General features: G+C 42.9%; 1 protein-coding gene across 1 annotated transcript; it reads right to left on the bottom strand.

The window, feature by feature from the left end:
- Nucleotides 1-30811: 30811 nt before the first annotated feature.
- On the bottom strand, nucleotides 30812-68048 carry GSNAP (gamma-soluble NSF attachment protein). The gene is made up of 9 exons (XM_086795576.1): nucleotides 67897-68048; nucleotides 56062-56129; nucleotides 55899-55983; nucleotides 54630-54788; nucleotides 54393-54530; nucleotides 31914-31992; nucleotides 31725-31804; nucleotides 31460-31592; nucleotides 30812-31286 (listed from the first exon to the last, which is right to left on the bottom strand). Exons 1-9 carry the CDS (start codon nucleotides 67956-67958, stop codon nucleotides 31191-31193), a joined length of 900 nt encoding a protein of 299 aa, XP_086651702.1. The 5' UTR covers nucleotides 67959-68048; the 3' UTR covers nucleotides 30812-31190.
- Nucleotides 68049-72089: the final 4041 nt, after the last annotated feature.

Raw genomic sequence — 72089 nt, 5'->3', positions numbered from 1 at the left:
GCTCATCAGTGGTTCAAAACCCTTAAGCCTAAGGACAAGGTTAACTTCACCAAGTTAAAGAATGTTTTTGTGCCCAGCTTTGCACACAATGGTGACAGATGGAGCCCTGTGGCACAACTACATAACATCAAACAAAAGGAAGATGAGTCAATGAGAGATTTTGTCTCTCACCTGAAACACTTGAATTCAAGATGCAAACTTCGAGAAAGATTGATAGATGATCAATTGTTACCTTGTTTTTTCAGGAGAGGGGTAGCCCGGCCAACTACTCTTGATGCATGCTGCAAATTGGCAATTGAATATAAAGATAACATGTTAGAATTGCCGCAACAACCTGAGGATGTTAGAATGTCTACAGCAACCATGACTTCGTGTGTCTCGAGTCACCAAGAAATTGGAACTTGAAGCAAGCAAGTCGGACATATGACTGTGGATGATGAGCTCAGCAATGCCATATTAGAGAAATTAAAGGTCAGGGAAGGAAGAGAGACGTCGGGTCATGGGCATAGTCACCTTTACCCTCGCATAGGGAATTGGTGTGGTGCTCCATGTGCAAACTAAATCATACCACTACCGAATGTCCACAGTTAAGGGCAAGACCATTAATGTATTGTGTGCATTGTGTTAAATTAGCTAATCATGAAACGTCAATGTGTAGATTTCCAATGTTTCAGAATGTGGCACAAGTACCAATAAATAGAGCCCCATTGGCCTTGCCGGCACCACCTGTGAAAACCACCGCCACTACTGGACAACCCAACTCTTCTTACTTACCTAGGGGGATGTTCCGGGTACAAGACACTTCGCCCTTACCACCACCAGTTCTACTGCCAAACAACCACCATAGGGACTAAGATCAATCAAGTAATGATTGAAGAGCCAATAGAAGATGTTGAGCTGGTAGTACAGGAATTAGAATTCACCGGGGAATACTACGAGGACATGGGTGAGGTCACACCAAATTACTATGTCCTATAGAGAACAACATGCCAGTACCTATGTTTCAAACCATGGTACAATGGAAGGGCAAGGAAATAAGCTCAAATATGAGAAGAGGACCTTTACAATGCTATGGCTATGGTGGGCTGCACATCGAGTAGCTGAATTCCCAAGCAGGAATATGAGTCATACACACCAACCATAATAAGTGGTGACCACGCCCAATGACATGCCAGTGCTCATATGCACTAAATGTGGAATTGATCATTTGATCAAAGATTGTCCCTACCGAGCAAGTGGTTCCACTTCTACTACTACTAATTAGGCCACCATTTGTACCATTAGTGTGCAATCTGGGAAGATCACACCTCTCAATGTCCTAACACGAGCTCAAGCTCAATCAGGAGACAAGGGAAAGAACTAGGCATGCAACTATTTCTAGATCTAGTTGTTGCAGGAGAAGAGTGAAGAAATTAGGAAAGGGGGGCACACGGATTACAATCCAAGACGGATCCAAAGAAGATACAATTGATACCGGATCCACACAATCAAAGGAAGAAGGGGGTCAAGGGATCAACCTTGGAGGCTTAGACCAAGGAAATCAAGGAGACCAAGGAAATCAAGGAGAACAACGAGCAACCCTAAAGGGGGTTGGTGAGTATTGTTGAAATATACAAGTGAATAGGGTGTGTGCGGGAACAAGCCCTTGGTTAGAGGCTATTAAAGAGGATGTGTAAATGTGAAAGAACCTGTGAAAAGGTGAGAAGAATCTACTGGGAGAGAATAAGGGTAGCATGAGAAGATTTAGGAAGTGTGGAGAGGAGATATTCTGGGAAAAGTGAAGAGGTGGAGAGAATCAAGCAAAAGAGGTGGAGATATTTTGGGAGAGGTGGAGTGAATCAAGGAGAAATCAGGATTAAATGCTTTGATGTAAACTCTATAAACTGAGGCATTGGCCTAATGAGAATTTACTGGTTTTTGATTATCCATGCCTACATTAAGCTATTTGTTAATTACTCACTAATTACATCTTAATTATTTACTAATCACTTTGTTAATAATGTTGATTCTAGTATTTGATCCACCATAGCTCATCACATTGCTCTAATTTCAACATGGTATCAGAGCCATGCCTAGAATCCATTAGGTTTATGAGCCTATTATCTAATTAATTAAGATTAGTAGATGATTAAAAATTAATCAAATTTTTAGTTATTTTTCAACTCACCTCTGTACCCCTAGCTGGTGGAGGAGTTCTAGCTCCTTGCACACACAAAATTAGGCCTATTGCTTCTAACCCTAGCTAGCCAACTCATGGCTACTCCAGCGAGTCGAAACAACGCAGCAAACCACCGTCAGACGAAGGAGAATTTACGAATTTCGTAGCAGAGGCACCTGTTTCTGGGAGAAATTTGCATATCTTGTCTTCATCCAATCAAATTCTCTAATTCCTCTTAGCCCCAGGGGTTTTCAAGCATGCTCTACAAGCTGGTGAAGTCAGAATTCAATTTGATCAAGTCTACAATGAGATCCAAGCTCTTCATTAAATCTGTAGATGACTTTGGTAAAACAGAGATTAAGCATTCAATACTTGGTCAAATCTTGTGTTTATTGGCTTTATCCTCTACTAAACTCATTGCTATTGATGTCTTTGAAAGCATTTGAGCTCATTTGAAGTCTAAGGCACCAGATCTGGACTCCTCGCATACTCTATTTTTTACACACAAAACAAAGAATTAATTTGCTAATTAGTGATTAATCAATGTTAATCACTATATTTTGGTGCAATTGAGGGTTGAAATTAACCATTAGGTATCTGATACAGATCCTTATAACTTCAGATTGCAATTCGGAGTTGGTTTGATACTCCAACCATTCCGTACAAATTGGTTACCCTTGATTTAATGTAATTTCTGGTGATTTTATGCTGATAAATTTGTTGTAATCATCCCTTAAACACCAGATTGAGTTGTAAAAGGGTAGACACTGCCCTTGAATATTGAAATTAGATCAAGAGGTAAGACCCCCTTCACATCATCCTGCGTACAGCACAAGAAATAGCCAAATTTAATGGGGAGCAGTTTTACACATGGTAGACAAAAACCATATATTTGCTCATGAGGAAAAATCTGTGGGGGGCTAGTTGAGGGAAGAGATGAATGACCAGAGGCGAGAGGGGAAAATGAGTGGAAGAGCAAGAATGAAAAAGCATTGGGGATTATTGCACTCAATTTAAATGATGAAATCATTCATCACATCATAGGGATACAATGGGCAAAAGATGCATGGGATGAACTCAATAAATTATTTGGCACACAAGCTAAAAATTCAAAGATAAATTTGTTAATGCAATTCTACAAATTGGATATGAAGGAAAGTGAACCTTTAATCACACACTTGAACAGATATAAAAGCATTAAGCAACAGCTGGTAGCTATTGGCAAAAAGGTAGAAGATGGTGAGGCACTAGCAGTGCTTCTGAAGAGTGTGGATAAAGGTGAATATGAAAACATTATAGAAACACTAAAGAATGTACCTGAATTGACGCTACACGAGATAGAAGGAGCTCTACTAGAGTAAGAGAGCATAAGCAAAGAGAAGAAATGGCTCGACTCAACCAGCAGGAGGAGAAAAAGCATTCTTCACCTGAGGAGGATTCTCTCGAGGACGAGGACGAGGAAGAGGCAGAGTAGAAGGAAGGACCTTCACTTGCCACACTTGTAGTAAGCCTTGGACACATAGAGAGGGAGTGTGTCAAGGACTATGAGTTTAGGAACTTGAGGCACTGGTCGCAGGCTATCAAGTAAGAGGGAAACTTGGTATAGGGTCCAAGTGTGCTAGAGAGTATTCACTTGAGGGGAGGTGTTGAAATATACAAGTGAATAGGGTGTGTGCGGGAACAAGCCCTTGGTTAGAGGTTCTAAAATAACCAAGTGTGCTAGAGAGTATTCACTTGAGGGGAGGTGTTGAAATATACAAGTGAATAGGGTGTGTGCGGGAACAAGCCCTTGGTTAGATGTGTAAATGTGAAAGAACCTATGAAAAGGTGAGAAGAATCAACTGGGAGAGAATAAAGGTTAGCATGAGAAGATTTAGGAAGTGTGGAGATATTCTAGGAAAAGTGAAGAGGTGGAGAGAATCAAGCAAAAGAGGTGGAGATATTATGGGAGAGGTGGAGTGAATCAAGGAGAAATCAGTGGGATTAGATGCTTTGATGTAAACTCTATAAATTGAGGCATTGACCTAATGAGAATTTGCTGGTTTTTGATTATCCATGCCTACATTAAGCTATTTGTTAATTATTTACTAATTATATCTTAATTATTTGCTAATCACTTTGTTAATGATGTTGATTCTAGACCATAGCTCATCACATTGCTCTAATTTCAACAAGTATCCCAATGCCGACGAAGAAATAAGGAAGCTAGAAGATGCCAAAGTCTTAGTCGAAGAGTACCAACAACTTCATGAAACTAAGCCAAGGGCCAGCCAAGTAAGGGATACCATCTATCCATGAGATAAACTACCCCAGAATAGGATCTTGAACATGCCAATCCCGATTCCAGAAGGAACTGAAGAGGTTTCCCAAACAACCACAATACTAGAATGTTTGAGGAAAATGAGTTGGGGGGATCTATTCATTCCTTTCCCTTGGAAGAATATGAGACCCCTCGATATGGGAAGAACACTCTATATCCAAGGAACCCAGGGATATAGGAAGCCCCACGACTCTATTATTCACACCTGTCCAGATGCCCTTGGGGTAACTATTATGCAACTCACCCACCTTATGGACAGATGTAGAAGAATGGGTCAAGGGAGGACTAAGGCCAGCTGATAATATTGATGAGGCTCTGCCACCTTTGGTAGAAAGACCCTTGAAGCATACAAAGGAAATGCGAGTCGTTAAAATACCAGTTAACCAACTGGGATGCTACTATGAGAGTGACAACACGAATGCTACCCTCCCGATTCATCACATAATGGATACCAAGCATTGGCTATCTTGGATGGTGGGGCAAGTGTCAGCATCATTACCAAATGTTGCTAGAAAAAATGGGGGAAACCTTATTTAAAAAGAGCAGATCTAATCGTTAAGATGGATGATGGAACATCTTCGAGACCCATTGGGCTCTTGGAAAATGTTAAGTTCAGACTTTTTACGTTTCGCTATCATCGTACATTTGTGGTCATGGACTTCCTACGCCAACCTGATACATATGACATAATATTGGGATGACCCTTCATGAGGGAATCCAAATTGGTGCATGATTGGGCCTTGGACCATGTATATGTACGCATGGACTCACAAATCTTGAAGATTGATCTAAGAGCATGGAAAGCACACCCCATAGAAGGGCAATTGTTTGGTAATGACTCGGTCCCACAACGGAGCGAACCACATCCTTACAAATATGCCAACCTACAGATGATGAGACCAAGGATGAGGAGGAAACAAGAATGTATGCATCATTACCTCCCCCTGATTTCAGTGAAAATTGGATGCACATGTTAGCTACCATTGATGTAATGCAACCCAAGGAACCCAGTATTTGGAATCTAGAACCGTCCCCATGACTTCTATCTGCATGGTTAATTGGCAAACCATGGATGAGGAATAGGGAGGGGAGACATCAGGTACAGAAGATACTGTGGCATGAAGCCATACGAGTGCTCAACGCCTCAGATGATGGCGGAGACAGAAACGGTACCTAGCCCGACGAAATGCCTTGCTGTGCGAAGCAAACCTACGGATGCCCGTTGAGATACCTTGAGGCTACAAAGGTACATGGTGAATTCTCAAAGGATTGGGGCGAAGAGTTGAGCATAATATCATTGGAAGGGAGGCACCAAGAGAAAATCACCCTTCAAGAAATTGATACACCCAAACTTACAAAAGCGGGATGCCAAAAATGCAACAAAGCCTTGGCAAAGGCAAAGCGTGAGGCCAAGAAAATCATGGCAAAGGCCAAAAAGGACAATGAGGATAAAACAGATGGGCTTTAAGTGCCCGACCATTTCAAGAACTATGATCAGAGAGTGGCCTGGCTAACAGCCACTAGGGTAAAAGAGGAAGGGCTGTCGACATCATACGATGGCCCGCGCGACAGAAGTCAAGGAGGTTAATATTGCGAGACCAGGGGAAGAAGCAAGGCCCGTATACATTGCTAAAGATTTGACTTCTGCAAAGGAAGAAGAGCTCATTGCTCTCCTCGGAATACAAGGATTGTTTTGCCTAGAATTATAAGGAAATGAAAGGGGTATTGCCAGAGGTGGTACAACATGCGATTCCAATTATAGAAGGCTCAATGCCTACCAGGCAAAAACCGTACCGGATGAATCCAAAGTATTGAAAAGATGCAAGAGGGGAGAAGAGAGATTGAGCTCTTGCAAGCACACGTACACTCCCAAAACCCTAAAAGAGAACACACAAGGTGAGAGGATCAAAATCTTCTTCTTCTTCACACAACACTCAACACACCATATACAAAGATAAGAGTACACACAATACAAAAAGGTACTCAACCAAATACATACTATGGTTCTCTATAGTGTGAACCCAACTAAATGAGCTGGCACTATAACTATGCCAAGATGGCTGTCACACAGCCTGTCATCCCACTGGCCACATATCACCTATGATCTCACCAACCATGCCAGTGGTGTAAGTGTAGGGCCTATCCCCCAGGCAGATCATTAGAGTTCACCGCCTCACTAGATGAGCTCGATATCTCAACACTCCCCCTCGAGCTCAACTCCATCTCATGTACACCAAGCGAAGCCCTGAATCTACAGAGCTTTTCTGTACCCAATGCTTTGGTGACGATGTCAGTTATACCTGATCCTGTGTGTGCTGACATAAACAAGGTCAACGTCTCCTGCTAAAACCTTCTCTCTGACAAAATGGTAGTGGACCTCTATATGTTTCGTGCAAGCATGAAAAATTGGATTCTTGGCCAACTGTATACTGCTAATGTTGTCACAGAAAATGATAACTTGTCTATCCCCCACTGATAGACCCAAATCTGCAAGTAGCTTTCTCAACCAAGCTACCTCACATGCTGTTATAGCAGCACCTTTGTACTCGGCCTCTGTACTGGATAGAGCAACCATAGGCTGCTTCTTGCTGCTCCAAGTCACAGCAGCACTACCCAAAGAAAACATGAAGCTACTAGTAGATCTTCTATCTGAGATACTGCCAGCCTAATCAGCATGTGTACCCATGTACACATATCTCTATCCCAGTGTCATAAAATAGTCCACAATGCAAAGTAGACCTCACATACCTCAGTATGCGTCTCAATGCATCCAAATGCGACTGCCAAGGAACCTGCATAAATTGACTCACCAACCCAATAGCATAGCTCAAATTTGGCCTGGTGATCATCATGTAGATCAAGCTTCCTACTATGCACCTATACATAGTAGGATCCTCCAAAATCTCTCCTGAATCTGCACTCAACTTGCCATTCTGATCCAATGGCACTGAGATAGGCTTACAGCCTGTCATACCATACTTGGACAACATGTCCAAGCCATACTGTCTCTGTAGTAATCCAATACCATGTGGTGACCTAATCACCTCAATGCCCAAGAAATATATGAGCTCCCCCAGATCCTTCATCTCAAACTTCTATCTAAGCAAGATCTTTACATCAAAGATCTCTGCATCATGGTCCCCCTTAATGATCTGGTCATCTACATAGATGACAACAAGCACAACCCCTCTATCACTGTGTCTCACATACAACGAGAAACCTACATCGGCTACATGAAAGTATATAGTGACCAGATATTCAAAAATCTTGTCAGACCATGCTCTTGGAGCTTGTTTTAAGCCATACAAGGCTTTCTTCAACCTGTAAACATGCTCGGGGTGACTCACATCCTCATAACTAGGTGGCTGTAACATATACACCTCTTTCTGTAAATCCCCATGCAAGAATGCATTCTTTACATCCATCTAATGTAAAGAATGCAAGAATGCATTCTTTACATCCATTTGATGTAAAGACCATTGCTTTGACGCAGCCACTGCTATCACAACTCTCACTGTTGCCATCTTGGCACAACTGGGCTGAAAGTTTCCTCATAAATGCCATATGTCCGCGCATATCCTTTGGTTTCCAATCTAGCCTTGTACCTGCTTATGCTTCCATCACTGTTATGTTTTACTTTATACACCCACTTGCATCCACTGGCACTAAATCCCAAGTCTCATTTCCATATAGTGCATCCATCTTCTCATCCATAGCTTTCTCCCAACACACATTTCCAACAGCCTCATCAATGCATGTGGGCTCTACAACCTGTACAACTTTTGCCATGTATGCATAGTGATATGCCGCATAACCATCATAGGTAAACCTCTACACAGGATTCTTCACTCTCCCAGATCTTTGCAGTTTTGCATTCATGGCTTTAATAGCCTTCTTTACACCAGGTGTTCTCATAGCTGGTATCCCAAGATCCTCATCAAGGCTCATCTCTGAGCCACTAGACTCTCCATCAACATGAGAATGCCTTGCAGAAATGTCAGGCATACTAAGGGACTCAATCACTTTCTCTTTGCCTTTATGTGATGCACTAATCACATTTGCAGGACTGGTATTATGATGCAGCCTGCCACTCCATGGTCTATCACTTGAACTACTAGGATGAGGACTCTCTTGGTCCACTCAAAGACTGTGATTACTGACTTGCATTCTATGCAACCACATTTCACTCACATCAGTCCCAACAACTTCTTTTTCAGTAGCATACCAGCTGCTCATCTCATCAGTCCCAACAGCTTCTTTTTCAGCAGCTTACCACCAGCTGCTCATCTCATCAAAAACAACACCCCTGCTTACCCTCAACTCACGTGTAGTAGGGTTATAACACCTGTATACCTTTTGCTCAAGGGAATACCCAATAAACACACATCTGGCACATGCACATATGCAATGCATCCAAAGACTTTCAGATGAGACAAATCAGGTTTTCTGCCAGTAAACCTTTCCTCTGGATCCAGCTTAGTTCTCAACTCATCTGGCACATGCACATATGCAATGCATCCAAAGACTTTCAGATGAGACAAATCAGGTTTTCTGCCAATAAACCTCTCCTCTGGAGTTACATCATGTATGGCTGTAGTAGTTGGAGTCCTGTTCTTCATGATGTAAACTGCTATAGAAACAGCCTCAGTCCAATAGCTATGCAGCATATTCTTCTCTCCCATCGATGCTCGTGCAATCTCAACAATGTGCCTGTTTTTTTGCTCAGTAACTCCATTTTGCTGCGCAGTGTATCTGCATGTAAACTCTCTCCAAATACCATTCTTCTTCAAAAATTCAGAGAATTCATTGGAGAAGTACTCTCCCCCTCCATCTGACCTTAGGCACTTTACATATTTCCCTGTTTGCTTTTCAACCATAACTCTGAAATTCTGAAAATGAGTGAACACCTCACTCTTCTCCTTCATGAAGTATACCCACACTTTCCTTGTGTGGTCATCAATAAATGTCACATAATACCTACAACCTCCCATAGACATGGTCTTTGTAGAACCCCATACATCTGAATGCACAACATCTAGTGCATTTCTGCTCACATTTCTGTCACATGGAAATACATGCTTTGTTTGCTATCAAAATTGGCATGCTTCACATATTTTTTGCATACCTTCAACTTTAAACTTTGGCAACCCTGTCACAATTCTTTTAGTCTGCATAGACTTCATTCTCTGCACATTCACATATCCAATTCTTTTATGCCAAATGTCTGTGTCTGCAACAATTCCTGAACCATTTGCAAACATCGCAGCACTCACTTCAGGCATGTTTACATTAAATGTAAACATTCTGCCCACTCTGTTGCCTTTTGCAACCAACCTACACTTGTCTTTAAAGTCTTCAACATAACAACAATCAAGGTTAAACCGAACCTGCAAACCCTGCTCAATCATCTGGCCAACTGAAACTAGATTCTTTGTTATGTTCAAAATATGAAGTACATCTGCAAGGTACTTCACTTTGCCATCCTGCATAGACAATGGCACATCTCCAACATGGGCAATTGGATGAGCAGTGTCATCCCTTGCTCCATAAAACCTAGTCTTTCAAGGTTTTTCATCTCCTTGTAGTTCGAAGCACTTGAATCAATGTACCATACATCATCTTTATGTGTTGCTTCAACATTTTAAGACATGGCATTAATAACATGCTGCATAACAAACAACCTTTCATTATCCTCATTGTTTTTTATTGAGGATGCATAGTTGTTTTGCTGCAATTTTCCATTTTGCATGTCAGCCTGCTTCTTATAACAATCTGCCTGCACATGTCTAGGCTTACCACAATAAAGGCATCCATGTGTATCATTATACCGCCTTTGCCAATTTCCACGACCTCTTTGACTCCCCCTGCCTCTGAATTGGCCTCTTCCACCTATGTGTTGTTGTTGTTGGTGTGAATTCTAGGACTGTTGTTGCTGCTCTGCTGGCCATAATTCTGATTACCTATTCGGCCACCTCCTTGACCGCGTCTACGGCCTCCTCTACCTCGTCCTCTTCCTGAACTTGTGTAGAAGGCCTGTTGCTCTGAACTATTTTTGTTTTGTGAAGACTGTTGGTCTTCACCCAAGCTCTTCTCTTCTATAAATCAACATAGACACCAAATCTATGAAATTGGGAATGTTTTCCCGAGTCTGAATAGACGTCTTGAACACCTTGTATTGTGGCCTAAGACCACGTAGATAGACTTCCATCTTATCATCATCATCTTTTGAAACACCAATAGATGCAAGGGATTCCACAATACCCTTGATCTTCAATGCATAGTCATTCACAGACATACTCTTTTTCTCCACAGTATGAAGTTCATTCTTCAACTGTATCTTTCGTGCCTTGGTATTCGTTTCATTGAGTTTTACCAAGGTGTCCCATGCCTCCTTGGGAGACTTGGCATCCTGTATGTGGCCAATCATGGTGTCCTGTATACTGATGGAGAGCCAATACAGAACTTTTTTGGCTCCTTGGTTCCAATCCTTGAAGTCTTTCACATGTGCAGTAGTCAGATTGATCTCCGGTATCTCCGGTGCCTCTTCATGCTCACCTTCTATGTAGTCCCAATACCCCTTTCCCATCAGGAAATTCATCAACCTGAACCTCCAGGCATGGAAGTTGTTCTTATCAAGCTTCTTAGCAACAATCTGGTTTATGCCATCATTTGACATCTTGCTAGACACACTAATTTACCAGAAACAACACTCTGGTTTGTCCTGCACAAACTGTTGTATTTTCTGCAGCAGTATTGTAATACACTCAAATGTCACAACCAGTGACCTCAATGTGCATACATACACCCAATGGCAAATGTTGACCTCCTTGCACCACACACAATGTCTACACAACCAATCTGTCTTCCTGCAGTTCTTAAAACAGAGTTCTACGCATAGAAATGATGACTTACCTGCAGTGCTCAAAATCGCCTGCTTTCTAAAAAACGGAGGTCCTAACGCGCCTGAAACACATTTTCGGAACAAAAAAATATTGTCCGATAGGACAGTATAGTTGTCCTATAGCTTTACTCCCGCGAAGAAACCTCCTCAATCAGAGATCATTTGCCGGTGCCTCCCGTAAGGGTGTAGTCGCCACCAACACAAATAGGGAAGAGTAGATGAAGCTCTTACCCTCGTACCGCTTCCTATGCTTCTCTTGCTTGTAGCTCAGCCCTTAGCATGAACCAGGCTACTCTGATACCATGAAAAGATGCAGGGGAGAAGAGAGCTTGAGCTCTTACAAGTACACACAAACACTTCCAAAACCCTTAAAGAGAACACACAAGGTGAGAGGCTGAAAATCTTCTTCTTCTTCACACAACACTCAACACACCATATACAAAGATAAGAGTACACACAATACAAAAAGGTACTCAACCAAATACATACTAGGGTTCTCTATAGTGTGAACCCAACTAAATGAGCTGACGCTATAACTATGCCAGTCTCTAGAATGGCTATCACACAGCCTATCATCCCACTGGCTGCATATCACCCATGATCTCACCAACCATGCCAGTGGTGTAAGTGTGGGGCCTATCCCCCAGGCGGATCATCACCGCCTCACTAAATGAACTAGCGCTATAACTATGCCAGTCTCTAGAATGGCTGTCACATAGCCTGTCATCCCACTGGCCGCATATCACCCATGATCTCACCAACCATGCCAGTGGTGTAAGTGTGGGGCCTATCCCTAAAGCAGATCATCAGTGTCCACCGCCTCACTAGATGAGCTCGATATCTCAACAAGTATGCCATTGTAAAGGAGGAAATTGATAAGCTCATTACTGCTGACTTTATCTATGAGATCAAACATTATGGATTGGTTGTCACCTATTGTGATAGTACCTAAAAAGAATGAAAAATTGAGAGTATGTGTCGATCTTAAAAAAGTAAATGTGGCCACTACTCGGAAGGACCATTACCCATTACCGTATACCGAACATGTCTTGGAAAGAGTGGCTGCTCTGGAAGGGAAGCGTGTAGCTTCTTAGATGGGTTTTTCGGGTACAATCAGGTGTCCATAGCACCAGAAGACCAACATAAAGGTACTTCAAGGCAGACTCTATTATAGAGTTCGCTAAAAGATGCGAGGAATGCCAACCTTTTGCTATTCCTCAACAAAAAGACAAAATGCCACTAACCCCCATCATCATAAGGCAACCATTTGAAAAGTGGGGGATAGATTTTGTGGGGCTGATTAGTCGAGTGGTGCATCCATCCCAAGCCCACTACATAATCATAGCCACACGAACTATTTCACGAAGTGGGCGAAAGCCAAAGCTTCAAGGAAAGCAGATGCGTGAACAACTATAAAATTTGTATATGAGCAAATCATATCAAGATTTGGCTGCCCCTTAGAATTGGTGGGTGATCGTGGCTCACATTTCATCAATGAAATGATTATACATTTTCTTGCAGGATTCTTAGTAATCCATCGAAAATCATCACCTTACTACCCACAGGCCAATGGTCAAGCAGAAAGTACTAATAAGATTTTGTGTACCATCTTGACAAAAACATTGGAAGCAAATCAAACAGATTGGGAGTATAAGCTGACAGCAACTCTTTGGGCCTACCGCACATCATATAAGGTAGCGACAAGATATACTCCTTTTCGTTTAGCTTATGGTGTTGAAGCGGTTATTCCCATGGAATACCTAGTCCCAAGCTTAAGAATTATTGTACAAGAGCATCTGATTGAGAATGCATTAACAGAAAGGCTAATAGAATTGGAAAAACTGGATGAGACCCGGTTGATAGCATCACATGGACTCATGGTCGAAAAGTTACGTAGGAAACACTAGTTTGATATAAACCTCAAACAAAAAGAATTAAAAATAGGGGACCTTGTCCTAATGTATGTTGTGGGAAACTCCAGAAAAAAGAAACTTAAATACCAAGGTCTGGGACCATTCCGAATATCGAAAATCACACCTCAAGGGTCTGTCTGAGCAGAGACAATTGACGGCATCCAAATGGAAGGCTATGTCAATGGAAGTAAATTGAAAAAATATTTTGGACCATTAACCCAAGAGATACTCTTGCAACAGCACCTCTTAAAACAACAGAAACAATTAGCAAAAGAAAAGATCCAGCAAGCACAAGATGAGGCTAAGGCTCGGCAAGCAAAAGCTAAAATGCAGAAAGGCCTGATTCATGTCAACATGGTGTTCATAACCCATGAGGATGAAGGGGACCTAAACATTGAGCCAGCATGACTCAAGTTGGGACTCACAATAGCTAAAGGCATTGCAACAAGTGTTGCATTAATAGATACCAGGATCCAGCCACAACCTAATCTCATATGATACTTGGATAGCTTTAGGAAGACCACACCTTGTACTCAAATTGCGCAAGTTTGTAGTGTGCACCTAACAACCACAAAGGCCGAAGGGTATTTAAATGTTAATATTTCCATCAATAATAATCCCTTGGTCAAAAAGGTGTTTGTGATGCCTGCATGTACAATGGAAGAGGAGATGATCTTAGGACAATCCCAGATCTGTGCCAATAGGTGCAATATTCAATGGGAAGAAAGAACAGCATCACTGAGCATCGATGAGGTCATGTCCATACCATTATGGACCTCGGCAAATCAAGGAAAACAAATCATCACTGCAGATGCAAAACCTCATAAAATAGAATTTGCACCCACTATGTTGAATGTGCCTACACAATACCCAACATACAAGGGCACACATAAATTGGTGCCCAAGAATCAACTCAAGGATCAACCTGAAAGGAAGAAGACAATGAGTAATAAACGTATTCAGGGAAAGGCCCAGTTTAAAAGTCGGCCATTGCCAGCACCTACTAAGTGGCAGAACTTCAAGCACTTACAGAGGCCTCATGATTGTCATCAACAATGGGTCTAAAAAGACATACTACGAGCACAAGGCTACTATCAAGGCAATACAGCAATATGGGTATGCAAACCAAAGTCCATGGTAAAACCACAATAGGTTTGAATCAATATACAAAGAAATGTGAGGGCTTGCAACATGAACTTCCCGAAAGAGCTAACACCACATCTGCACTTGTGTGGAGGATAAAGAAAATTTAGCCAGCTGAGTTGGGAATGACCCAGAAAACAACAAAGCGCACTCTGAATATACAGAAAGGAACAAGACATGTGAAGGTAGAGGTAAAGGTGTTCCAAATGAAAGCAATACACAACCAGACATAGCGACCAAAATATTTAGTTGGGTGGAAGGAACAATAAGAAGCTCCCAAACAGAACTAAAAAGACTACATCAACAAATGCCAAAAAGTGCCAAGGTGAACCCTTGGTTTTCATGGTAAAATTAAAGGGACAAGGTAAGTCATGCATCATCATGTGTATGTGTGTGTTTGAGCACGAAAGATAAAAATTCGATCTTATAAACTCCACGTGAAACTGTAGGAAAATGGTTCATGCCATGAACCACCCTACAGTCTTTCACGATGTGAACCATTTTTTTAGTGTTTCACGCCGTGAAAGAGTGCGAAGAAGTTCACGGCGTGAAACGGTAAAAACTCAACAGCCAATTACAACATGACACGTGGCTTTTTCATTTAACGTAGCTGCCTTGTCCGATGGCTACGCTATAAAATCGAATCTCCGTCTTGTCTTGTCACTTTGCTTTTAGTGATTTCGTGTTTTTTCTTCTTCGATTGCTTGCGCACCATCACTTCCTTGCTCCCGACATCGTGATGTCCCTCCCCCTATTCGATTGCACTATGGCTATATATACAAGATAGACACTATTACCATCTTGAACGTAGTGGCTTAGGATTTGGGGGACTTTGAGCCTTTGGTTGTTCGAGGTAGTTAGAATCTCATCCTACTCCTTCTTCCTCCCTCTCAGGGGTTTTTGTCAAGGTCAATTGGTTCATGGGGGTTACTTTGGGAATGGGTGGTTGTTATGACAATACCAAAGGTGGTAGGGGTAGTTTTGGAACTTTTAGAACTCCTCTTTGGGGTACATATTGCACCGAGTGAGGTGCGTTGGCAAGTATGGGTCACCTAGCTAGCAAGGTCACATGTGTGGGTGGAGTTGCTATAACTAGCGAGCTATTGCCTCTGAGGTTGACTCTTGTAACAATGGATAGTGTCATGGTTTCCCATCCTCATGTAGTATGCACACTAGATTCCTCCTTGTCTCAGTCTTAGGTGGGGAAATTTTGTGCTTCTGTGGTTGAAATGGGACAATGAACACTAGATGTGGTTGACCTATGTTATCCTTTTTTACCCTAACCTTCCACTACTTAGTCATTTGCTATATGAGCACAACCATGCTAAGTCTTCTATGGTTTCTTGTGGCTCTTTTCCTTTGATTCCAACCTTTGAAGTTACTATGCTGCCAAAGGATGCTTCAGAAGGGGTTCCTTCATGGAGATTCCTTCAAAAAGTTTCCATGAAGTTATCATCAAAGTCTATGGCAATTCTATAGTATGGCTCAAAGTTTTTGTGCTTTTCTAAGTACAAGGCATTATGCAAGGTTGAATTGAGGATTCCTTCTAGGAATCTCCCAGTTAACTATTCCATCAGAGAATAGTTAACTGGGATAATGAACACTAGATGTGGTTGACCTATGTTATCCTTTTTTACCCTAACCTTCCACTACTTAGTCATTTGCTATATGAGCACAACCACGCTAAGTCTTCTATGGTTTCTTGTGGCTCTTTTCCTTTGATTCCAACCTTTGAAGTTACTATGCTGCCAAAGGATGCTTTAGAAGGGGTTCCTCATGGAGATTCCTTCAAAAAGTTTCCATGAAGTTATCATCAAAGTCTATGGCAATTCTATAGTATGGCTCAAAGTTTTTGTGCTTTTCTAAGTACAAGGCATTATGCAAGGTTGAATTGAGGATTCCTTCTAGGAATCTCCCAGTTAACTATTCCATCAGAGAATTTTTCATCATCCGAACAACATCGAGAGTGAAGGTATCCTCACTCTATTAATGTAGTCTTTGATTGATTCTTTCTCTTGCCATTTTACATGGCCATTTTACATGGTAAAGTTGATCGATTTGGTTCCATTGGGTTCATTGGCAAGAGTATCAATCTTTAGGGATTTGAAGTCAACCTTGTCTTTTGATTTTAGTGATTGGTGGAACCATTAACCTGCCTTTCCTTCCATGGTAAGGCTGAAGGCACTTACCTGAATAAGCTCATCAAGCCAACCACATGTGGTGCACATCTAATCAAACACTTCCAAGTGCGTAATGGGGTCTCCAATCCCATTGAACTTAGACATCAATTTTATGATTTGCATGGGTTTGAAAGTGGTTTGGTTTCTAGGGTTCAATCTTGCAATCAATGCTACTACTAGCCTCGTTGTTGCTACCCCCTCCATATTTAGGCTACTACTATTCTCAAGATATCCTTAGTGGTTAGAGTAGAGGATAGTGGTGTAGGTGGAGGTTGAGGTAATGGGTGTGGTAGTATGGGTGTGGGTAGGTTGGTGGAGTCATAGTATAAGTTGGGTGTTGCCCTTATCCCTAGGGTAGTGTTGTAGGCAGATGTTGAGGTAGTGGTGGTTGTGGGTGGTAGTATGGGTAGGGGTAGGTTAGTTGAGTCATGATATAAGTTAGGTGTTGCCCTTATCCCTAAGGTAAGTTTGGGTACTATGGAGGATATCCATGCAAGTTTAGTTCATGTTATGGCATGTATGCTCCTCCTAGAGTTGGGTCTAGCTCGGAGCTCCTTGCTCTGTGCTAAAAGGTTCCCATAGTTGTGTATTCGGCAACTTGGATTAACTCTTCATCCCTAGTGTCTTGGGTGGTTGATGTGGCCTTTGTAGATTGTCGAGGCCTTTCAGTCACTCAATGAGACTCCTCTCATGCCTTGGGGAGCCTAAACTCCAATCCAAACCTAATATGCCATGGGAAACATGCAATGCATTAGCGAGGAAACTCTCACTTACCTTTACTCATTTGCTTGAATTGGGGACTCCTTGTGGTTAGCTACGTCAATAGAAGCACACCAAAGTAGCTCAACAAAACCACCACCACCATGCCTCAAGTGTAGCCACCACTCTCTCACACTCCCTCCCTCACACTCACACACACAAGCATTGAAGGCAAGAGATAGGCAAGGTTTGAGAGAAGAATAGAGCACTATCTTTACTTGAGAGAGCATACAAGAGCGCATGCAAGAATGCGTACAAGAATGAGGATTTAGAGTTACATTTTGACCTTTGTACTTGGCCCATAGTGTCCACACTTGGCAAATCAATGTTAAAATGAGGTCCTTGTGCATCCAAGACTACTTATACTAGTGCAAACACCTTGTCCTAGCTAGTAACTCTAACCTTATTATCCCATGGTGCACCTTTCATATATAAGCAACAACGATCACACATAAAATAATCCATCACAAGAGAAATATGAATTCTCTCGTGCCTAGGCTAGTAAAAATATGTGGTGGGGCCCTGACCGCGGTGTCATAGAAGTCTTCGAGCGATGGCACTCAACATGGGCCCCCCCTGAAGCATATTCCATCCTTAGAAGATGTGGTTGAAGAAGATTTGAGGTCACAGGAGGAAAGTAATGCAAGGCCAGCTTGGATCTGCATGATAATAGTAATAACAAGTAAGATGTTCTTTGAGAAACAAGCAAAAGTTAACAAGAAAATAACTGAACAAGCATTTATGAAATCAGGGATAAGACTGGTAAGCTTTCCAAAGATGCTACAAAGATGAAGATTAATGTAGATCTAACTTAGAAATAGATGCAAGTCTATGATTCATGAACTGAGTTCAAAAAAGATGCCTATGGTTATGACCATAGTCTTAAACAATGTCACACATACAAACCATAGAAAGCTATATGTTAGCTTTGGAATTAAAACTGCATGTGATTAGATGATTACTTACAAAACAAAAGTGTTTTTTTAATTCTTCTTTTTATTTTTTTCTTCTTTTGTGAAATGAAGAGTGATAAGCTACCACCCTATGGAGACCAAAGCAATGGCCCAGTGCTTTCCACCAAGGATATCAAGAACCGCTAAGAGCCCTCGATGATGACGATGGTTTTTTAGTGAAGCAAAGACACAAGGTTCCACCCTATGAGAAATCAAGGCATTAGTCTTATGGTACCATTGCTAGTTTTCCAAAGACCTACCAGGATTCCACATGGCGATGGCTATCTTCTTGGTCATGTTTTTTATTTTGTTTATTTAAAAAAAATTATGCTTTTTTATAATGTAACAACCATCTTTTTCACTCACACATTACCAAGAGATCTAGAATATAGATGTTGGGTCAATACCAGTTTTTATGGTATTAAATTTTCTAACAAGCTCCCTCTCGATGTCAACATGGTGAAATGTCTGGGAGTAAGGTGTCTTAGAGGGTTTAAAGAAGAGATGAGACTATCTCCTTGGGTCACCACCTCAAATCCTTCCTTTACTCACTTTGGTGTAAGCTTGATGTAACCATCCTTTCTAAATGCTATGTTGAGAAGGCCTAGGTGATGGTACACATGTGAGTGCTTACATCCAACTGAAGAGGTGGCAATGTGCTTTCATAAGAGTGAATTTCGCTTAGGTACTCTTCATGATGTATTGTCATGTCTATTTCTTCTTGAGGGTTCTTAGGATCTTGTATGCCACTACAGTGCACTATAAGGGACCTCATTAGGTGGTAGAGTGTCCCATCAAGAAAGCTATGGCAACCACACTTGTACTACCACTCTGCTTAGGAAGTGGTATTGATCACATGTACAAGGATTGCCCAAAAAGGGCATCTAATCCAGGTTTACCCCAAGAGAACAAACCACATATGAGCCTTAATTTACTAAGAGTCAGGGATAGGCTATTTATTACAAATGGTTCCTCTGAATGTTGTTTTTCATTAGGGATACATTGGTTAGCTTTGCAAACTTACTCAGAACATCCTTTGGTCGGGATTAGATGGTATTGTACACACCAAGGTCAAGGTGAGAGTGGCATGGGATACCATGATTATGCATAAGAAAGAGGGATGATTGATCATCATTGACTCAGAGGTGAAGTGTAAGGCTTTACTTTGTAAGCTAGTAGTTAGAGTCTTCCTATCAACACTAAGCCTTGGAAGTGCAGATTACGAGGTGCACTCTAATTAGGGCAAGTGATTGGATTTATAGCCCACATTTTATCTTCTCGAATGCAAATCACCATGAAAATTACCAACCACCTTCTTCGCCCTTGGGGTGAGATCTCTTTTGTGTGCTTAGGATTGAATGAGGAGCTTCTAGGTTCATATTTCTCCATGGCCGATTGAGCAGGCTTATAGGTAGCCCATTGTGTGGAATGACTTGATCTTGGATGAATATGGTAGAACTCTTGGAGAAACCATGCATATCAAGTGGAATTACTCGGCGACTCTTCTCCCTTCAATGGGATGAATATGGTAGACCTCTTGGAGAAACCACACATCGAGTGGGCTCCCTAGGTGACTCTTCTCCCCTCAATATGGAATGATGATCTTGAGTGAATATGGTAGAACTCTTGGAGCAACCACGCATATCGAATGGGATTCCTGGGTGCCTCTTCTCCCCTCAGTGTTGGATTGGAAAAGATTCATGAGTCTCACAAAGGATGAGAGAATGCTTCACACCCAGCATGCTAACCACATATTGGTTAACACATTCCTATGGTGGCAACTATGTCCGCACACTTATGTAATGGGCATCGGCACTATATATTGTAAATCACGTCATTTGATGAGGGAAACGCTCTAAATACGCTCCCAATTATTGAGCTTTGATGGACAGACAAGAGAATCATGGTCAGTTGGTCAAACCATAGAGAAAAGCCTTGTAACTATGTTCTGGGCACCCCGGGTCACTTACTCTTGGGTGGCCTACTAGGAAAAGGCTTGGAACTATAAAAGCCGATTTCTCTTATTTGTAACTCATTCTCCCATTTGTGCAATAGAAGTGGAGTGTTCTCTCTGTCCCTCTCTTGCAACTCTAATCTAGCATGTGTGGTATGCTTAGGGTTAGGATTTCGGAGTGATTAGTGTTAATCACTTGTTTCCTCTTGCTTCATCTATCTCCCTCTTACTTGAGTGATTAGGCTACCAACGCGATCCTCTCCTATGGAGATCCCACAAAATCTTTGCGAGAGAGCTTGCATCACCCATTGGCCTCAGTGATGAGACGAGTGTGGGAGGAGGACGACAATGACGAGCGGCTACAATGAAGCTCTTGAGCCAATGGATAGGCAACTTCCCCATGACATGTTAGGGTAGGATTTCCTTTAACATCTTTGCCGCCGCTGTTGGGGAGCACCAATCCACTACTTGTCTACACCATCTTTGATTCGAATCCAACGAAGCCTTCATAGGTCGGTACTAGGTAAGCTCTTTGGCATGAGGTTTTTTATTTTTTGATGTATTTTGATATTTTACATGATTTTTGTTGTGATTTATGTATAGCTTTGTGTTTAGAGTAGGATTACTACTTGTTTGAGTGAAAAAACTTGAGATTTGGGTGATAAGAGAGCTTAATCCAAGAGGGTTTTTACCTAAACCTAGACTATTTTTCTTAATTTTTAGTTTAATCTTGTTTCTTTTGCTTAACCTCTTTGCATACGTAGGTTAGCATTGTTAGATAGAACACTAATCCATCAAAAAACTCCTAAAAAAACCATAAACTAGCTCTTAATTTTTACTAATCTATTCGTTAGTGTGATTAGTGAACTTAAAGAAAGTAAAAAACCAAAAAAATGAGCTTAATTTCTTGTAATTAGACTAATTGGAGTGGCATTAGTATTCTAAACACTTGCCTTGACGACCCAAATCTATGTTTAGTCCACTCCCATTAGGCCTTAATTAGCAAGAATTAGCACTAATGTGGTCTCTTTTGTCTCATTTTTCCTCTTTTGAGTGGGTTAATTAAAGACCTAATTAGTGAGACTATTTAGGGATAATCACATCTTTGGAATAGCTTAAACATTGCTAATCCACCTATCAATTTGCCATGCTTAAACTCCTCACCATGGAGTAATTAGAGAGCAAAGAAGAGGATTAAAGAGTGATTAACAATGGGATTAAGAAGATTAATCCACTAATTTGCAGGTAGCCTCTAACTTTAGCCCTTTCCCACCTACCTCTAGCATTAATGAGGGGGTCTTAGTTGTATCCCACTCACTTCCCTCCAAATTTGAAATTCAAATTCAAATTTCAAAATCCAAATTCAAATTTCAACTTGCCCCACGGTTGTTCACACCTAAGGCTACACCGGCATATGCTTCTAAGCGTACAGCCATACAAAACCTTAAATAAATTTACGGGCATACCATCCTAAGTGTATACCTGTACACCAAACGTAGTCACAGGCATACCAACCTAAGTGTACGACCGTACCAACCTAAGCATACAATTGTACTAACCTCAAAAAAAAATACCAGGGACATACCATCGTACCATTCTCGAAAAAAACATTTACCACGAGCGTACCATCCCAAGCGTACGCCCGTACCAAAATGGCATAAAGACTGATCTAGTGAAGATTGAAAAGATCTAGGAGTGGATTCCACCTCACAATGTGCGACTAGTAAGAGGCTTCCTTGGATTAGCAAGATATTATTATAGATTTGTCTTTAAGCTTGCACAAATATCTAGAGCTCTCACATTACTTCTTCATAATAAAAATAATAAATTCTATTAGGGAAAGGAGTGTTATTCTAGCTTTGAAGCTTTACAAGAAGCATTCACTAGTGCACCCATTTTGAGGAATCCAAAGTGGCATGAAAGGTTTTATCTGAATGTAGGTTGCGCTCCCCATGCACTTGTAAGAATCTTATTGTAGAAAGAGGAGGACAATAGAATGTTTCCCATGTCCTTTACCTCCAGGTTGATGTTAATCTCAAAAACTAAGTATGAGGAGGAAGATAAGCTAGGCCTCTCATTAGTCTTTTACTTAAAGCATTTTAGGCACTATTTATTGGGAGCATTCACTGTACTGGTAAAAATGGTGCCTTGAAGAAGAGAATTCTAGGGGGATTCTCTAGTGGAAGGTTTGTCAAATGGAGCCAGTTCTTTCTAGAGTTTGACTTTGATGTCAAAGTGGTAAAAGGAGTTGCCCCTTAAATGGAGCCAATTCTTTGTAGAGTTTGATTTTTTATGTCAAAGTGGTAAAAGGAGTAGCTTCCTTTAAAAATACATTATTATACTTTAAGGAGTTTTGAAATGTCTTACCTATGCTTGCCTTGGGTTTCGAAGAGGATGCATATGTGGAAGTGATAAATTACCTTAGCACTTATTCTTATTCCTTAAATGTTACAACGAGAGAGAAAAGAAAAATCTCTCTAGATGCGAGGCAGTTCTCTCTTGGATGATGTCCTATATAGGGTAGGAAAGGATGCAATCATACAAAGAGCCATCACTAGGAAGCAAGGCATGATCATTACACAAAAGTGCCATGAAGGTATCTATGAAGGACATTTTGGCTGATTACACAACCAAGAAGGTTATGAATGCAGGTACTACTTGTGCCAAGTATGCATAAAGACATGCTAGAGCATTGCAAGTCTTATATGAGGCTTGTATTTTGGTAAAATTGATCTCAAGGGAAATTTGTTGCATCCTACTTTTCCCCTCATGGCTTTTCACATATGGGGTATATACTTTGTAGGACCTATTCCAATCATTGCTAGGAGGAAAAGTTACATCTTGGTGGCCACCATAGACTACTTCACCAAATGGGCCAAATCCTTAGCCACTTCAAATTGTAATGTTGTTACAGTAACAGAGTTTATTATTAGAAACATATGCACTAGATTTAGTTGCCCCTTAGAAATAGTGTCAGATTCGAGTACACATTTCACAAGAGGGCTGGTGACAGAACTCTATAGAAGAAACTCTTGGTGAAACACACAAGAATAAGGCCTTATTAACCCTAGGCTAACGGAAAAATCAAGAACACTCTATGAAATTTTGGGAAAAATGTCCATAGGAAATAGAAGAAATTGGTATAATCCCTTCATACCATCACTTTGGGCTTGTAACACCTATCATAAGGTAACCACAAAATACACACCCTTTAAGCTTGTGTGTATTTTGTGGATTAGTAAGATATTAGCATATTTGTATTTAACCTTGCACAAATCTCTAGACCTCTCACCTTACTTCTTCATAAAATTAATGAATTCTATCAAGGAAAGGAGTGTTAGTCTAGCTTTGAAGCTTTAAAAGATGCATTAACTAGTGCACCCATTTTGAGGACTCCAAAGTGGCACGAAAGGTTCTATCTGAATGCAGGTTGCATTCCCCATTTTGAGGAATTCAAAGTGGCATGAAAGGTTCTATCTGAATGTAGGTTGCATTCCCCATGCACTTGCAAGAATCTTATTGTAGAAAGAGAAATGTTTCCCATGTCCTTTACCTCCAGGTTGATGGAGATCTCAAAAACTAAGTATGAGGAGGAAGAAAAGCTAGGCCTCTCATTAGTCTTTGGCCCAAAGAATTTTAGGCATTATTTTTTGGGAAGAGCATTCACTATACTGGTAAAAAAATGATACTTTAAAGAGGAGAATTCTAGGGGGATTCCCTATGGTGGAAGGTTTGTCAAATGGAGCCAATTCTTTGTAGAGTTTAATTTTGATGTCAAAGTGGTAAAAGGAGGAGTAGCTACCTTAAATAGAGCTAATTCTTTGTAGAGTTTGATTTTTTATGTCAAAGTGGTAAAAGGAGGATTGCATTATTAAACTTTAAGGAGTTTTGCAATATCTTGCCTATGCTTGCCTTGGGTTTGGAAGAGGATGCATATGTGGAAGTGAGAAATTACCTTAGCACTTGTTCTTATCCATTAAATGCTACAACTAGAGAGAAAAGAAAGATCTCTTTGGATGTGAGGTAGTTATCTCTCTTGGATAATGTGATATATAGGGTAGGAAAGGATGGGATCATACAAAGAGCCATCACTACAAAGCAAGGCAAGTTCATTACACAAAAGGGCCATGAAGGTATTTGTGAAGGACATTTTGCAGCTGATTACATAACCAAGAAGGTTGTGAATGTAGGTATTACTACCCATGTATGCATAAAGATATGCCAGAGCATTACAAGTCTTATGAGGCCTATATTTTGGTAAGAATGATCTCAAGGGAAATCTTTTTCATCCTACTTTTTCCATCATGGATTTTCACAAATGGGGAATAGACTTGTAGGACCTATGCCAATCACTACTACTAGGAGGAAAAGTTACATCTTGATGGGGCCACCACATACTACATCACCAAATGGGCCGAAGCCTTGTCCACTTCAAAATGTAATGTTGTTACCGTATAGAAGAGTTTATTATTAGCAACATATGCACTCGATTTGGTTGCCCTTAGAAATAGTGCCAAATCAGGGTACACATTTCACAGGAGAGGTGGTGACATAAGTCTATAAAAGAAACTCTTGATGAAACACACGAGAGGTAGTCCTAATTAACCCTAGGCTACACCAGCTAATCCAAGAAGACCAATGGCACATTTTGGGAAATGTATCCATAGGAAATAGAAGAAATTGGGATAAGCTCTTAGTATTGGCACTTTGGGCTTACAACAAGGTAACCACGAAATACACACCCTTTAAGCTGGTATATGGAACCAAAGCCATCATGCCCTTAGAATATGAATTCCCTACCCTAAAAGTGTTGATTCAACACAAAATTGAAGATGTAGAGAAGATGGAACTCATGATTCTCTAGAAAGCTGGAAGAAACTCGTCTGGATTGTAGGAGGACAAAACATGGAAGAAATGTAGGTCAAGATAAAGGTTTCATTTGATAAAGCCTTGATGAATTCAAAGAAGAAACCTAGGACCTACAAAAAATGGAATTTGGTGTTGATGTTTGATGCTCAGTAGGTAAGAAGTTCTTACCCCATTGGAAAGGGCTGTATGAGGTGATTGAAATGCTGGATGGAGGAGCTGTAGTGCTAAAGAAATTACAGGGAAGACAATTAACAAAGGTATACAACACCATCTATCTAAAGTATTTCCTAACTAGAGCAACAATGAACTTCAAGGAAGATGGCACCCTCATCGAGTAAATCTCTTCAACTTCAAGTCAATGCATCGACTTAAAGTTGAGGGGGGGAATTATCATAAGCTATAAAAAAAAATCCATGTATATATATGACAATAAGGAGCATGTGACCAACCACTAGCTAAGAGGTTGCTTATATTGGGGCACATTATTATTATATTAGGCTTAATAACATCTTTGACTATTCAAAAATAATCTCATTTTAATATGAGGGAGTGTGTTCTTATAATAAAGAGGTGGGGAGTGGCTATTGACTTGGAAGGTGTCCCAGTCACACTCTACCCCACTTCTATCCACCACATGTATGGATTAGCTTCATCCACTTCACCTTGTCTCCCATGTGTGCATAGGATGCCATGACATGTTACCATGGACTCATGATGCCTCCACTTGCTATATAAGGAGGGTCATTCCTTTTTATTTGATATCAAATCCTTCCTTAGTGATCTTATGCTATTAGTTCTTATCTCTAGCCATGTTTGTAGTTCTCATCTCTAGCCATGTTTTTAGCTCTCATCTCTAGATGTGAGAGCCCTTGTATAGTTCTCTTTACCCTAAATAATTTATCCCTTAAAAGTTAAGTTTGAGCTTGTACATAGTTTAGCTTAATATCATCATGGTGTGATAGTATGATTGGGATTGTGTATGGGTTGTTGAAAGAGCATTACTTGCAAGATAGATTGGGTGTGAGGTGTTGAGAGATTGAGAGTGCCATCTTATTCCTCAGGGGAATGTGTCATTCTCTCGTTTAGAAGAGCACTTACAATGATGAAAGTGGAGGATATAGATCCATATAGCATGTGGCATAATACTAGCATAATAGGAACTTGCTCCAAAACTCTCCTTGCTTGTGTAGTCTCAAGACACCATTTGATAAAATATTTTAGAATTTGCATTCGCCATAGTACGCTAAAGTATTGTTAAGAAAGGAAAGTGCAAAAGAAAAAATATCAAAGCAACAGTTGTTGCAAATGATGAGGCTAAGGCCGTTGATAGCTCAACACCACCTAAGCAATAATATAGGCGTTGTAACCAACTTGATACTAATATATGTAAAAATATAAGGAAGTTCATGGACTTCTCTAATGTAAAAATGTGAGGAAGTTTATGGCCTTCTCTAATGATAGTTGAACAAGCTAAAACATCCATAGATAATCAAATGTTAAAAGCTATAAACTAGCTACATGGCATCCATGGATAGAGCCAAACCGCCATTTTTTTGGCTTTAATTTCCATCGAATATTCCTCCCTATTTAAACCAAAAGTCCGATACCTTATTTGTTTAGGCTACTCATTAATTAACGCCGCATTGAGTATAGGAAACCAAAATCTTTTTTTTTTTGCTTTAATTTCCCATGCAATAATGAGAGGTTGTGGAAAATTGGCCTCCTCTTTTCAAGCCCTCCATGTGGGCATCTGTGGTTTGCTTGAGGGGGGGTGGGGAAGTGGCCTCTTTTTTCGAGGTGCCCTGCATGTGGGCATTTGTGGTTCACTCGGCCTCGGCCTCGTGCTCGCTAGCTCGCAAGGCCTTTTCTATATGGTCTGCTTAGGCATCTGGCTTTGCTAGCCTACCTCGTGCTCGTGTCCGTGCCCGTGCTCGTGCTCGTGCTCGTGCTCTTGGTCTAGGCCTCTATATGGTCCGCTTGGGGGTCAATTCACTTGGCCTAGCTCGTGTTTGTGCTTCTGCTCGCATAGCCTCTATATGGTCTATTGGTGTTCAGTCGGGTTGTATAGTTGCTACTCGTTGTCTTCAGTCATGTCTTCAGTCAAGTTGCAAAGGTAACATGCGGTTTTTTTCCTTTCTCTCTTGTTGTATCTTCTCTATCATTTTATTGTTTCTATATTCTAGTTATAAGGGGAGTAGGGTTGCATGTTGTGTCATGATGGGTTGGCCTATGTCCTCATGCTATGTACTTGTGCTGCTAGTTGGTTGCATGCTATGTACTTGTGCTGCTAGTTGGTTGCATGTTGGTGATAGAGAGGGAGTGATCTACAAAGGAAGGGGAGTAGGCTTCTCTTTTCAACGCACCACCCTGCATGTTGTGGACATATTTGGTTTGGTTGGTCTACGTCATGGTCGTGCTCGTCGTCGTTGCTACTCTATATGATTCAGTCGGGTTGCATGATGTTGCTCGTGGTCTTCAATCAAGCTTCTTCAACCGGGTTGTATGATGCTGCTCTTGGTCTTCGATCGAGCTTCTTCGGTCTGGCTGCATGAAGGAAACTTGCAATTTTGTATGTATGTGCTTCGTCTCTGTGTTCTAGTTATGAGGGGAGTGATGGGTTTGTCTCTAGTAGCATGCTCGTTGTGTGGATGGGTGCCTCTACAACTCTGGGTCTGGCTTCGTTCTTTGTATGTGCTTCATCTCTATGCGGTTGTATGTCAGTCACCTTGCTTGTTGCCGTCTTGCTTTCTGTCTGTTGCTAAGGTGGTGGTGTGCTGCCGTTGTTCGCAGTGCTCGGTGCTGTGTTGCTTTCTAGTGTTGCTGGGTTCCCATGTTGTCATGTTTCTTTCAGAGTGTGCCTATCTGTCTATTCTTGGGGTGCCAGGTACTATCTTTCTTTCTATGTGTTGGTAGGGTTGCGTTGTGCTTTCTATCGTTGCTCAAGTTCCGGGTGTCGTATGTCTATGTGTCTTTCTTTGTGTCTGTTTGTGTCTATATGTGTTGCTTTCTATGTGTTGGTATGTCTTCTCCTAAGCATGCTAGGCATTCTCTAGCCAATATTACAAATGATGCAAGCCATGATGATGTCACTGGAACTTCTACATATCCAACTGTTACGTTGCATTATATTGTTACTCTGACCAATGGAGAGTAGCTTGGTAATCTACGTTATATTGTTACTCTGACCAATGGAGAGTAGCTTGGTAATCTACGTTCTATGAAGAACAAGGCCAGGTCATCAACATCCACCCAACGTGTTATCGAAGATAAAAACCCCCGAAGCCTCTATTACCATAGGTGTGGGCAATGGTGACATGGGAACCGTTGAAGCAAATGCATCTGTGTGGAGTGCATTAGTGGGCTTTTTGCATTGGAAAAGGGTGCTACATTGAGTCATGTGCATTTTCAAATGGTTGTTTGAGTCATAGACTCCATCTTGCTAAGTATTGGCAAAACCCATCAAAAAGTACACATGTAGGGATGTGTCCAAACTACCACGCAAAATTGTCATGTGTAAGGGTCTTAGGCAAGTTTATTAGCTCACTTATGAAGGCATATTAAGCTATTGTATAAAGGATTTTCATAAAACCCACTTTAGATTCTTTTTCCACAATGTTATTCCTGAAGAAATCACAAGGGAGCGTGAGCAATATGCACTTTATGGGCAACGTGACTTTAAAAACAAAGTTTCTTTGTCACCTATTACCAACATGTTTGTATGTGCATATGTATAGATGGACAATTACATACCAAATAAGCTTGGTGTGACCCTTGAGTCGACCATATTGTGCATGCTTTGTACTGGGAAGTACTATCCCATCGCAAATCAAATTATCCCGAAGATACGCCATGGCATAGATAAGACAAGGGTTGCAATAGTGTGGAAAGTCATGAAAATGCCTCGTGTTACTCAATGCATAGACATTGATAAATCTTCTTTTCTGAACATGTTCCTTTCAAGTACTTCAAGGATGGTTGTGGTCTTGGTAGTGGAGAACTAGAACGCTACAGTGATGGTCTCAAAGAAGAAAGAGAAGACGAAGAAGACAATGTGCTTAGCACCAAAGACAACCCAATATCCTTGGATAGTGGACGATGAAGAAGCTTCCTACCCCAACTACACCAACAAACTTTCTTTCGTATGTAAGAAAACCCACCTAGCAAAGCCTATTGTCGAGTTTCATGATTTTGTGCCTTTTCCATCTAGCTGAAAAGACAAGATGGTGGTTTTTTTATAATGTGACCTCACCTTTTTGGGCTTTGGTGTGAGAACATCTTTTGTACATATTATGTAAAGTTTCCCATTTTGATCTCCAAAAATTGTTTATTATTATCTTTTTTTATTTTAATTTTCTTTCATTCTTGCTAAAATTAATGTTAACTTTAATTTCAAAAGTTGCTATGATTTAAATAATTCCAAATGTGAGACTTTCTTAATTAATTACATATGAACCTTACCGATAAAACCTTAGACATTAATTGGAACCATACACTAAGAGTGAATAGGAGACTCACAAAGTTAATTAATTGACAAGAGTGAATAGGAGAAGATCATTTTACAAACAACATGGAGTATAAATGCAATAATACGTCTTGGAAATCAAGCCAGATATCCCTAAGCTTGGCATGGTCATTCCTAATGTTTGCACTTTGATGACCACCTTTGCACTATTCCCAAGCAACACACAACTAACATGCTCCAAATCATTTCATTCAGTGAAAATGAGCAACCACCACCTATGCTACAGTGCAACATCTTGCAATAAGGGTGGAGCACTAGTGGTAAAAAGTCAAGCTACAACCACTACCTTTCAACTTGTTGGACTCTTACCTTGGCAAATGCTGGGAAAAAAAAAAGCATTCAAGTGTATTTGTATCGGCTAGAGTTAAGAAAACATGCTGATATTTTAAGTAGCCCTTATTTTAAGAAGTAATTTTTCATATATTTTAGTTATAAAACCAGCATATAGTAGAGATTTTTAAACAAAAACCAGATAGATTTAAGATTTGTCTTTATTTTGATTGGTTGAAAAAAAAATGTTTTTTTCGAGCCTAGGTTGTGGTGCATGAATTGTCTCAAAAAAAAGAAATGACATTATCCTGAGCTCACCTAAACAGGAAAGATATCAAACCAAGCCCAGCTTAGCCAGAAAATTGAAATGCCTCAAACTCTGCATATTCATGCGTGTCAAAGTCTGCCAAGAGTGAAAGCTCTTGTAATGAACAACAGCACAATGGTGAGAAGAAGCTTTGCCCAGGGTAACCTGAAGCTATGGCGGCAACGGGAGGAGGATAACGAAGGGGCAAAAACTAGAGTTCTGCAAGAGGAAGAGACTGCGGATGTATAGCATGTCAACACAACGCCCCTTGTTCTGCATGTTCATTATATATTCCATCTCCCAATTATGCTAGAGTGAACATTGTGACTGAAAATTAGGACTTTAGTGAGATTAAGTCATTAAAAATGCATGCAGGATGTGCATAACATGGAAAAAGAATCTTCAGCTGAAAACTTACGATTCCTCCTCCCACACAAATTCCTTCACTGCTCTTTCAAGGAGCCATGCCAAGACAAGGAAAACTATGGAGTCTATAAAGCCAGTGTATCCCACAAGCCTGTATGCAATATAACAGACTACTGTTTACAATCATCTTAACAGCTTGGCATTCAACCCATGTAGGATTTATTCATAGAAGGAAAATCCCATGGCAAACTAAAATTCAAACAAAACATGGTAATACAATGCATCTGACTCATGGGGACCATTATCCCCACAACAAATCTTTAAAATATTGTATTCAGTAGAGGTCAGTCCTCCGCGTGCACATTCAATTGGCACTCGCTTCATGAGACCATCAGGTTCCAACAGCATAACACAAACACACGAGCATTTATCAAACAATTACTTACATTTGTACTCAATGACATGAAGCAAACGGTGGGCTCAAAGAAGTGAGTTGAAGCACTTGCTCTACCTTTCATTTTAAGCCAGAGATGTACGAACCATATGCTATATATACAGCCTTACTAGAACATCCGCTAGGTAAGGTCATCCTCATCCAAATCCTGTTCATATAAACTCGAAGCTAGGGCTGCCACATCACCAGATGGCAGTTGTTTTGCAAGCCTTACAATCTGCAAAATTTTCAACCAATAATTGAAATAAATCTCTGACCACTCCTGACAGACTAACAATGCTTCAAATACTGCACACTTGAAGCCCCATGGCAGAAAAACATCCATAAGTCCTCGCAAGACGTGTGATTTGGTCACTAGAAGATTAGACTGGAGTCAGTCGGCAAACATACCAAGTGATCGAGGTGAGGAATGAGGCTGCTAGATTTTACTACGTGTTTGATTCCCTCAGCATCACCTTCTCTGTATGCCTTCAACAGCTCGTACGCACATGTACTGTGCTCATTGTTTACGAAGGCATCAACCCTGTCATTCCGCCATGCACAAAATCTCATCAAACTTTTACATACATCATGCTTACTATCCAAAAGATAACATGGACTTCCTAACCTTTATTCCCAGAGAATGTAAATCTGGGAGCTATAGACCACTACTTACTGGGAACAGTCATTGTAGCACTGCTCTGCTTGCTTCAAATCATGAGCATACAAATAGACAATGATAGCACTTAAATATGCCTGCATGCAGATAACTCTGGCTTTAGCAAATTGAACGTTTTCCGATAAAATCTGCACACATGAGCAGTATACATCAATGATGTGAGTGCCAATGCATGGACTTCACAACCTTGCACTGGCTATGAATGGCCTTGGACTTGTCAGCAGCAAGGCCCCATCTTAGCAGCACACTTGCTGCATCCAGAAGCCTGCATTTGCCATTGAAAAAGCATCAGCTTACAAAATCATCCCTAGCTTCTTTATGCAACCAGAATGTTGAGTAGGATATTTTAAGCAAGTCTTCTCATAGCCTATGAATGCTATTGTTGATTTTAAATGCCTACAAGCCGTAGACATAGAGCATTGTAATATGACCTGACTTCAGCTTGACCATTTACCTCTCAGCTGTGCCATCCTGTTGCACCGAGTTTATTAAGAAATGGAGATAAGTGCAGTGGGTGATGATGTAGATGAGCAAAAGATCCTAAGCAGCAGAAAGGGACCAATGTAAGTAAGAGTCAAGAAGAACTGAGACTTAACCACTTGCTCCTGGAGAAGTCTTGCCAGGGTGAGCTGGAATATAGGAGCTGGCCCCAGCCTCCAGGGCTGCTAGCCCATGACAGCTCCCCAGGGTGCCAAAGTGAATTCATTTTGTTCCAAGTGAAGGCGCAGACTAGCTTCCCATCCACAAATTCAGCAGATTTATCTCTTCACAACAATGATTTGCTCCAGACTCCAGCCCAGGGTGAGAAATCCTAAAAGAAGCCAGCAGTTTGTGATCCTGTCTATCTTTGCTTCTACCAATATAAAACAAGTACTCTACAGGGAGGACGGAGGAAGGCATGCCATTGACATCCAGTCAGGTGTCTATTTTATCAATCCTACTGTGTGTGCGCATATTCAGCGACTCTCTCATCATCCATCTTCCCACTAGAAAAGGGGAAAAGGCAGCCAACTGCTCCTCCATAGATCTAGTAAAGGCATACAGCTTTTAAATTTGAACGTGAAACTAGGGTACAAAAAAGAAACTTCCCCACCAACAATGTTCTCTTAATTCTAAACACAAACTATTCCACAACCAACACTAAAGATGGCCATAAAAATAAAAAGTGTGGCAATCTGGTATCTGATATTGTGTTGAGTTTTCCCAAATGATGAGCATCTATGCATTCCTGCCAATAAACCCTATTTTCACTTTGGAACCACCTTCCAGAGCTTATGTGGTTAAAGACTAGAGCATTTGTCATAATATCAAGGTTTTAAAAAATGAACTTTCCCCACTTATGTTGGTAAAAGGCAATTCGCACAAATTGGGTAAGAGAAAAGCAGATGGATCTATTGACAAGCAAGCCACGTAAAGCAAAAGGCTACTCTCAACAGAAGGGGATTGATTATGACAAGACCTTTGCTCCCACTTCTTGGATGACTACCATTAGATGTGTTATTTCATTGGCTGCCCAACATGGCTGGAAAGTACAAAGTTGGACAATTAAACAACCTTTCTCAATGGGGATTTGCATGAAGAAGTTTATGTGAGTCGGCCCATTGGTTTTGTGGTACATGATCAAGAAGTCAAAGCGTGCAAATTGCAGGAGCCATTCCATGGTCTCAAACAAGCTCCTCGAGCTTGGTATGAGAAAATCCATGCATACTTGGTCAGCCAGGCTTTCGCAAATAGTCTGACAAAGAGTACCTCTATGTCAAGACCTCTTTGACAAGTGAAGACAAAATTGCAGCATTCAAGGCTGATTTAGAGTCTTCATTTGAGATGTTAGATCTCAGGCCATTGCATTTTTACTTGGGTATACAGTTTCCACAGCAAGGTGATGGCATTGGATAGCATTGCATCATTTTGGTCTCATAGACCCATTGTTGTTCACGATCTTATCATACATGGAGAGTATGAGCCACCCTACGGAGAATTATGCAAACATCTCCACAGGCCCTAGGGAAAAATCTACTAAAGCAACATCTTCATCGACTCAGCATTAGAACAAGAGGATAGTTTACATGTTAGTGGACAGTGAGGGGGGATGCCTCCACAGTTTCAAGGCATAGATTACGGCTAGTAGCTGTGTCATGTACAACATAATTCTTTTCATAAGGTAATGGTAAAGTTTTGAGAAAATGATGGCAGACTTTTTGGATCTTAAGCTACATCTACTACAACACTTACTACATGTTAAGTATGCCCTTCCTCATCAATTTAGAGATAGAAGTAGTGTGGCATGTGTTATAGTTTTAATAAACATTGTCCTTTTTCAAGATGAATGTCCAAGAACGGGTTAGTGCTAGTCAAAACAAACAGGTTTGTTTTATTAATCTGCAAGAGAGAAATCTATAGGGAAGCGAAATCTTCACTCATTAACAAGAAGTACACACAAGTGCAATCTCATATGGGCGAAGGACAACTTTGAAGCTTGCATGAAGCAAGAAGATGTCTAATCTTTAGTAAATTGATGGATACCTCATTAGGCTCATAGTTGTCTTTTATACTTGAGCCCTCTTTTATACTTGTCATCTTTCCTCCCTAGCAACCTTGACTGAAAACCCTGCCATTCCTCAGATTCCACTCCAAGTCTGATGTTGAAAACTATGCATCTGTTCCACTTTGTCCCCTTGCCTACAATCCTTGTCCCTTAACATAGCAATAGTCTTCTTTCAGAGGATGATCATGCCTTGCTTCACCCTTGGAACTGTTCCTAAGAGCCTCTGGTATGCCCCTTTGAGCATACAACTGCCAAGGCTGATTTCCTGTGGTTTTTCCTACTACCAACCAGCCCCGTGACTTCTACCCTGTCTATGTTCCTTGCTATGTGGTCTCTACACCTTTCGGGGACTTCTAGTGCTTAGCTTTGTTGAGCCTGATGCTCTAATACCAATGTGACATGCAGAAGCCTTGATTAACTCGATCCAATCCTAATCCTATTGTTTAGGAACACTAATGCAAAAGCAATGATTAGACAGCAGCGAGAAGAGAGAGATGAACTACGTTTTCAATATATTGATATGATACAAAAAGATGTCTTTACGTGTACAACTGTTGTGGCCTTTGGCCTTCCAAAAGGACTAACTTCTAACCTACTAGACTGCCTATTGACCTGCCCCATGTGGGGGATCAAATCACTTTGACTGAACTAGTCTTTTTCTATTTTTAGGCTCTTAGGGTATCCCTGCAAGCAACCACAAGCCATATCTTCATTAAATGAAGCCAACTTCTCCAATATGGTGCTTCCAACCTGGCCACCTCGTCCTTTAACCCTGTGGGCTTCTTCTTTGCCTGTCAAAGCTTGTTAGTTACCATAAATGGCTGCCAAATCAAGGATTAGCCATGAGATTGGCAATGTCCACGCGTGCGCATGTGACAAGGAGTTTGGAACTTCTCAATCTAGGATTGAATGTCTTAATCGAGTTGGTGTGTCCAAAGTTGACGGATATTCACGAATCATGATGATTCTGAGAATTTGAAGTCATCCACCTGTCCTACAGGCTGCAAACCATGGACAAGCTGGGTCAGGTTTATACTTCCTAGTTTCTAGAACTAAACCTCTAGTTCGAGGCGGTTGTGTGTTGTCACTTGTGTCTTCAGGATTTACGAGGACACACATAAAACACCGGATGGGGAGTTTTTACTTGCCCAAAAGGTAGACCCAACAGTCAAAACTTTCATTAGTTTTGTTAGTTAATCAACATACTAACAAAACTTTCATTAGTTTTGTTAGTTTTCATCCTTATGAACATTGGGATTAATGTCTAAAATTCAGATTAATCCTTGAGCAATTAACACCATTAAACTTTCGATATTGCAATTAGTTTGTTGACAGAGAGAAATCACCATAGATAGCATTGAATGAACGTATAATTATAATTGCATGTGATAGAGAGGTTGATGCACATTCCTCTTCATAGTTGAAAGTTAATAAATGAACCCACAACTAATAAATGTCCTAAACTCCATATTAAACCTTTCCAACATCTCCTTGATATACTTGGATTGAGTAAGAAATAAACTCCTTTGCTGTCTCCATACCTCAATATCAAGAGAGTAATGAAGAGATCTCAAATCTTTCATATCAAAACTCGTTAGAAAGCTTCATTTTCACTCGACTTATGAGTGATTTGTTGCTACCAGTAATGGTGAGATCATCCACAAATACATGAAACCCCAAACTGGATATCCGGGCGTGTGTTGCGTAAGTATATAAGGTAGCCCACTGCTTGGCTGTAAACACTCGTATCAAAAGGCTCTCCAACATCATACATGCTCAATTTCAGCCATGGCTCCATCGGAGTAGAGATGGGCTTACAATCTTGGAAGCCAAATTTGTGCAACAGCTTTTGAATGTACTTTGATTAGTGTATATAAATCCCCACATCTATCTGCATAAATTGTATGTCCAAATAATAATGCAACAATCCCAAATCTGTCATCTCAAATGACGTTTGCAATTCAGCTTTGAATGCTGAAGTTTTATCTAGATGCTTTCCAAAAGATGGTTTCTGCATAGGACCACACACATGCACAAGCTGTAACTTCCAGACAACCCTTCTTCATAAATCTTTTGGAAATGCACTTCTGTGCATTTTACCCAATATGCACCCTTCACATACGTGTTGCTCTACATGAGGCATATCCTATACCATTTTATGCCTTTGCAAGAGCATCAAACTGCCATAATTCACATGCCCAAACTTGGCATGCCACAATTCTGCCTCATGCATGGCAAGTGTAAGAGTGGTAACCACATGAGCATTATGCTCTCTCCTGTCAAACCTATCAAGCTGATATAACCCATGGTACAATGTGCCAGAAGTGGCCAATGCATAGCCACCTTCACGGTCTTTCATCACTGTGCATCTATCGTCCTCAAAGTTCACTGCAGACCCTCGTTTAGCAAAAGAGGAGACGGACAGGAAGTTCTTAATCCGTGGCACATACGATACATCTGGAAGACGTAATTCTACACCATCTACTGTTGTGAGGTTCACTTCACCAACACCCTGAACTGGATAAGAAGAATTGTTTGCACATGTTACCCGCTTGCCTTCAATGGCAGCCATAAGCTTCTTAAACAAATCCCTCCGTGAGGTAATGTGTTTAGATGCACCACTATCAAAGTACCATGTGTCGTGTCTTTCATTGACATTGAGAGACATATGCTCCAATGATGCATCATAACTGCAAGGAAAGTCCACTCATCCTGCACAAGATTTACTGATGCATCATCTTTCCCTGCAAGTGATGAAGAAAAATCTACACCCATGCCGCTTTCCTTTTTCTTCTCCTTTGCAAGCCTCTTTCTACACTCATTCAAGTAATGACCCGGCTTCCTGCAGTAGTGACATTTGCCCTTTTTCTTGGGCTTGCCTGCATCATTTTTAGCCTTTTGTGAAGGCTGTCCCGAATCAAAGCCAATAGTGACATTTTCCCTTTTTCTTGGACTTGCTTGTATCATTTTTAGCCTTTTGTGAAGGCTGTCCCAAATCAGCCTTTGGCTGAAAACTATGTTTGGCTTTTCCCTTGCCCTTGTCTTGGTCAGCAAAAGCCCCATCACCACGCATGTTGGAAGATTTGTTCTTCCGATTCTACTCTTCCTGTAGTAACAAACCAATCAACTCTTCAAACAAGATTGGTTCCAAGTTTCCCTGCATAGATAGAGTGAGCAATGTGTGGAAGTTCAAGTAGGTTTCTGGCAAAGATGATAGTGTCCTGGAAGCCAACTCTTTTTCAAAAATGACCTCATCAATATATCCTAATTTGGCCTCTTGAATCTCTACTGTGATTGCCTTCTTAGCCTTCTCTAGTTCCGCCTCAAGTTTGGCATTTGCATCTCGCAACTGGGCAATCTCTAGAGCAAGAGCTTCTTGTGTGGCTAGCTCTCCTTCCTCTTTGCCATACTTGTGCATCTCTTCCTTGCATAATTCCATACATTTCTCCATGCATGCACCCAGGCATGCATCCTTCCAGGCTTCCATTTCTTGTCGCATCTCAGCTTGCAGTTGTTTGTACATTTCCTCTTTGTCCTGAATCTCAATCCTAACAGCATGAATCTCCTTTTGATGTTGGTTCAATGTCCTGTCTATCAATTTCTTTTGGTCTGACAGGGCCCTTTGAGCCTGTTCTTCGATCTTGTTCACTCTGTCTTCAAGAGGAACCACCATTGTTACAGTCACCCAACCCAAGTTGTGGTCAAGGACACGGGAGAAGACGGGAGCTGGCCCGATGCGCGATGGGGTAAGGGCGAGAGTGGCTTCTGGTTGAGGGTTCAACCATTGGTCTAGGGTAGGGACATTCTACATAAATGGGGCCAGACAGAACAGAGCCTGCCCAGGCGGGAGAGAGGGCGGCGGCTGCGCACAGAGGTGGCAGCGAACAGAAGAGGGTGGCAAACAACGCAATTGCGCACAGAGGTGGCGGTGGGAGAGAGGGCACACACAAAGTCGACGGCGGGGGGGGGGGGGGGGAGAGAGAGAGAGAGAGAGAGAGAGAGAGAGAGAGAGAGAGAGAGAGAGAGAGAAATGAAATGAAATGAAATGTTATATTAACGTCTTCAAAAGGCCAAAGTGACCTATGAGACCAAAGTTACAACCATGTGACATCTGATACACTGTCTAGAAAAGAAAAGAAAGAACTGAAGGTAAGTATCTAGCCCCACAATACATCAGTAGGGGGCATCTGGAAGCAGCAACTAGGGAGAGTGGGAAGCTAATGCTACTAGTCAAAATGGGGTACTTGAGTACACGGATACATGAATACATGAATATGGGGGAGTACAAAAGTGACAGTGAGTACAACAGTATATGGCTGGAGTCGTAATCATCCTAAGAGCTCTAGCATGGGTCTCTGTCGGATGGCCTGGATATCTGCCATAGTGAGATGCCTGGTCAGACGAGCCCGATGCCTCGCAATGATGCTCTGAATCCTCCGGTGTAGGCACCGTCTCCAATGTGAGGATCCGCGAACCCTCGGCCGTCTAGATCTTCCCAACTGGATAGCTCTCTCAACTAGAGTCCCACGGGGTGCCCACTGTTGGGCTATCGGTTGTGTGTCCTCCCGGGTAGTCCCTCTAAAGAAGTCAGTAATCTGTCTCTGTGTGGACTCCCTGCCAGTCGGGCGTCTGCTCCTGATAATGGACTCTCTGAGCCTGCGGATCTCCAGGAGGGAGAGAGAGAGAGAGAGAGAGAGAGAGAGAGAGAGAGAGACGAAACAATAATGCACACAAAAACATGCAAAGTGGGGGAGAGAGAGAGTTAAGGAGAAGCTCACGTAATTGCATTATATTAACGGTTAACCTTTGATAATCTTTTGGCTAATACAAACCTTTGCTAAGTGCATAATAGAAAGTCCCTACACTTATGCTAAGTGTCACTAGTACTATATAAGTGAGTACTAAGATTTCTAAACCCTTTATTGCTAACACTATAAGTGTGTGTGCCCCAAGCACTAATTCCTAATCCCCTAACACATTTACCACTACTGAATGTGCATATCTCTAGTCCAATTGTATACGATGGTTGATTTTTTGCCGTGAGAGATCCAAAAAACGGAGAGTCCACACTATACTAGAAGGAAGGCAGTCCATACGGAGGATGTGCTCAAACCAATGAACCACATGAGAGTGCCACAATCTTCCATGCCCATCGCCAACTCCATCGACAACTCAAGGGCCAATCTCAAGAGAAGCTCACTGTCAAGTGTATATACATGATGAATATAAGTAATGGTTTGAAAAGGTGCTAGCACAATCTCAAGTGGCACAAATGCCTTACTCCTGATCATACATAAGAGCATCATCACCTAGAGTCTGTCTATGCTCTTCCAAGTTGCCTCACTAAGATCCGCTCCCCAAAATAGGGGCCCATACATAATTGGGGCACACTAAGGTATCAAATAGCTACCAACATCTGGTGTGGGCTTCTTGGAAATGGGCCAAGAAACTGTCAGAATGCGCAGCGGAAGACTAACGCACGTAGGAGACGCATCACCATCGAGCTCCACGAACACCCCCAACGGGCACTGCAGCATCCCTCCATCGGGCTCCCATCTCTCGGTGAGCTGCCTCCCAAAACACCGGCCGGAGGAGATGACTATGACAAGGTGCCACTCTAGCCTATATATGGCTCTTCAACTTCCCATGCTTCCACTTATGGGATAATCCAAGGCACCTTCTAGCCATAGAACACAAGCTCGAAATCGCCAACCTTCCAACACCCTCCCTCGATTCGAGCTCTGCAAGCCACCGAGGCGTGAGGGGGTCGCCCAGGACCACACACGCCTGAGCCGCCCAGGACCACACATGCCGGGCTCTGATACCATGTCAGAATGCGCAGCGGAAGACTAACGCACGTAGAAGACGCATCACCATCGAGCTCCACGAACACCCCCAACGGGCACTGTAGCATCCCTCCACCGGGCTCCATCTCCCGGTGAGCTGCCTCCCAAAACACCGGCCCCGGAGAAGATGACTATGACAAGGTGCCACTCTAGCCTATATATGGTTCTTCAACTTCCCATGCTTCCACTTACGGGATAATCCAAGGCACCTTCTAGCCATAAAACACAAGCTCGAAATCGCCAACCTTCCAACAGAAACACCGTCTCTCTAGACAAAATAGGGATGCATATCCGCTCACCAAACGTGCATAGGACGCACAAAGTGGGTTTTCAAATTGAAGCATAAGCCTGATGGCTCTATGGATCACCATAAGGCCCGCTTGGTCGCCAAAGGTTATGCCCAGCAAGAGGGCATTGATTATGAGAAAACTTCTGCACCCATGTCACGTATGACTACCATTCGTACTATCACTGCTATGGCTGCAAGGAAGGGTTGGAGTATGCATCAGCTAGATGTTAAAACCGCCTTTCTGAATGGCGACTTGCAGAGGAGGTGTATGTTAGACAGCCTCCTGGGCTTTGTTCACAGACACGTGCAGAACATAAAGCATGCCGGTTACATAAAGCACTCCCAGAATCTTATAATGGACACCGAAGTCATCGTACCTTGAAACAATAGCTTTATAAGATGAATCTCTATTTCAATACCGTAGAACTCGCAAAGACGGATTCATGATGGCAAAGGTGCTGCAATGTGAGTGCGCTGTCCGTTAGAAATTCATACCTGCCAATGCAGATTCTCTCCATTCTAAACTCCGAATATTGCAACAAACTGGTTCCTTATCTGCTTATATCTCTCAGTTGACCACATTGGTACTGGAGATTGACAAAATTACATTTTGTATTGTGCTTCTTGTGCATTAAATCTTAGTGTATTTAAGTGTATTGATTAGCATTGTCTTCAACCAAACATTCCATACCAACCAGTGGAATTACATTGGTATCAAAGAATACGGTTCTCTTTCAATTCCATCGTGAAAGATGATCACTATGAACACAAGCTATCTTTACACTTAGAACATTATGGACAGCCATACAATTAATGTTGAAGATGCCAACACAAGGGACAGGGACAATGGTATGCATGCTTCCAATGTCTTACAAGAAGAGCATACTCATGTTGTGCATAGCAAGGAACACGAATATGTGGTACAGCCATCCCATGCTTAACAAAAAGTGCAGGAAGGAGAATCCACAGCATTATGGGCTGAACTTACTCGTATGCAAGCTCTTCTTAATGCACAAGAAGAAGGATTGGAATTCTACCACCAAGATCCACTACTCCATGACCACTTAAAGACCAAGAAAGCTGAATATTTTATGCATCATGCCATGGGAGTCATAGCTCGAGAGTTGCATATGCAACCGAGGGATGTAGCACATGCATACTTGGTTCGTACTGAGGATGCCTATGAAGAAAATGTAGATATCCCAAATGTCCAGGTACCCCCACTAATGGTTTAGCAAGAGCACATGCCTAAGAGGTTGAAGCCACATGCAAATAGAGAGGAACCATCAGTGACTTCACACCTTGTAGGTGTACCTCATGTAGCCCATGAAGAACGCAATGTATATAGCAGTGGTCAAAATGCCATTGCCAGCTGAAAATGTGCATACACAACACATGCAATATGGGCTGCATTTTTCTCTTGGTGCAGGTATTCCGCATCTCTCTCATTCTACTCATGCCCGAAAGCATGCTCGTAAGAGAGATTATGGGTGAGAATGCACCAATGTATGTTGAGCGGCCAGCCATGCCTCATGCTAATAGGGCACATGTTTCTATGCCCAATGCATCCCCTTTTGTTCCCAAAATGATGCCAGTCATAGGGACTTTCCTAATGGATGTGGACATAGGAAAATGTGTTGAGATGCAAGATAACATATCAACATCTTGTGACTTCAAAGCCGTCAAGAAATCTATTAAGTTTAAGACATATCATGGGAAATATGACGCATCAAAGGCACTTGCTTTTATTGCCCAGTTTGATATTACCTTCAGTGATCATGATTTCACTCAAAAATCCATGATCCGACATGTAAGCATGTTCATGAAAGGCACTACTACACATTGGTGGGTTACTGAGAAGCTCTCTCCAAATCCTATCAGAACATGGGAAGAGTTTAAGCAAAGGTTTTATAAGTAGTTCTTACCTCCCAACGCATCGAATTAGATAACGATGAAGTGGGATTGAGTAAAACAAAATGAAGGGAAAATAGTGAATGCATATTAAATTGTTAGAGAAGCATATGACTTCCTCTCCATGTTTCATTTTCAAATCTTGCACACCCCAGGAAAGACGAATATAGTGGCAAATATGAAACCGATCCCGTCAAGTGGGAAAGACTCCGTTGGACACCCACACGCGTAATAGCACAACTTAATACCACAATTTGAAATGGACAACTTAATAACAACTTGAAATTGAAATGAAATGAGATAGATGGACACCAGCACTGGGGCCGGAACGGGCCGACCCTCCCCCCCCTCCCCTCAATATATGATATATTTATTGGGAGTATTTAACAAATACAATGCTCCATGGGTTCCAAGAACCAGATGATGTCCATGTACAAATGAATACAGTACCAAACAATAAGCTCGAAGTAGATATTCGAAGTAGAACGACCACCAGCGTGGTCCAGTCTCTACAGTCCTGTGCTTTCACTGGACTCCGCGGAGGGCGCCCCACTGGTGTTCCAAGACCACGCACAAATAGGCGCTCTCGTACTAACGCCTAGCTCTCCCGATCTCAGCACCGTTGGACCGTGGTTCTCCAAAGAGCTTGGACTACCCGGCACCGAATGGGTGTTGCCGTGGAGAGAATCCTTTATCAGATTTATCACAAAGTACCTTACTTAAATCTGAAAATTCACTTACTTGTGGATGGCGGATGGAAGGCCAATACCCATGGTGTCTGTCTGTGTGCAGCTACTAGTGGGAGACACCAAGGTACAGCAGCATGTCGGGAGGAGTGGCTACCTGGAGTAAAGTATAGCCTCCTGGCTGCAAGAGCACAACTTACCAATAGGAGGAACACCAGCTACGCATGAAAGGTACAGCCGCCTGAGAAGAAGTACACACTGTGGACAGCCGCCTGAGGAGAGGATGAGCAGCCTGCAGAAGACGGAGATGTGGCCGCTTGTTTACAAAGTACAGCCGCCTGCCGCCTAACTGTAGGAGCACTGCTGTTGGAGATGAGCACACGCACACAGCCTGCTGGTGATGGACTTACAACCAACTGCTGCAGCAGGCTGTAGTATAGGCGCCTGAGGGCAGAGCACTTCGCTGGCTGGAAAACAGGCGCACAGCCACAGCCGTCAGTTTATGGGGTAGCCGACTGATGGACAGTAGACGCCTGGCTGCAGCCTGTGGTGCAGAGAGTACAGCCGCCTTTGAAATAGCTCAGCCGCCAGTGGAATAGAGGAAGCAAGAGCCGCCTGGCTGTAGAGAGCTGACTGGCTATAGGAGTAGAAGCGTAGCCCTCAGGTGGTGGCAGCCGTTGTGCAGGGTAGGCAGCCGCCTGTTGGAGAAGAAAAGAGGCAGCTTGCTGGTGAACATGCGCAACCTGAAGTGATGCAGGAAAACCAAGGTGATGAACGCCGGATGCCTACGATGGAAGTGGTCACCTTTTTTTATGAGTATTGGAGGAGGAGTTGCACGACTAGAGCTGGCTGGCTCCCCACGCTTGCATGTGGGCGGCCAGCTCTTTGGTGGTGTGGGTAGGTGACCATGCACCCACCCCCACACACACACAATCTTAAGTGTGGCTCCCCACCTTGGCCCCTAAGTGGGTGCCCAAAGGAGGTGCCCACTTTTAAGTGAGTGTGAACAAATAACCTTATAAAACAAAGGGTTAGAATATAAAATATTAAACCAACATGTGCAATATACTTACCACCTGTTCACATGCACCAAAACTTGTCAGAAGACAAAGCAGACTTCACGACTCACTGGCAGGCGTCCCCGCTCAGTGACACGTCAAGCAAGCAAACACAAAAATACAAGTCATGCGAAAACAGTTTCAAACATGCAGAACATGAATGCATGTGCAAATAGTATCATGGACATATCTCCCGTTCATGGAACAAGTACAAAATATCTGTTGGCACAAAAATGGCACAACGTAAAACATAAAAACCTGGTCTTCCTATGGAGTGACAGTCCCATAGGTAAGACACAGTTCCAGGCACGAGCCTCCCTATGGAGTGACAGTCCCATAGGCAAAACACGGCACGAATACTAGCTCTTCCATGGCGTGACAATCCCATGGGTCGAACACAGTCCAGGTCATACACGGGTGGCACCAGTCTGGCTCCCGTCCATACGACATCATCCTGCTAACACATGGGTGACACAGGTCTGGCTCCCGTCCATGTCAGCAAAAATACTGGCCTCTTCACATGAGACACCGGCCTGGCCTCAAGTGAACGAGCCACAAAAATTGGAGATGGACCAAATGGTCGGCCAATTGGTGACATCCCCCCGGGCTTCTAAAGAGTTGTCCTCAACTGAAAAGCCTCAAGATATGCCTGCAACAACTGTGGGTAATCAACAAAATAGTCCTCATTTACCCACTTGGCATCAATAGGCAAATAATTCTTAAGCTTCACAAGGTATCTCCTGGAAAGCTTCCCTACAGGTAGCTTTCGCTCCTTGTGAAAAACAATCTGTTCTGGCTGGAGGATTTTCTCAAGCTCATCAATCTCTGGCGGATCTTCTGTGAGACAGGCTCGTTAGGATCTGGCCCCACATATTTCCGAAATAGACTCACATGAAATGCATTGTGAATCTTCCAGTGACTAGGCAAAGCAAGCCTGTATGACACTTCATTGATCTGCTGAATCACCTTGAAGGGTCCATAATAGCGACGAGGAGAAAGCTTAGGATATGATCCTTCTCGTCCTGGCCTCTTCCGAAGCCTAGCTTTCTCAAATTTCAGCAAAACCCAATCACCTTCTTTGACTTCCATGTCCCTTCTATGCTTGTCAGCAGCCATTTTATGCTTATCTTGAGACCTTGCAATGGCTGTCCGCACCTAACCAAAGGCTACATCCAAATCACGAACATATTCATCAGCTGCAAAAATCTCATCCTTTGTACGAAGATGGGTGGCAATACCACTTTGCCATAAATAATCTCAAACGGAGCCTTTCCCGTGGAGGCATGGATCATATTGTTGTAGGCAAACTCAACAAGTGGAAGATGCTTCTCCCATGCAGTCTTTTGATCTGCCACATAACACTTTAATAAATCCAACACGGCTGAATTTGCAGATTGCATGCTTGAGCTGCAAGAAAACATCCTGTTCTTTTGAAGTCCATTTGAAAGTGATTTTCTTCTTTGTGAGATCATGTAGAGGAGTGGCAATCATAGCAAAATGCCTTATGAAACGCATGTAATACGAACATAATCCCAAAAAACTACATACTTGATGTACGTTTTGCAATTCGGGCCAATTCCGAATGGTCTCTATCTTTGCAGGATCCATGGTAACTCCATCTTTGGATACAATATGACTCAGATAATGAATCTCTGAAAGGAAGAACTCACTTTTCTTGGCATTAATGAAAAGTTTATGCTTCCGCAACTCTTCGAACACTGTGACCAAATGAGTTCTGTGTTCCTGCTCATTCTTGGAGAAAACCAAGATATCATCAAAGAATACTCCTGTAAATTTTCGATGGGTTCGGAATATCCTATCCATCATACGATTAAACGTAGCAGGAGCATTGGTGAGACCAAAAGGCATTACCAAAAATTCATGTCGTCCAAAGGCTGTCCTGAATGCAGTTTTATGGACATCTTGTGGAACCACTCGTATTTGGTGATAACCACTCTTCAAGTCAAGTCGGCTGAAGCAAGCCGAACCATCAAGCTTATCCAAAATATCATCAATATGCGGAATTGGGAATCTGTTCTTGATGGTAAGCTTGTTTAAAGCTCTTTAGTCCACACACATGCGGAATGATCCGTCCTTCTTTTGAACAAGAAGCACAGGAGAGCAGTAAGGTGAGGAACTGGGCTGAACCAAACCTTTCTCTAAAAGCTCGTTTACCTGCTTCATGATCTCTTCTTGTTGTGCAGCACTCACTCGGTATGCGGGTTTGTTGGGTGGAGAACTACCTGGCACAAGATCCATGCGATGATCTTCGAGCCTTTGGGGAGGTAATTCTCCTGGCAAAGTATCAGCAAAACAATCATTGAATGCATAAAGAAAATTCAACCTATCATTAGTCATAGCATCCACATTTTTTTGATTTGGCACAAGGCTATCACGAACAAAAACCAAGTACGCAAAAGACTCTTTTTCATTGCTTTATTAATTTGGATGTGTGATACAAGTGGGATAGAATCCCCTTCTTTGCCAGCATCAATAAAATGCATGCGGCCTTTATGCATAAAAGAAATCATATTGGTCTTGTACTCTTTGCGGGACTCAAGCCTATGATGCCACGGCTTGCCCAACAATACATCACATCCATTTAGTGGAGCAACTAGGAAATGTTCATTATCAAGGTAGCCCTAGATATGTATGCGCAACTTCCTTATTTACCAATAAATGCAGCTTCGGCTTCAATCTGAGGTCCCATATTCTCAACCTCAATACCCAATGCAGCTGCCGTTTGCATAGAGATGAAGTTATCGGTTGCACAGTCGTCAAACATGAATAAGGCGGGCTGATCCTTGATTTGCCCCCAAGCTTTGCATACCATTCGCTCTTTTGCATCATGACTTGTGTTTCCTTGCACATCTGGAACTGCATGTACATTAGCCTTGGTCTGCTTGTCCTCATGCTTAGGTTTGCGGTCAGGGCATTGTCGAAACATGTGGTCTTTGCTACCACAAGAAAAGCATTTTCCATCCTTGGCATATTGCTCTCTTTGCTCCGGGGTTAAGCCGAATTTGTTCTTCCTTGGGCCCTGATCTTTAGATGTGGTATTTTCAGCTTTACCACCCTTGTGGGTCTCCCGGAAGTTCTTTTTAGGTGGCTGTCCACCCTTTTGCAGATTTGGGACAGCCTTGTCTTTCCCCTTTGAACCTCCTTGATCCTGTTTAATCTTGAGCACCAATTGCTCCGTAGCAAGAGCAGAAGCTGTGAGCTGTTGCAAAGTATGTTTCAGGCGCAATTCAATGCCCGAACGATATGTTGGTTGCAGTCCAGAGCGAAACTTTCTCTTTCTTTCATCCTCAGTGATTTGCATAAAGGGAGTTACTTCCAGCAACACTTTCCAGAACTTGTTAACATACTGTTGCACGCTTTCATTATCTCTTTGCTCCAACCTGTCTCACTTTTGGATGAGAGTTTGCTCCGCATTTGGTGGCAAAAACTGAGCATAGAATCGGTCCTTAAATTCCTTCCAGGTGCAAATGGGATCCTTGGTGATCTTTTCAGTGATCCACCAATGAGCAGCAGTCCCTTTCAAAAACATGCTAGCATGGCGTACTTTAGACTTTTCAGTAAAGTCCTCATCGCTAAAAGCAATGTCGAACTGTGCCACAAATGCTAACACTCTAGAAGCATCATGTTCTCCATGAAAGACATCAAACTTAACAGATTTGTCACCTGCTTTAAATTCCTTGAGCTTTCTGGCACGAGGCTCGTGGTCTTCTCTTTTTCTTTTCCCCTTATTCAACGAGGCAGCCCTATCTGCATGGGCTCCATGGGCCGTCATAGAAGTTTCATGAGGCAGCTCCACAAACTTGAAACTCAGATGCATGTGACTTTCCTGCATAAGGCATTGTCTCTCCATGAGACAACTTAGAAGGCAAAATTCTTCTAGAAGCAGACCTGTCACCCTTACCATGAGATACATGTCTTGAATGCATGTGACTTTCATGCCCTCCATGAGCACTAGCATACATATATCTGTCAGGCTTTGTGCCTTGTGGAGAAGATGCATGTCGAGAGGTGACTGTCACCTCTTCCTTTTGCATAAAAGACTTCAGCCTTTGAGATGCCGGATCTCCATGCTTCAAGCGAGGTGGATTTCTGAATTTCAGCTCTCCATCGTCCCCCTCTTTGATATCACCTTTGCGGAGGAGGTAGGCAAGTGCCAACTCCCTTGGCTTTTTGCCCACTTCCCGTGCCATGGACTCAAAAGTTACATCTACCATTACATCAGCTTTCCTAGCTTCAATGGCACTTTGCACAAGGGGATCTTCATGCAAAAATTTTAACTCTTTCTCTTGTGCCTGCAAAAGTTTTCTCATATGTTCCATTTCAGCCCTCATTGCATCAGGCTCTTGTTCAAGCATGACTGTCTTTCCTCGAGACAGTTGACCCTTTGATTCACTATCATTTACCCTTTCAAGGGACTTGTGCCTTCCTCGCAGAGCATCAGACCCACGAGAGGCACTAGATGGACCCCTCGAATTTGGCACTTCCAAAGGGTTGCCTTGGCTGTCCATTGTGTTTAAGTGTGCTAAAAGCGGGGTGTCCAGTACACAGGTTCGTTTCCCCACTAGGAAGAGGGAAACAACCGTGCTCTGCTATCAATGAAACCGACCCCGTCAAGTGGGAAAGACTCCGTTGGACACCCACACGCGTAATAGCACAACTTAATACCACAATTTGAAATGGACAACTTAATAACAACTTGAAATTGAAATGAAATGAGATAGATGGACACCAGCACTAGGACCGGAACGGGCCGACCCCCCCTCAATATATGATATATTTATTGGGAGTATTTAACAAATACAATGCTCCATGGGTTCCAAGAACCAGATGATGTCCATGTACAAATGAATACAGTACCAAACAATAAGCTCGAAGTAGATATTCGAAGTAGAATGACCACCAGCGTGGTCCAGTCTCTACGGTCCTATGCTTTCACTGAACTCCGCGGAGAGCGCCCCACTGGTGTTCCAAGACCACGCACAAACAGGCGCTCTCGTACTAACGCCTAGCTCTCCCGATCTCAGCACCTTTGGACCGTGGTTCTCCAAAGAGCTTGGACTACCTGGCACCGAACGGGTGTTGCCGTGGAGAGAATCCTTTATCAGATTTATCACAAAGTACCTTACTTAAATCTGAAAATTCACTTACTTGTGGATGGCGGATGGAAGGCCAATACCCATGGTGTCTGTCTGTGTGCAGCTACTAGTGGGAGACACCAAGGTACAGCAGCATGTCGGGAGGAGTGGCTACCTGGAGTAAAGTATAGCCTCCTGGCTGCAGGAGCACAACTACCAATAGGAGGACCAGCAGCTACGCATGGAAGGTACAGCCGCCTGAGAAGAAGTACACACTGTGGGCAGCCGCCTGAGGAGAGGATGAGCAGCTTGCAGAAGACGGAGATGTGGCCGCTTGTTTACAAAGTACAGCCGCCTGCCGCCTAACTGTAGGAGCACTGCTGTTGGAGATGAGCACACGCACACAGCCTGCTGGTGATGGACTTACAGCCAACTGCTGCAGCAAAGCTGTAGTATAGGCGCCTGAGGGCAGAGCACTTTGCTGGCTGGAAAACAGGCGCACAACCACAGCCGTCAGTTTATGGGGTAGACTGATGGACAGTAGGCGCCTGGCTGCAGCCTGTGGTGCAGAGAGTACAGCCGCCTTTGAAATGGCTCTGCCGCCAGTGGAATAGAGGAAGCAAGAGCCGCCTGGCTGTAGAGAGCCGACTGGCTATAGGAGTAGAAGCGTAGCCCTCAGGTGGTGGCAGCCGTTGTGCAGGGTAGGCAGCCGCCTGTTGGAGAAGAAAAGAGGCAGCTTGCTGGTGAACATGCGCAACCTGAAGCGATGCAGGAAAACCAAGGTGATGAACGCCGGATGCCTACGATGGAAGTGGTCGCCTTTTTTTATGAGTATTGGAGGAGGAGTTGCACGACTAGAGCTGGCTGGCTCCCCACGCTTGCATGTGGGCCGCCAGCTCTTTGGTGGTGTGGGTAGGTGACCATGCACCCACCCCCACACACACACAATCTTAAGTGTGGCTCCCCACCTTGGCCCCTAAGTGGGTGCCCAAAGGAGGTGCCCACTTTTAAGTGAGTGTGAACAAATAACCTTATAAAACAAAGGGTTAGAATATAAAATATTAAACCAACATGTGCAATATACTTACCACCTGTTCACATGCACCAAAACTTGTCAGAAGACAGAGCAGACTTCACGACTCACTGGCAAGCGTCCCCACTCAGTAAGTGACACGTCAAGCAGGCAAACACAAAAATACAAGTCATGCGAAAACAGTTTCAAACATGCAGAACATGAATGCATGTGCAAATAGTATCATGGACATATCTCCCGTTCATGGAACAAGTACAAAATATCTGTTGGCACAAAAATGGCACGACGTAAAACATAAAAACCTGGTCTTCTTATGGAGTGACAGTCCCATAGGTAAGACACAGTTCCAGGCACGAGCCTCCCTATGGAGTGACAGTCCCATAGGCAAAACACGGCACAAATACTGGCTCTTCCATTGAATAGTGAATGCATATTAAATTGTCAGAGAAGCATACAACTTCTTCTCCATGTTTCATTTTCAAATCTTGCACACCCCAAGAAAGACGAATATAGAGGCAAATGCATCATCATGAAAGCCATATGTGACAACTATCTCGGTTGCCTCTCATGGGAACTTGTTTGCCATGCATGATTTGTACCATACGGATACTGATTTTACCACTATTTGGGCTAATTTGATGGCTAGTCATGCACATGCATCCTTTATCATCAAAGAGGATTATCTTATGAAAGATAATTGCCTATGTGTGGTGTCTAACATGAGGCAAAAGGTTTTGGATGAGTAGCATGCTCCTCCATATGTTGGTCATAGAGGCATAATGCCTACTACGCACATGATTGAGCAGTATTTCTTTTGGCCAAGTATGGAGAAGAATATAAACGCACATGTAGGTGCATGTGTCACCTGTCAAAGGGTAAAATTTGATAGGCAAAAGGCACCAAGATTGCTTCAACCATTGCCAATTCCCACGCAGCCATGGGAAAGTATTACAATGGATTTCATTATGGATTTACTCCGCACCCACCAAGGTAATGATGCCATTCGGACAATGTGGACAGGTTTAGCAAGTAAGCTCACTTCTTGCCGGTCAAGATTACAATGGATTTCATTATGGATTTACTCCGCATCCACCAAGGTAATGATGCCATTCGGACAATGTGGACAGGTTTAGCAAGTAAGCTCACTTCTTGCCGGTCAAGAAGACCATCAAAGTTGAGCATATGGTTAAGATATATCTTGCACAATTATTCAAACATCATGGAATGCCGAAGTCCATTGTAGGGGATAGAGATCCCAGAACTACAAGTCTCTTTTGGCGGGTCTTGTTTGATAGCATGGGCACCAAATTGGACTTTCATCAACTTATCACCCTCAAACGGATGGGCAAAGCGAGGCTACAAATTCAGCCATGCATGATCTCTTGAAATGTTGTGTAGCGGATCAAAAGTTTTCTTGGAAGAAGTACTTACGGCTTGTGGAATTTGCATACAACACGGTGCATGCATCTAAGGGAAAGGCCCCCTTTGAGATTGTTTATTGTAAGGTGGTTTTGCCACCCATCCTTCGCACAAAGGATGAGATATTTGCAGGCGATGAGTATGTATAAGACTTGGATATTGCCTTTGCCAAGGTGCGGAGAGCTATTGCAAGGTCACACGACAAACATAAAAGGACAGCCGACAAGCATAGAAGGCTCTTAGATGTCAAAGAGAATGACTGGGTATTGCTGAACTTAAGAAAGCAAGACTTAGAAAGAGGCCCATAGTACCCTAAGCTTGCAACCGGGTACTATGGACCTTTTCGAGTGATCAAAAAGATCAATGTAGTGGCTTTCAAGTTGGCGTTTGCCTAGCCATTAGCATACACACAATGCTTTTCATGTGAGTCTCCTTCGCAAGTATGTAGGGCCGAAGCCCAGTGAACCGGTCATTGAGTATCCACCAGAAGTAGATGAGCTCAAGGAGATTTTGCAGCCAGAATAGATTGTGTATCACAGCGTGGAACAACATATAAGGCTTAAGATGGTAGCTTGAGAAGGCAGATCCTTGGAGATCTTCATCGACAACCATATTGTTTGCAATACTATTTTCATATGCATTGTTATGGAAATTTGGCAAGAAATATTCATGATGCTATGCACTTGATTCTCCCGAGCTCAATATACATTATTTAAAGGGAAGGGCCAACCATTGTGTGTCTCTTGTCAATTCAACAGATTACATTTTGTGCTGTGCTTCTTATCTGTTAAATCTTAGTGTATTTAAGTGAATTGATTAGCATTGTGTTCAACCAAACATTCCACACCAACCGGTGGATTTACAAGATCGACACAATCTATGGACAGACGGCATTGACGAAGTCTACAGATGAACAGAGCCTTTGAGTGGAATCGAACAGTTGAAGAACCTTCTTTTGTCGAATAGAAGGCTCAGCTCTGATACCGATTGTTATACCCAACAGAGAGATAGCAAGAGGATTGAAGGGTTCAGCTGCAGGTCCGGTACATAGAGAAGGTAAGGCACGACTAGAGAGAGGGGGAGAGATAAGATGACGACCAGCACAGGATTATAAGCAAGATTAATACAAGAGTTAATTGGGGATTAAGGGATTATGAAGAGTTGTGAGTAACGTATAATATTATTAGAATGTGGTCGTTTAATAGGTGAACCTCCCTCCCTTTACATGGTGTGGGCATAGGCCCTACCACCACACATGTCAACATGTTGTGCCAAGTGTCCAAAGAGGTGTCACTAATACAAGAGAACCCTTAGCGGTTGTTCACACACACACACACACACAGACACGAACCGCTTTATTTAAGCCCTAGTCTACACAAACCACCTAGCACTTGTTCATTTACTAATCCATTACACATTTTCACTATCATGAATAGAACTTGCACACCAAGGTGCTCGCTTCACGAGAAGCCACTAAAGTTGCCAAGAGCTGGATTTTTGCATCTGAAGAAAGACAATTGAGAGTAGCTTTCGACAAGGATAACAGAGCCGCTCCCATGGAATCCTCCTGCAAGGTGAAGCCAAAAGGCACCCGCAATTGTAAAGAGGAACTATGTAAGGCGAAGCGGCAGATGAGCAAGACAAAAGGGTGGCAGGTGGCGGGTTGAAGGCAACCAAGGAAACCTATAAGCGAGGCAACAGGGGGAAAGGGATGGGTGTGGGTGTGGGGAGAGGGCAGAATTTGCAGAGGCAGAAGATGGGGCGGGGGGATGGGAAGGAGAGGGCGGGGGCTGGCGCAGGGAGAGACAGGCCCGAGGAGGGCAAAGAAAGGCAAGGATCAGCACAGCACAAAGGGGGGATGCGTAGGTGAGAAGGAGGGGGGGCTGCTGGTTCGCACATGGGGGGAGCTCCAAGCTCATTGGAAAATGGAACTTTTGGGGGGGATGAAACAGGGAAACACCACATCAGCAAGGGAGATGTAAAATAAGGAAGAGGGGGAAGAAGAAGAGGGAGAGAAGAAACGCATGGAGATGTAGAAAATCAGGAGTGTATATGAATGGGGAGTAGGGACAAGAGATTGGTGGTGAGGAGCAATGAACACTTTGATACTGCCCATAATATAAGGGTTTTGCAGGGAAAACATTACCGCCGTTTCCCAAATGAAAAGGTGTTTCGGGCTGCAAGCTAAGGGGAATGCCAGGTCATGCCTGTAGGGGTGTCATTTCAGCCATTGGGCTACCAAGAAAAGGTACGTTACTTACATTTTTGTACCTGATCAGTCTCTAAAACCTGGATGATCTAAGTGCTGTACACAAAGTACTTCATGTCCCTTCACCACTATGCTTGCTGTATGTGGTGTACTTACGAGCCTCATCCCTTACAACATACCTTTTGCCCAAGACTATGCAGATATGGCCAGTTTTCAGTGTCTGGGCACCAGCAGGCTGCCCTGTTAGGGACAGGCTCACAAAATCTTGAGAAATACACAACTTAAGATTATAGTTACCTGTCACATCTCAAATGCCCACTTGAAATTAAACTTTCAAGTGCAAATACAAATGTTCCAAACAGTCCCATACACATGCAGACACAACAAAGAAGTCTCTTATCCTTTCTTTTGTTTTATGTAGTTCCCCCTCATAGTAAACTTCATCAAAATCACTTCATAATCTTGTGTAATTGTATGGATACCAATATAGAGAAATTAGTAAATGCATTGTTAAAAGTCAAAAAAGAATTCCCAAACAAGTAGCAAATAAAACTGCAAGGATAAATGTCTTGCCTCTCCCTTTTCAGGTAGAGACTTATTGCAGCTCTATATGTCTCAAAGGCCATCTGTTCCTTTCCTTCCTCCTCAAGGATTCCACATGAGTCCATATACAGTCGTAGGGCTTCCTCTGGATTGGTGTCCTCTAAAGCCCTGTCAAGCAAAGTGAAACATTCAAAAATTTGTATGATCCATACACTGGCGATTTAAAGCACTTCCAGCACAATTGTAAGGATTTCCATAGAATCTCACCTCGCACCCTTGGCAAGGGCATCTGCACCTGGCTGTGGCATTCCACATTCTATAAACATTTCAGAAGCTCTCTTGTACAGATCCAAGACCTCGTCAAATTTTCCCAGATCTTTTGCAAGTCCTCCTGCTGCCTCGAGGTGCTTAGCGGCCTGCCATGGTCTAAACCGTATAGAAGTCAAGGCCATTCATTTGCACTTGATTCATGTCAAACTTGTCTAGCACCAGTCCACGGCTTCACAGGAGAGTTGGTAAGTAATTGGACTCTTGAGTGGGAGGACTCGAGTTCAATCCCCGCTCACCTCAGCCGATGGTGATCCAGTCCAGTGGCCTCTTCCCCACTCCCGGTGGGTTGAGCGAGAGGTGCAACATCGTCAACTGAATAGCAGGATCTCTAATGGGCAGAAAAAAAACTTGTCTAGCACCAGCCTTCAGACCAAAAGCACGTTGTTGAGTTTCCAAAGCATCTTCAAAAAAAAAATGCTGGGTCACCAAAGGATCAGACAAATCCATAAAAGTTCCCAACCTTCCCTTTTTTTTGTGACACCCCTTACACCCACCCCACCCCCATCCTTCTACCACAAGGGATTCCAAACATATAACAGTGAGGCCATTGGGCCAAGCCATCAGTCAGACATGCCACACAAGTTTGTCAATTGGCCAAATGGAGTGAACACCCTGCACAGCTATTAGAACATCATGCTGTGGAGACAAGTCTTGAAGATGCCCCACCAAGTCCCAGATTAAAGCATCGAAGCTTGATGAGCCAAATTACACAGTGATGCTGCTGAGGTACGATATATGAACTTCCCCTTAGAAGAAGGGAGTGATGTCCCCAACATTTGAACCCACGGTGTCCACTTTCGAAGGGGTAAGCTCAAACCACTAGGCTAATGCCTTGGGGATGCCAGCATTCCCTTCTAAGTCACCATTCCTACTATTAAGATTCATGAAGAGCATTCATACATGACCAGCCCCTTAACCCACTTATTTATATCTCCCCAAAATCACTCTCTCTCCCGTCTCTAATAAATAAAGAGGGCATCATACATGACCAATCCCTTAACCCACCTTCTGGACAAGGACCTTGCATAAGACATTCTCATTTATCAGACCGTCCCATTATCTCTATCTCCCTTGAGTGGTGAATTAGCCACCAGTCACATGACCAGAATCATTATCTTCTAATGCTGGACAGCTTTCGAAACATTGCTGGCAGTAATTTCAATAATCTTAATTGTTATAGCAAATTTATATGCTTCATAAGGATACGAAGACAGCCTTTCATGACCCACTGCAGCTCTTTCATACGCATCCTTTGCCTTCTCTGGCTGCTTTGCAAGTTTGAAAGCAATAGCTGAAGGTAGGAGGAAAAGTACGTCAAACAAAACATTCACTGTAAAATACACCACCATAAAATCAAACCAAACAATACCTGCTTGCTCGTAAAGTGGTGTGGCAGTGGACCAGTCTGTAGACCACTTAAGAAAGGACAATTTGGTCCTAACAAGCAAAAATCACAAACCCATCGTTAACCACTACATAAATCGTCTTAATATACTCGAATCCTTTCTAAATGCAACAATACTATGTATATAGATCATGAGTTATCTCCAAGACAAGTGCACGCTTCGCGGAAAAGCCAAGTCGGAGACTGCTTTGTTGCTCCTGACAAGGCCAAAGGCAAAGGCGGAAAAGGGACCTCCAACAACAACAACAACAACAGAAACCAAGGCAAGATTCAAAGGAGTCCAAGGACAAAAGCAATTAATGTGATTACTGTGGCAGGACAGGTCATACGGAGGCTCGCTATTTTGCTCGTCGAGATGACTCTCGAGCAACCAAAGCCAAGTATAAAGCCCAAGATGCTTCCAAAACATATGACAAGGACAACAACAAAGACAGAGGCAAGGACAAAGTTTCAGAGGAGGGATCTGCCAAAGTTGCATACATGGCAATCACAGATTGCTCTACTTCTTCATAGGATTCACTCCTCGTGATCACAACGATGACTTCTCCAGAAGAGGTCATTGACACACCTGAAGCGGTGGAATGGGTTGGTGATAGTGGTGCTTCTGCCCACATGACCAATCAAGTCCATATCTTGGAGGACTACCAAACTCTCTCTTCTTCAGTTTGTATATAGCGACAACTCTTCGCTTCGTGTCACTGGTGTTGGTAATGTTTCTTTGGGTTCTTCTCCCACCTTACATGATGTTTTATATGTACCACGGATTTTCAGTCTACAAAGCTTCTCAGAAGGGACTTGGTGTGTACTTTGATGATGAGGTCATTAAAGTGATCGACAGGAAGACTCTCTCGGTTGGTGCCAATGGAGTCCATGATGGGGGTCTCTACAAGATCACCAACTTTTCTTCCCACATCCCTCACACTGACTCACATATTCATCACCTTTTCTCCCCCTTGATGGCTTTGGTTTCTAAGGCAAATACTTCTGTGGCATTCACGCTTCGGTCATGTTCCCATTGCTACCTTACAGAAGTTCCATTCTCAGTAGGTTGTCAGCGGACTACCTCAGCTCAAGTCTCTTTCACACATCTGCTCATCGTGCATGATGGGCAAGTGTCATGTGCACAGTGTGTATCTACCGTGTACTACACGCATGCAAGACTAGTTTCGAGGCTTGGGGAAGCTTGGAACTAGGCATGCTAATTGACGAGCTGAGTTAGGGATATACTAACGGGCGGGCACCCAAGTATGGACGGGCGGGCACCCAAGTATGGACGGGCGGGCACCCAAGTGTGGACGCCCGATGACCGGCCAAGAGCCTATAAAAGGGTGGCCAAGGTTAGTTATTGTATTATAGAGTCTCGCGAGTTTGTGAGAGCTCTATGGTCTTGGAGCCTGGATCTAGTGCAGACGTGCACCTGCTTTACGCAGCCGAGGCCGACAGCAGTCTCGAGGCCCGCGAGGGCAGCTTCGTGGCGGTATGGGACGTCGCGAGGAGGAGACTGGTCGGTACGTCATCCTAGTTAGCTCAGCTCGTGGCTCGGTGGGGACAGCCAAGACTGTGGGCTCCGCCCACGGCTGTCATGGTTGGGAGGTGAGTCAGGCCTGCACCCCCTTGCTTGTTTGTTCGTTCGTTTGTTTGCAGGATTCGAGTTTCGAACTAAGATCGATCACGAGGGGATCCGTGGGGATTTGACAGTGGTATCAGAGCATACCTCGTGAACGAGCAAGTCGGTAGGTAGAGAAGATGAGGTCGAAGAAAGGTATGTGTTAAAAAGCTTGCTGTTTTTTCTGTGCATACTGCAGATTTCAGAAATAGTATGTATTTTTCTTCATCAAAGACACCCATGTTGATGGGAGGTGGTAGTCTAAGTAGGGTTGATTGCTTTGCAAAGAAGAGGCATGTTTGTTGTGCATACGCATAAACTGCAGGGGGAGAAACAAAAACAAAAAAAAGCAAGTTTGCTTTTCGTTGATTGAACGATCGAGAGAGAGAGAGAGCAAGAGACGTGCTGGATCACCTTTTCGCTGGCAGGTTGTGCGCTGGCGGGTGATCTTTGTTGATGTGTTGCAGGCAGGCAGGTGCGTAGCCAGGCGGGCAGGTGCGTAGCCAGGCGGGCAGGTACATAGCCGGGCGGCCTAGGCCTGTAGGCAGCCGGGCGGCCAAGCCTGCCAAGCCAGGCGGCTTGCGCAGCCACCCCAGGCCGGCCAGGCTTGCGTAGCCAGGCGGCCAGGCAGCGCCTACGCCAGGCCAGACCCGGCTTGCGTAGCCAGCCCAGGCCAAGTACGGTCGACGCCCAGGCCCACGTGGCCCCCCTCCTATGCGAGGATGATGCAGGCGACGGCAGCACCTCCAGCAACATCAGCAAGGTAGACGTCAGCAGCTACCGACGGGCGAATCCAGGGGGAAAGGGAAAAAAAAAAGGAAAGCTTACGTTTTTTTTAGCTTTCGTTTTTTTTTTTGAGTTTAAAATTTTCTAAGTTTTAAAAGACCCCTCTCCAAGGTTTCAAAGGTGTTTTATTTTTTTTTTTAAGAACCTAGAATATATATATCCATATATATATATATATTTTTATTTATTCAAGAAAAAAAAAACACAAAAGCAAAGCAAAAGCTAAGCCTAGCTTTTGGAGATTTTTGGCCTTTGGGAAACCTTTATAAATCCCCTCAAGTGGGCTTCTTGCCACACATCTCTCAAGTTCTCAAGTATTCAAGCTCTCAAGCTCTCAAGTTCGCTCGCACTTTCATTGTGCAAAGATCAAATTTTCTCTCCACATACCCTCTTCACGATGTCGACCCAAGAATCGGAGTTGGAGCCCCTCGTGCAACGCAAAGGCTTGCCGGCTATGGAAGGTACCGATGCCGATCTTTTTGACGATTTTGTGTCAAAATCAGATTTCCAAGAGTTCAAAGTAGCTCTAGAAGCTTCTTCGACGGAACGTCAGGCACAAATCGCAGCCCAGATGCAGGCTTTGCAGAACTCCATCGCTCTATTGACCACTACTCTCTCTACTTTCTCGGGTATGGATACTTTGGCTTCAGCTTTAGGCCCCAATATTACTCCGGAACCGTTCGCGGGCGAGCAAAAGCAGCGAACCAAGGAGATCGTGGACACTTGGCTACATAAGTGGCAAGTTCACTTTTAGTTTCATCCATATGATGATGGAAAGAAGATCCAATTAGCAGGTTTCTTGTTCCATATGATGATGGAAAGAAGATCCAATTAGCAACAGGTTTCTTGTTCCTCAAGAAAGAGGATGATTATGATGTTGTTGCCCGGTTTTCAGCTTTGACCATGACCTCGCAGCACCTCACTTATGAGGTCTACCTCCAGAAGTTTCGTGACTTGCAGATGAAAGCTACAAAGATGGATCCCACTACTCTTTTGGGGTTTTTCGTAGCTGGTTTACTAGACTCGTACCGATTACAGGTTAAAAATAACAAATGTAAAACATTGGATGAGGCCATTCATTCAGCTCGTATCTATGATGATACGATGGTCTCTTCCAAGTCGAAACCCGTTACCGAGCAGGGGAACAAGCATAAAAGAAAGTTCTCCACACCTATGGCTAACACAACAGAAGGAAAGTCTTCGGACCAACCTTCGAAGAATTCAAGTTCGACACCAGCGAAGAAGAAACGACTCCTTAGGGCTTTAAAGCTCAAGAAGGAAGGACGTTGTTTTATCTACGAAGAAAAAGAACACATGCGTAACGAGTGCCCGAAGCAAAAGGGTACCAAGTCAAACGCCGGACCCAAGCCAAAGGCAGCTAACCAGTTGTCTTTGACAGGTACGTCAATTACTGTACTTTCTCCCCCTAGTACTTGTTCTGATTGTCTGTTCAATTCTAAGGTATTTGGCTTGCATGATCTTCTCCGAGTTTACGGAGAAGTGAATGGCCATAAGATTCACATTCTTTTAGACCCTGGCAGTTTGCATAGTTTTGTTAACTACAAACTTGTGCAGAAATTGAGTCTTGATACGACACTCAACGACCATACCTATGAGGTACGTCTACCTGCGGGAAGGCAAGTTTGGGATCGCAAGGTGGAGATGCTTCCAATCCAGATTCACGACTACAAAGACACTCTGGAATGCTGTGTTATGCATCTGGAAAATGTAGACTTGTTATTAGGGATCGAGTGGTTTAAGACTCTTGACGTCCAAATAGATTGGTCTAGTCATATTTTTTCTTTTCAGCATAGGGACACCAAGTATAGTATTTTAGGTGATTGTATTCATCCCTCTCAGGGACCTCTTGTAAATACAATTGATTTTGAAAATATAATGAATTCTTCTTTGTATACCGCTTTCCATTGTGTATTGATTCCACTTTCTTCTTTTCTCATCCCTTCCATGGATGTAAATAAATTGATGTAAATAAATTAAGTGTGTTTGAAAGCAAAGAATTACAGAAGATACTTGATTCGTTAAGATGTATTTCCTAAGGAACTGCCATCGGGTTTACCACCTGAACGGGCAGTAGATCATCGTATTGACTTGATCCCTGGTGCTCATCCTGTCAGTATTCCACCTTACAAGATGAGCCAAGCTGAGGAAGATGAGTTGGCTAAATAACTCGAAGATTGTTTAAGGATGGGCCAAATCCATCCAAGTCAATCACCTTGGGGTGCACCTGTGTTGCTTAGGAGAAAGAAGGACAATTCTTGGAGAATGTGTATAGATTACAAGAGATTGAACAAGCTGACCATTAAGAACCGTTATCCTCTCCCTAGATCAGATGACCTGATTGACCGGTTAGCAAGAGCGAAATATTTCACGAAGATAGATTTACATACTGGCTATCACCAGATACGTATTCATGAAAGGCATGTCGAAAGAACCGCCTTTCAGACTAGGTATGGCCATTACGAGTTTCTCGTATTACCTTTTGGGTTAACCAATGCTCCAGCCACTTTCCAGCAAATGATGAACGATCTTTTTCGTGAACATTTGGAAAAATTTGTGGTGGTGTTCCTGGATGATATTTTGATATATAGTCGTACTCTTGAGGATCATGTCAGACACCTCACGATTGTCTTATCTATTTTGAGACAGAATCGACTATATGCTAAGTTGAGTAAATGTGAGTTCTTTATGACCAACATCATTTACTTGGGACACAAGATCACTAGAGATGGATTGAGCATTGACTATGACCGAGTTCAGAAGGTTCTGGACTGGCCTATACCACGAACAATGAAACAACTTCGTTCTTTTCTCGGTTTTGTTGTTTTTCTTCGAAAATCTGTACGGGAGTACTCTCAGCTCACACTACCGATGACCGACTTATTGAAAGGCCGTGGACGTAAGTCAAATCAGCCTATCACTTGGAATAACGATTTGGATGTGGCCTTCAGACTTTTGAAAGATAAAGTCAAGGAAGCACCTATCTTAGCATTACCTGATCCTAGTCGGCCTTATGTTCTTGAAACTGATGCCAGTGACTATGCTATCAGGATTGCTTTATTTCAAGATGGTAGACCGGTTGCTTTTGAAAGTAAAAAGCTAGACGACACTCAATCTCGTTGGCCAACCCTTGAGAAGGAGCTTTATGCTGTGATTCATGCTCTCAAGGTTTGGAGACATTATTTATATGGCTCCAAGTTTGTGATATTGACTGATCATCAGTCAATCAAGTATGTGTGTGATGCGGATGATTTGAGAGGAAGGAAAGCTCGTTGGGCAGAGTTAATGCAAGATTTTGATTTTGAGATCCGTTATCGGAAAGGATCCATGAATAGTATTGCAGATGCGCTTAGTCGAATTCGAGAGGTGAATACTTTGTCGTTCACTGAGATTTCTACCGACTTATTTCAGTCATTGAGAGAGCTTTGCAGGACTGATAGTTATTTTGGTCCATTTTGGCAAAAGATCCAGGACGGGAGCTCATTGATTGACCAAGACTCGGTGACTGAGCAGTCTACTATTCAGGCTGCAGGAGGTCAGTGGATGATTCGGAATGGTTTGCTATTCCGTAATGACAAAATTTGTGTACCACAGATCCCGGACATTAGGTCCAAGATTCTTAAGGAGTGTCACGACGCCCCTTCTGCTGGACACCTTGGGGTACACAGGACACTATCATTAGTGAAACACACTTTTTATTGGCCGAAGATGAAAGGGTATGTAGAAGATTATGTTCTCAAGTGTCAAATTTGTCAAGCAAATAAAGCTGAACGCTTTAGACAGGCTGGGTTGTTGCATCCTTTGCAAATCCCAGGTAATAAATGGGAAAGTATTTCCATGGATTTTATTACCGGATTGCCAAGAACACATCAAGGCCACGATTCTATTTGGGTTGTGGTAGATCGCTTGACAAAAATGGCTAGATTTTTACCGACCCGTAATTAGCTCGGCAGTTTATCGAGCAATTGTTTAGACTGTACGGGTTACTGCAAGACATAGTCAGTGATAGGGACTCTAAGTTTACGAGTGATTTTTGGAAACTTGTTTTTGAGAAGTTGGAAACAACTTTGAATTTGAGTTCCTCTGATCATCCTCAATCTGATGGCCAGACTGAAAGAGTGAATCAGATTTTGGAAGATATGCTTCGAGCATATGTATCCAAAAGACAGAGTTCATGGGAGGATTATCTTCCTATGTTAGAATTTGCATATAACAGTACTAAGCATACGAGTACAGGGTTTAGTCCTTTCATGCTTATGTATGGTTTTCAACCTAGATCACCTGTTATTTACAGTAGGATTCTTAGGACTTCAGCATGATGCAGCACGTAATTTTTTGCAAGATATGCAGGAAATGTTACAAGTTGCAAAGGAATCTATTAGAAGTGCTCAAGACCGAGACAGGTTTTATTCTAATAGACATCGTTCACCTAGAGAGTTCTCTGAAGGAACGATGGTGTATATGTGAGTTCCGAAAGATTCCGAGACTTTACGGACAGGTAGATCTCCGAAATTATCCCCTAGATACTGTGGACCATTTCGTGTTACACGATGGATTGGTTCAATTGCATATGAATTGGATTTGCCTTCTCATGTGAAAGTTCATCCTGTATTTCATGTCAGTAGACTTAAGGAAGTACTGGGTGGAGCAGATCAGTTAGTTACTCCTCAAGAAATTATAGATGTCGAGGACATGACATTTGTTCCGCACGAACCTGAAAAGATTCTTGGATTTCGTGAACGAAGCTTGCGTAATACGCTTATCACGGAATACAAGATCAAGTGGAAGGATCGTGTTGAGGAGGACGCTACATGGGAGACATTGACTACTCTTCAGAGAGATTACCCTGGCTTTTTAGTGAGCTCAGGAGTGAGCTCTTAGAGGAAGGGGAGTATGTCATGTGCACAGTGTGTATCTACCGTGTGCTACACGCATGCAAGACTAGTTTCGAGGCTTGGGGAAGCTTGGAACTAGGCAGGCTGATTGACGAGCTGAGTTAGGGATATACTAACGGGCGGGCACCCAAGTATGGACGGGCGGGCGGCCAAGTGCGGACGCCCGATGACCGGCCAAGAGCCTATAAAAGGGTGGCCAAGGTTAGTTATTGTATTATAGAGAGTCTCGCGAGTTTGTGAGAGCTCTATGGTCTTGGAGCCTGGATCTAGTGCAGACGTGCACCTGCTTTACGCAGCCGAGGCCGACAGCAGTCTCGAGGCCCGCGAGGGCAGCTTCGTGGCAGTATGGGACGTCGCGAGGAGGAGATTGGTCGGTATGTCATCCTAGTTAGCTCAGCTCGTGGCTCGGTGGGGACAGCCAACACTGTGGGCTCCGCCCACGGCTGTCATGGTTGGAGGTGAGTCAGGCCTGCACCCCCTTGCTTGTTTGTTCGTTCGTTTGTTTGCAGGATTCGAGTTTCGAACTAAGATCGATCACGAGGGGATCCGTGGGGATTTGACAGCAAGCATCATCGAGATGCATCTCTAGAGAAGGCCACTCATCGAGCAACCCAAAAACTGGAGCTTATACATGCAAATCTTGCTAGACCCATGGAGGTTTGAGTCTCTTGGAGGGCTCGATATTTTCTTCTTCTTGTGGATGATTTCGCTCGCAAAGTCTGGGTATGTTTTCTGGCTCGCAAGTCAGATGCTTTTGCCAGTTTCAGGACTTGGATCGCGATGGTGGAAAATCAGTCTAGGAGTACAGTTTCTTTTCTCCGAATCGATAATGGTGGCGAGTTTATACCGTTTGATAATTCCTTGCGTCAAAGGGAATTCACCTCCTTACACTCCTCAACAGAATGGAGTTCTGGAAAGAAAGAACCGGACCATAAAAGAGATGGCTCGTTCTTTGTTGCATCACGGTGGTCTCCCTCCTGCTTTATGGGGTGAAGCTATGGCTACCTCAGTTTATCTCATTAACCGCTCTCTCACAAAAGCAGTTGAGAGGATGACTCCAAAGGAGGCTTTTACAGGACACAAGTCTTCTGTTTCTCATCTATGTGTTTTCAATTGTATTGCTTATGTGCATGTCCCAGAGATCAGAAGAGGACCACACTCGCACCGAAGTCAAAGAGGATGATCTTCATAGGCTACAGTCTGAGATCTAAAGGGTATAGCTTCTGGGATCTAGAGGTTGATGAAACATCATTTCCCGAGATGCTCGGTTTGATGAGAGCTTGTTTGGCATCGACTCCTCTCCACCTGATGCATCTACAAATTTTCTGGCAGATGTTAGTGATCATATACCTCTTCCACATCCAACTTCTCCTCCTCCTCCTCCTCCTCCTCCTCCTGCTACAACTCTAGTGCTAGCTGCTCCTTTACAGCCACCACTTCCTGTTGCACCAACTTCTGCAACTCCCAGTCCCTCTACGAGTCTTGCTTTGACTCCAAGATTACCCCCCCCAGTGCTTATTTCATCACCTCTCCCAGCAGCATCGAATGAGTCCTCTAATTCAGCTAGATCTTCTTCTTCTTCACGCTTTGAGAGGAAGGCTGGCCTACCTCGGTGGGTTCAACAACTCTTTAGAGATTCTAGTCTAACTGATGCACGCTCCATATTATCCATAAGCAGATCTCACTGTCCACATCTCACCACACAATGAATTATGCTCTCATGAGTTCTCTCCAGGATATCGATGAGCCTGAGAGTCCAGAGGAGGCTCTTTCACAGCCGCAATGGCGGCAAGCCATGGAAGCAGAGATGTCCTCTATTGAGAGGAATCACACTTGGTCTTTGGTGCCACGGGCTTTACATCATCGTGTGATTGGTGTGAAATGGATTTTCAAAGTCAAGTTTCATGCAGATGGTACTTTGGACAAGTACAAAGCCTGTCTTGTTGCTCGAGGATATGCTCAAAAGGCAGGTGAAGACTTTGATGAGACATTTGCTCCTACACCCTATCTAGCCACATCTAGGTTACCAGCACATCTCAATCTTCTGTTATCCGATAGGAAACCCCACCTCAATGAAGGCCTACACAACGTCACCATCACCTCCCATGGCAGCTTTGAAGGGAATTTTGACCAAGATGTATCAGACTAGTATTACACATCTTGATCTTTCAATTTCAAGAGGTGAAATCAGCCTGGCTTGGGCAACATAGATTCTCAAACCAAGCTGGCACACCAATCTGAGCAACACATGGATCACACAACAAGTGCTCATGGGTCCTATGAAGCACTCGCATCATATACCACAATCATGTGATTGTTTTGCCCCAAGCAGAACATCAGCGGTTTGTTTGGCAACATAACCGCATTCATCAACAACAACAGCAACAAGCCTTGGAATTTGCAAATTGATGAGGGTTCTAAGTGGAATGAAAAAAAGGGCCCAAGTTGATGAAAACTCAATGCTTTTTCCAAACACTGGCTGACTCTGCTGCTATCCACCTTCAAACACACATTTACGAGTTCCCACAAACTGCTTGACTACGGATGAAGAAGGCAGGAAGATTGATGAAGGAAGTGAGGACAGCAGGCAGGGGAGAAGAGTTTTTTTTTTGGGGGGGAAAAGGGGGGGGGGGGGGGAGGATTTGCAACTAGGCACTTTTTCCCTTGATTTGCTGGTCAGCTGATCGGCCTGCTGCCTGACCCTGTTACTGACAAGCCCCATTTGACCAACCTGTCCAAACACTCCCTGATCTGCCCAGACCTGTCCATCGACCGTCCCCGCCTGTCTAGCACTCAGCCGCTGCTGTCGAGCACCCAAGTGCAGCCCAAAACTGGTCCAAGCCCTGCTAATCCTGTACAGGTGCATCACATATGGCCACCTTAATACTCGAACCTACAAACGATACCACCATGCTAAGTTTTTACCGCCTTGCTCCATAAGAGAGTGTCTGCTTTGATATTCATATCTTTATGCATAAGCAACCGTGATGCATTTCTTTCAGTTGTTTAAAGAACACCTTAACATCACCCATGTGGTTGCGCTATTAACGATCCACAGTGCGATCCAATGCTTTGATGCTCCCAGGACCTTAAAGATCATCCCCTTTGTTTACTACACAGTAAGGCTTGGCGGACAAATTCAGCTTTGTTCTTCCAATCCTCATCGAAAGAATCAGCATCTCACTAAAGCCATACAGAATTTTTCCTAGGACCAGTTGAAGCCAAAAGATTAAACTTTTCTTCTGGCTAACCGTTAATGGAGTGGAGTGGTGCCCATTCAGAAGGTTGGAGCAGCAAGGAGCCCAACTGGTGAATGGATGCCTTCACACCCATTCTGCAACATCATGTGTTAGAGGGCAGCGGAAAGATGTAGATGAATGACAAAAATGCTGAAGCTCCAAGAGAGAGATGAGAGAAAACAGCAAAACGCTGATGCACTAATCCTTGAGAAAAGATGGATACAACCAGCCTGTAGGCAAGTGGACTCCGTAGGCAGAGGGCTGAAGGTGCTCACCAAATGACCAAAAGCAATGATGATAAGGGCAGCATATATATACACCCCATATTAGCTGGCCGACTGCCTCCTAGATGCTACACGATCTGAAAAATAGGCATAAATGCCATAAAATAGGGTGGGCAACCCACATCAAAGGCCCATAAAAATAGGGAAAGTATGGGGGAAAATATGGGGGGTGCCTGAGCATGGAAAGGGCCCCCATAGACACCAGAATAGCCACCAACAGGAGATGATATATGCTAACATCATGGACGTTAGGAGCATGACACATCAGCCTCCCGGAATAATTCTTCTATAGTCACCATGTCAGCACTGTTGCACAATGCATGGAAGGAGTAGGAGATCCTTTCCCTGGAGGAGGAGCGACCCGCAACAGCCAGGAGCCCCTTTCCTCCAGGGAAAACTGGGAGTCAGAGAAGAAGCAACCATTATAGGCCACATCAGCCTCTGCAGAATCTATTCCCAATAAGATGGAGACAGACAGATAGACCAGATTTTGACATCTCAGATTCTGTCTGAGATTACAACAGGCGACTGCAGCAGATTAATTAATGAATTCGATGGCGACGCGTGCAGGTGCCCAGGATTTTGATTTCATTAAAAAAATTGGCCTGCCGACTGGACGGCCTGGATCCTGCCTCTGATGACTCCCGTCCTTGGCGGTTGATGGTGCATTTGACTGGCTGAGGGCTAGAACACAAGGCGACCGCTTTCATGTGATAGCAGTCCGTTTTATCCATTTCTGCTGAAAGGATTATTTGGCATTATAATCTTCCAGATTTGAAGCGAATCAGTGATAAATCCTCTGAATGTATACACACATACACACACACCACACACACACACACACACACACACACATTCTTTCCTTATGCGCAAAATTGCAGCTATTGCCAGACTGGGGTGCTTGTGACCATATAGACTATGGATGGAAAGATCGATATATTGATGATCGATAACAGCTCAACGGCACTCACAGCTTGTTTGCTTTCTTGATGAGTTGGTCGGCGTCTTTGAGCTTGGTGTTGTCTGCGGCCATGGCGTCCTCTCACCGTATTGTATGATTTGTATGCTGTTAATTAAAAGACGATCATCTGCGAGAATGCTGCAGCTGCGTTTATAACAATAACTATAATAAGAATAATAATAATAATCAACTATAATTCAACTTTTCATTCCCCTTTTTGGGTGCCACCTGGCACGGGGCTGCCAGGGCGGACGACCATTTTCCCACAGTCCGATACCTAGATATCTGGCACTAAGATTGTGAGCAATTTCCCAATTGTGCCCATTTTGGCACACTTGTCTACCAGTTGCACAATTATCATGATGATTAAACACCATTTTCATATATATATAAAATATCCCTCTCAATACCCAAAAAAAATATCATTTTCATATGTAGGGCTCACAAATCAGGGTAAATAGAAGACCCAATTCCCGCCTACTAAGAAGATGTGAGGTCTTCTAGCCATTTTTCTTATGCTTGTTTTTGGCACCTTACAATCTATGAATTTTCTTTGGATGATGTTGAGAATCATGAAAAGCATGTGTGTGTACATAAGGGGAACATAACTAGCACATGAAGGACAAATTAGAGCAACATTTCAACCTTAAATAAGGAAGGAAAGTGTATTTATTTGGTTGCCCCAAATAAGTAGGCTGGTTGGAAATCTTTTGTCTACTTGTGTGTGTGTGTGTGTGTGTGTGTGTGTGTGTGTGTGTGTGTGTGCACGCTTGTGCACGTGCATGCATATATATAAATTGTTAAAATCCCTATTTATGCTTATAATTCGTCTCATTGTTCTCATATGACACGCATTGAGAAACAAATGTGGAATCAAACTCTAACTCTTTTAGATGCATGTGATTTGTGAACACAGCTCATGCCTCAGCATCTGGCCTTTACTTTTCATCATAATGCACTTATAGACCACTAGGCACGTTTGGACAAATGGTATTTTCTATATGTTGCCCAATATGATGCATATACCTGCAAAATGTGGATTGATCATACATTGAGACTTTTGGATCATGTGCCTGTATATACAGCTTGGGTTATATTTTGATATGTCGATTTATGACCATGTTTTGCATGACAAAAGATTGCTGATGCTAAATAACAGTTATATATCGAGTGCTCACTTTATACAAATGATGTGCATGTAGGCTGTTATTCAAGATTATGGTAAATGGTATATGAGGGAAACTAAGATGCAAGTGGCTCATGCAAAATCAGCTCTACAAGAATTAGCTGATTGGCGACCTTTGACAAATGATGAGCGTCGAAATATGGCACAGGCCAAACATTGTCTTGACCAAAATGATGCTCACAAGTTAAACAAGTGGCAAACTCGAGCTCTTAAAAAGCTGCTTCTTGACAAAGGTTATTCTATTAAATCATTTTTTTAAAGTCTACACATAGCCAAACAAAAGCACTCTATTGCAAGGGTGAAACTATCTGATGGAACTTGAACATGTAACAAAGCATAACTTGTGTAAACTAGTGTAACTTCCTAGCAGATTGAACAGGATGACAAATAACCTGACTTCTGATCTGACAAAAAGACTCTAACTTCCACATTCTCTCTAAGATAAACAAAGATGAACAACATTGTGCAGAGTACTATAAAGAGAGGAACACCTTCCATTAATGAGACTAATAAACATTACTGTCAAAGCTTCAAAAACATAAACATCAACCAACAAATTGACAAACTTGCTGACTTCTTCATTGCCCAAAAACACAATTCTACTTACATCCATCTCCATCCTTCTTGCGCACAAACATAACTGCCGATTTGTATCCAACGCCAAAAGACATTCCAACTTCTCCTAAGATCCCAAAAGACATTCCAACTTCTCCTAAGATCCCAAAAGTCACATTTGATTTCCCTAAGGTTACATATCATATGACAAAATAATAATCCTCCTAAGTTCATCCCCTAAACACCTGGCACAGCCTGGTGGCTTGAGCAAGAGGCTGACTTCGGACTCACAATCCCTTGATCTGCAAAACCTTCTGCCTTATCCACGGGTTTGCCAACACTTTTGTCCACTGCACCCAATCCAACTTCCGCTTCCTTGCCTTTTGCTGCATCCGGCTCCGCATCATCTTGAACATTTAAAACAACAGTTTTCACCAAAGACTCACCTTGCTTGCCTTTTGCAGTATCATCTTGTTTATTAGGTGTCTCATCCTGTAATATTGCCATCTGGTCCATTGCTGCACTCCGTTCTACCTCCAGTTGCTTCTTCAACTCCATGACAGTACTCCTCAGCTCTCAATTCTCTTTCCTTAGCACTTCCTCACCTGCTGCTTCGAACCAAGACTTGAACTTATCTATTGGCACTGAGACAGATGCTCCTGAAAAATGGTAGTCGCCAGCCTCCATAACTCTTGAGTGTAGTCAGACCTCTTTCTTCAATAGATCCGCATTCACTTCCGCAACCAGGACTCCAGTAACTGCCTCCATCTAAGGCTGCCTTTTCCATCTCCAAAAAGGGCGCCAATCAATTCAGCAAAAAGTTATTGTCTGTGATCAACTATGTGATCCTCTCCTCCATTTCCTGAAATTGAGACTCTGTGGGTGCTTTTAGGCATCCGCCCACACTCCAAAATCTTGTGCAACGCTTAAAAGCTCTACATATTTGGCCTGCATCACAGCTCCTACTACACGCTCCACTTCCTCCTGCAAGCTTTTCTTCTCCTCCATCGCTTCTTCCAACTTGTCTTGCAGCTTCTGCACTTCTCTCTCCAACACATCAACTTGCTCAGTATCCAATTTCCGAGCAAAATCCTAAGAGAGCACCAAAAAGAATGCGTACCTTCTTTATAGACAAAAGTGAATATACATATATATATATATATATATATATATATATATATATATATATATATATATATATATATATATATATATATATATATATATGGGATTCATTTTCTTAAAAGATGGAATCTCCGTAGACCCAGCCAAAGTACAAGATATAGTGAAATGGCCTCAAACAACAGTGCTAAAGACCCTCAAATGCCATATTTCTCTGTAATGAGCTCCATCCAAGCCACTGTGCGATGGTTCCCCTCCCACACATAGAACATTTTATTGGAAAGAAAAGACAACCCCTTCTTGGTTCTCAACTCATTCTCAAACTCTTTATCTATAGCCTGCCAGTGGGCATCCCATGAAGCCCTCATCTCACTTGTCACCGGAATTGCAACACCACAAGGGGAGACAACAGAGACAATGAAAATACCCTTCTCTGGACAGTAAGTTTCACCCTCTAAGGCTATTTTGAGTAGCGAAGTGTCGCTTCTCAAACCCCGAACCCTAGGGTATGGAAACATCCTACAAAGGGGAATGGGTGGGCACCTTGAAACATCTAAAACCCTGCATTTAGCCAATACATCTCCACCTTTCATAATTTCCACCACCTCATTTTTCCCTTGCTCTTCTTTTTCACTACACATGGACTGCATAGTGCTGCTAGCGGGTTGAGACAATACTTGTTCTTTATGTCTTCTTTTAGAAACCTAGGAAAATATTAATCAAACACAAAACAAACAACATTTGAAACATAGAACTTAGAAACTGGCAAACTCAATAAAAGCAACATAAAATATTCCCTAGAAAAAGCATACAAACAAGAACCTGGATAGGAGAGAAATCATCGCCGCCACTCTCATCTGCTGTAGGACTAGATGCACACACTCCTTTCTCCTTGCTTGTTGGCTGAATTCTAAATCATTAGTTCACACGGAAATATTAAGAAATCAAAGCTGCAACAATTGAATGTAAAATCTTACTGTAAGAGACCCAAACTCCCTATGTTTTTTTGCTTGTTGTCTCTTTCGTGGAGGCATGATTATTCCCTAACATTTCAGGAAATTAAGATCATGGCCACAAAATGGCCATGAGGTAATCAAGATCATGGTCATTGTGGCAAGCATCCTAAACTCCTCTACTCACTCCTAATAAATTTACCTATCATAAGATTAGTGGCAAATGTTAAGAGCATAGCCTCCTAGTTCTTGATGAACCGATTCAAATCAGATAGGCTTTGAATTGCATCCTGAATAAAAAAATCCCGGTAAACTCAAACTCGCACTTATGACGAATGGTGTTAACTTCTGCAATGCCGTCACTGGGGTCTACTCCCCCGACACTTC

The sequence above is a fragment of the Cibotium barometz genome, chromosome 1 (genome assembly GCF_041138505.1).
Source record: "Cibotium barometz isolate CiBa-2024 chromosome 1, ASM4113850v1, whole genome shotgun sequence".
Taxonomy (NCBI): domain Eukaryota; kingdom Viridiplantae; phylum Streptophyta; class Polypodiopsida; order Cyatheales; family Cibotiaceae; genus Cibotium; species Cibotium barometz.
This window is presented reverse-complemented; position numbering and strand designations above follow the sequence as displayed.

Bases quoted from the DNA above. Each gene is read 5' to 3' on its own strand.
- GSNAP (XM_086795576.1), bottom strand. From the start codon at position 67,958: ATGGCCGCAGACAACACCAAGCTCAAAGACGCCGACCAACTCATCAAG. The intron at 31,805-31,913 runs GTTGTGAAGTCC...ATCTGCATGCAG, and splicing joins CCATTCATAGCCAGTGCAAG to GCATATTTAAGTGCTATCAT. The intron at 31,593-31,724 runs GTAAGTAGTGGT...GCGGAATGACAG, and splicing joins TGCTACAATGACTGTTCCCA to GGTTGATGCCTTCGTAAACA.